The sequence below is a fragment of the Thunnus thynnus genome, chromosome 5 (assembly GCF_963924715.1).
Source record: "Thunnus thynnus chromosome 5, fThuThy2.1, whole genome shotgun sequence".
Classification (NCBI taxonomy): Eukaryota; Metazoa; Chordata; class Actinopteri; order Scombriformes; family Scombridae; genus Thunnus; species Thunnus thynnus.
Window position 1 is genome coordinate 16,671,567 of NC_089521.1, and position 63,249 is coordinate 16,734,815.

The 63,249-nt window shown below is 40.1% G+C and overlaps 1 protein-coding gene across 1 annotated transcript; it reads right to left on the reverse strand.

Moving 5' to 3' along the window:
- Positions 1 to 1,319: 1,319 nt before the first annotated feature.
- sema3d (sema domain, immunoglobulin domain (Ig), short basic domain, secreted, (semaphorin) 3D) lies at positions 1,320 to 33,399 on the reverse strand. Its single transcript, XM_067589592.1, has 18 exons — positions 33,094 to 33,399; positions 25,843 to 26,100; positions 21,760 to 21,920; positions 19,789 to 19,851; positions 19,527 to 19,646; positions 19,284 to 19,377; positions 18,626 to 18,754; positions 16,607 to 16,743; positions 14,512 to 14,626; positions 14,178 to 14,247; positions 13,937 to 14,081; positions 13,115 to 13,337; positions 12,640 to 12,728; positions 12,358 to 12,399; positions 11,269 to 11,426; positions 8,973 to 9,037; positions 8,695 to 8,834; positions 1,320 to 3,047 (listed from the first exon to the last, which is right to left on the reverse strand). Exons 2-18 carry the CDS (start codon positions 26,048 to 26,050, stop codon positions 2,592 to 2,594), a joined length of 2,415 nt encoding a protein of 804 aa, XP_067445693.1. The 5' UTR covers positions 26,051 to 26,100; positions 33,094 to 33,399; the 3' UTR covers positions 1,320 to 2,591.
- Positions 33,400 to 63,249: the final 29,850 nt, after the last annotated feature.

A 63,249-nucleotide genomic window follows, 5' to 3' on the forward strand; every position in this document is an offset into this window, starting at 1 on the left:
AATGTGAAGGTCAAGTTAAGTCTCTGCACAATAGTGTATGATCTGCCTGACGCACAAGCACATGTACTGTGAGGAGCTCCCTATGAGGAAGCAAAACATCTGACAATAGACCTTTTATGTAGGAAAGGAGAGTTACGTCAAAAAGCATACGCAAATATGGGATTGCTGGAAGAATAACCTGCAGAAAAAATATTTGTCATAACCTTGTTATGTCACTGACTCAATGTTGAAACTCAGAGCAGAACAAAAAACATCACCCACAGAAACACTGAAAAGTAAATTAGTTCTTCCTTTTGATTATTCCTATATTCTGCTCAGTGTGCATTCTAGTACAATCATTACATTGCTAAATTGTGCTGTTAACACAATGTGGCAACTGGTGTTAATTTCATGTAGACCATACATGTGTAATAATTGGGATGTCAGCAGAACACACAGCATACCCACATTCCTTTGCTCCATCTCTCAAAATTCTCATCTTCTGTCAAACTTGTTTTTTTACTTTCTCCCCATTTTCATCACTCTCCTCTCACCTCTATCAATTGAGTAGTTAATTGCATTTTAGACCCATGAATGTATGAGGCAGATGGGAGTTATTGAGGGAAAGGCCCAGAAGAATGAAGGGTATAAACACATAAATGTCTAAAGGCATTTTAAACCTATCAATTCTTCAGTAAAATGTATACACTGATTGGCAGCTGCACTTAACACTCTGCATTATATTGTGATCATAACATAAAAAATTGAGTTTAAGCATTTAAAAATACATTTCTAAAATAAAGCTTTCTTAAAGCCTGTTCTTGTCTTCTTCTTGGTGTACCTTTGGTGTTTCTTTTTTGGGGGAGATGTAGTTTGTTCTTTGCAGCTGACTGATAAATAAACTATAGACATGGAGGAAGTGCTTAAAATATTTATTGTTTTTGTTACAAGACACATGGAGAAATCACTGTGGAGGAACACAAAATGGGAGATTCCCTGACTTTAATGCTGTTTGCATATGTATATAACCACAGTTTGGGACACTCATCAGGTTCTTTAAAACCAGCATGTTTGAAAAATCAAGAAGGTTTAAAAACACCTCCTGCTGTTATGAAGGTATTTCAAGAATCTTTAAAGACTTTTATAACCATCTGGTTAAAAAAAACTCTTCCATCTGCTGCATGATAAATACACATTTTTTCAATTGTTTCCTATTCGGATAGCCAGCGGGCTGTCATCTCCTTTTTTTGAAGTTTCTGTAAAATTTAAAGCAATAAAATACCATAACCAAATATCACTTCATCATATGGGCAGGAATTGTATGTTTTTGGATACCCCAGACCAGTGTGAAGGACAATGATAGATTTATTTCTATATCCTTATGGTTGTTTGGTGCATATTTGTACCATACATGCATTTTTTCAGAAGCCTCCACAAAATCTAATTTACAATGTTACCACTAAATCAGCTAAATCAGAGAACTCCCATGACTTTTGAGTATGCTTTTCACAGAAAGAGCTTTGTCATATTATTGTCAACATTAGTCCAGCTCTAGGTACTGTGTATGATATTATCTATATTATTATGTGATAATAGGTCAGGTCAGAGGCATAGGGTTGCATAATTGCTTTTCACGCTCATGTCACTGATGATGAAGCTTTTGCAGTGTTATCAGTTTATTCTAAGAAACCTGTAACTTGGTTGGTTTGGTATATTTTTCATGGATTCTCCCAGAGCCACCCACTTTCTCTTTCACACACACACACACACACACACACACACATTGACTAAACAGAGACCAGCTGGTCCTGAATCATCCTGACATCTGCATACCGTGTACAAGGACTTGTGCTGTAATATCAGGATAGGCTCAGCTGATCTAACCCTAACCCATTCTCAGCCTGCTGCATGCTTGCCTGTAACTGCACATGTATTACATTTATTGTGTATTCATGTTTGTCCTCACAGAATATACGTGATTCAGGGATCAAAGACCCCAAGGCAGATTTATTTAAATAACTTTCAAAAATAGCAATAAAGAAAACATCTACTGAACCTACAGTACACAGGAGTGAAACATTTGTACAAAAATACTTTGTCAGCCCAAACATAATACATGATTACCATTATAGTTATACAGATCAGTAATTAGACTAAATTGAGCATGCTGTATCTCCTGTACATGTTATATAAATATTTACAGTCATTCAACATGAATGCATTGTCATCACCATGAGCAAACTCTTTGGGTTTTTATATATTTTCCCAGAATCACAAATTAAACCACATGTTTTAATATCATCTGATGACTAACTTCACAAACATTTTTATCATTACTGTAGGGAGAAAAAAAACCTGAAATTTTCTTACATACTTGGCAGATAAAGAAATGAAAATTTTCCAACCAATGCTGGTTTAAAACAGCCTGTTAAAATTACACTGATTTCGAGCTAGTGTTAGTCTTTCATGCTGCATTATCTTGAAGTTAGATTTTCCTTGCTCATGGACTGATCTGTCATTGCAAAATTTGCGGTTCTGTTTAATGTCTGTTTCATCATCCAACAGTATCCTCCCTGCAATAAACCCTTAACGCTTTTTTTAAACCACATCCCTCACTGCTCTGCTGTCCTCACCGCCCTCCCTCGCACTCTCTCTTGCTCCTTTTCTCTGTGGTGTCTCCTGTTCCTGCTCTTCTTCATTTCCTGGATGTGTTTCCATTTGCCAGCTCCTAAGCCTCGTCCTCTCACCCTTGACGGCCTCTTCTCAAGCCACAGTGAATCGCAGTACTCCTCCAGAGAGCCAATCGGGGCGCTCATCACTCTCAGGTAGTCTTTATAACGTTGACGAGACTCTCCGCCATGGCGTAACTCTACCGTGGGGTCCTCGCTGGGCTTGGGCCTTCTGTCAAGTTGTCCATGTGTAACAAGTTGCAGTGTGAGACGGAGGAGAGTGTGGGTGAAGTGAGTGTGCTCCTGAGCGACACAGAAATACACGCCAGCATCAGAGGCGTGGAGGGAGCGAATCAGGAGACCTCGGTCGGTGTGAACAACACGATCATCCAGCCTGACCTGCGAGAGAAAAAGAAGTAATGGTATGTTCAAACATATGATAGTTTCATCACAAAGAGCAAGGTCATGTGACTACAGTTGCCTACTGTAGTAGATGATATAACACAAAACTAAGTGAAATATTAAATGGACTTGCATATTTTTATTTAAGTAAAATTCAAAGCTTTACAACAAAACTGTGTCTCGCTAACCCCAAACAATCAATCAACATGACTGAACACTACAAGACACAAGCTTAATACCTCCCACCCTGTTTACACACATACATTTTCACACCTGATTTGTATCTAGGGTGTGTTAAACATGGTAATGACCCCTGAAACAGGAAGCATATTGAACTGGGTGTGGTTAGTGTCACCCACGGTGTCAGGGGCCAGAGTTCATTATGTGGTGTGGAGAGAGATCTTTAGATGCATGATGAGTGTAAGCAGTAAGGTAGGTATTTGACAAAAGGTTTGTATGTGTGTTGGTGGGAAAGTTCATGTGCTTGCTGTTAAGGTGCAAGGGTAAGTAGCGTGCTAATGTTTCTGGTCCCTTCTTTTCATTTAGCATCCACCGTGATTCATCAGGTGGCATGGCTGCTGTCAGGGCCTAAAACAACACAGCTGTGTCCGGACAACAGGGAAAGACCAGTGAGAGTGTGTGTGTCCATACACGTGTGGATGCTTCAAAAGCATGCCTCCCACAACCTTGCTCTGACCTCCCAGAGGTGTAACTGATAAGAGAGCTAGAGAGGGAGGCCCAGGCATAAATGTCAGGCAATTCATATTTATCTGTGTGTGCACTATGGTTTTGTTTTCCTATATCCTTCTATATATGAGCTTCTGTGTGTGCCAGTGTGTGTATAACTCTGTGGCGGTTTCTAGGTCTGACACTGATGATGTGTTGTCCAGCCAGAGGCAGACCCACAGGCCTCAGAGGCTCTTTGGACCTTGACCCTTACTCACATTAGACTTAATAGTCTGTCTTCTATCACTGTTTGTCTCCTGTTTCCTGACATAACCAACTGCCTTATATCCCATGTGCTTTGCCAATATACGTGGGATATAATCTCACTTTCGCAAAGGCACTTTAGAGAAATTTGTTTTTAAAAATTATTTGTGTTTATTTGTGTACCTTTGATGTCCCCTCACTGCACCCTTCTGCTATCCAAAATAAGGCATCTGTGACTAAACTGCAAATGCCAGACATTTAAACTCACCCAGATGGTCTGTCTTTATTTGTGTGCCTGTGTGTGCATGTGTGTCTGTGTGTATCTGGGCATGTGATTAAGCCAACAAACTCCTGCATGGAACAGCAATGCAACTTTAAAAGGATAGGTTCGTAATTTTTGAAGTCTGTCCTGAAACAATAGTCAGGTGCCCAAATGAACATGTGTTTCTTGCTGTAATCATTCCTCCTGTTCATACCGGCCATTAAGTGATCCCCTCATAATGCACTTCCAATGTAAGTGATAGGGAACAAAATCCACAACCCTGCTTCCCTGCAAAAATGTGTTGCAGGGAAGTCAATATCTTTCAAAGTTACTCTTTTTAGTATCAAAATCCCTCTGTTACAATCCTTCAACTGCAGCTGGAAAGGAACACAATGTCCATCGAGACACAAAAAAGACTTTTACTTTAGAAGATACACATTTTTTGACTGACTCAGACACAAGCAGATAAACTTCTAAATGCATTTTTGCTGAAAATGAGGACTGTGGATTTTGTTCCCTATCACTTACACTGTAAGTGCATTTGGAGGGGATCTTCTAATAGACAGTATAAACAGGAGGAGTGATTATAGCAAGCAAAACTAGTTTAAATGTTCATTTGGGCACCTGACTATTGATTTAAGACAGACTTGAACACTTGCGAACCCGTCCTTTAAGCATATTGTATGGATGCCTGTGTTTGCAGCGACACTTAGGTGCATAATTGTATGTTTGAACAAGTGTGCATGTATATGGAGTAACCCAATGCTTTAAGCTTTTAGCAGACAAATGAATAACAACTGTGTGCATACTTACCCACCAATGTGGGTAAGTATGCTTAAGTATTGGGTCAAGAATTTCCCGTGCTGTTAGGAGGCCTGCACTTTGTTCTAATGAACACTGTGCATAAAATTCAGCGTCATCCATGCTTTTCTTATTACTAATTCTCAAATGGGCCAGCATTCCAGGCTCCAGGAGGTGAATGCACACACACACACACACACACACACACACACACACACACAAACACAAACACACAGACAGACAGAAAAACAGAAACACACACCTACACACACACACACACATACTGTGAGAAACACAGAGAAAACTCTTCCTTCTGCTCACATCTTTAATAGCTGAGTTTTACAAGGGGATAAGAAAAGGGAATGTGTGTATGAGCGGACGAGGAGAATAAGTACTGGAGTGGGCTGCAGGTGCTGGGAGCAGCTGGTGAAGGATGCCTCTATCAACATCCGTCAGAAGGCAAAAAGTGTGGAGAGAAACTCAGAAGGGAAAAGACTGTGGGAAATTGTGCAGACAATGCGAAAAGTAAGAGGGAACAAAGTAGACAGAGTAAGACGCATGAAACGAAGGCAGGAAGTGAGGAGAGATTAAGGTGGGACTGATGAGGGAGGTTGAGGAACAGGAGAAGAGAACAGACAGGGAGAGACAGATTGGGGGAAAAAGCACAGCGAGGGAGAGGTTGAAATGAGCCAGACACTCCAGACATTACCTGCTCCAACATCACAAGACCAGCTGTGAGAGCAGATAGACCACCTTGTTCCGCAAGAAGGAAACCCTGCATTACCAAAATGCTATGTTTCCTTCCCAACTGAACAGTAAGTCAATACACTTGTCATTGTTCAGACAATGTGAAATTATCTCAAAACCAGAATTTTCTTCAATTTTGGGTGTTTTGATTGACTCATCAAGAGGAGTACTACTCATCCTTTAAAAAAAGTCTTATATTATGTTTTCTGTGGCAGTGAAGTCTTTCCAAAGTTTGAATAAAATAACCCTGATGATGTTTTCAGCATTACCAGTGGGTGGTAAGGAGAGAAAAAGAGAAAAAACAATAACTAGATTTGAAAAGAACAAAAGCAACAGTGAGAGTGAAGTCATGTGACACCCCAAAAATCGAGAAATTGTTGACCGCAAGGATCAAATTACAAGAACGCTTTTTGAATATCTTCAAAGTAAAAAGGCTCAGACAAAGACACTCCAAAAACATGCCACGCTAACCAATGCAAACACAAAGACACACACACAGCTAAAAAAAAAAAAAAAACCTGTTTCTTTGACCTCAAGATTTATGTTGTTCACTAGTTAACTTTTGTGTTGACTGCCAGCAGAATTGCTGGGGCTCAAACAAAACACAAATCAATCATGTGCTCGGTTGTAGATATATCACCCCACATGAAAAAAAAGCAAAACGGAGCGAAAACATAACTAGCACAATTATGTATTTTGTAGCTAAAGACATGTTGACTGTGAACACAAAGAAGAAAGGAAACTAATTCAAGCATTACACTCACAGTGCTCCCAGGATCAAGAAAATATTTCCCTCAAACTCCAGTACTGCAGTCAACCGATGTTTATAGTCTGACATGTTAAGCACATGTGAATTTATTAGCCATGTGTTATTGCTTTGTCCAAGCTTTTGTGCTGCAGTTATCTTTTTGTCTTAGGTAGAATGTTAACTGGTTGGATACATTTATTTATACAAAGGCTGTTTGCACATTTAAATACTTGGTTTTTTTACTCTTTAGACTTAAGTCATTATCAGGACACTTTTCAAATGCCAAAGCAGCATTTTAAAGTTACATATCCTGATAAATATCAACATTGGTAAGTATGACCAAAGTTATGATGAAGATTTTTCCCATAATGCCCAGCCTGAGTCTAAGTTATTCTTATCCTGTATATACTATTATCACTATGTATCAGAAAGATTACTAAACCAAAAAAAAAAAAAACATATTGGGCTGCCAGTGGAGATAAAATTTCAGTCACCTAGAAATAATTGTATGCACATATTCCAGCATAGTTAAATCTCTCAGATGCTTTATCATTATAAAACCACTGAGTTGCCATTGATCCTTCGTTCTGTACGTTCCGCTCTAGTTTTTTAGCTTCTGTGTCTATCACATGACAATCTTTAGGGAGGAAGAACTCCTGCATTCACTCCTTCGTCACTTTGTCTAGAGTACAATGGGTCACATATCATTGCATGCAAAGACACACAAACACAGAAAACACCCCATTGTGTTCATTACCCCAAAACACATGGCTGTCCCTAGGGAGTGCTCTGTTATGATTTCCGCTGTAGGGGATAATAAAGAAACATGAACATGCACATAGACACACACACACACAGCAAAACACAGAGCTTTCTGCTGTGTGGGCCAATAAAGGAACACATGGGTCTTTAGTGGCCCCTGCACCTGTTAGTGTGTTTACATTCACCCCTGAGAAGGAGGACAGGGGACCGGTTGTGGGAGTAAATAAGTGTAGGTGGAAGTGGGTAAAGAGTAGTAAGCGGGTTGAGTGGTAAGCCGCCTACTCGCGATGGGTGGAAGAAGGTTTATGTTTGGATAGGGGAGGGGACGGTACTGAGGTGCTGAGTAAGCAGGTCTCTGTTGTCTCATTCGGTAGACAAGTGTCATCATCAACGAGTTCCTTTCCACACCTCAAATACAAACACATTATCTCTCTGTCTCTGTATGTCTTTCCCACCATCCTGTCTCCCAGGAACTTTTTTTCTAAAGTGGTTTTGGTCCTTCTTGGTCCTATTTTTTTGTTTAAAATTGTAGTTTGTGTGACATCAACCATTTCAATAGCTTCAGTGTGTGTAATGTGTTGATTTGTGATCCACACCTCGATTTCTCTGTCCAGAACACAATGGAAAGAATATATAGTTTACCTTGAACATCATAGAGTGGCCCACAGGGAAAAGCAGTTGCATTCCAGCATTCAAACATACTGTTCTTCTCAATGATAAAATGTTTGTTTTTTAAAAAGGTCAAGGGTAAACTGTAATTCTCATTATCCTTTTCCCCTTGTCTTTCATATGATATAGATGCTGTCCCATCCCCATCCCCTAGGGCGGGTCTGGTTTGAGTCATTCTTCACCTTCCTCAACGACTGGGGAGCTGTAGAACATTTCAGAGAGGCCTGGGCACTCATAAATATCAATAATGGCTTAATTCACGGAACTAGTGGGATCCTGATTGCTCCCTCATTACCTATAACACATATCCTGGCATATAAGCTGTGAATGGCATCCTAACAATCAAAGCACTGTTTTTATCTTGCTCAAGAGATCTGTAGCTGGGATTTGTGGCACAAACAAGGTTTGACAGGTTGAAGGCTCAGATGTCATAAAAGGTGAGGTTGAAGCCAAACAGGACAGATGAAGTATGATGTTTTTGGATGCTTTGAAGTACTTATGTAACAAATGGTTATTGTCTGCCTTTGGTCTTGTAACTTCCCTGTAACCTGGCATGAAAAATATGGAACCCCCAGGTACAATAAACCCAGGAAAAGCAAAAACACCTTCCACCTTCTGACTTCAGAGAGTGGAGTAAAAAAAAGAAGGAAGGGGAAGGAGTGAGCAAGAAAATCTATGTGTGTGTGTGTGTGTGTGTGTGTGTGTAGATGAGCACACTCTCTGACCTCCTCCCTGCGTTCAGATCCAGCTCTCTGTATGTACCACTGGATTTGGGTCTGTTGAGATTTGGGGATACACTCAAGGAAGGTGGAGTTGCTCTGTACTCCAAAGAGAACCCTCTCCTCCACACGTCCCCCACCAAGGCCTAAAGAAAACAAGACTGTTATTGATCCAACGGAATCAACTCTGTTGACTGGATAAGTGTTTTGAGTTAGAAAAAAAAGAGACCTTCTTATAAAGAGAGATACAGAAGGAACTTCTGAACAGAACAAAATCTACGTACTGTCTCCTGTGTCCCAGCACTGGCTAGCAGGATCTCCATACTTGATGTCCTGTCTCCTAGCTCGCCTGAGGAACAAACACACGATGTTTAATAAGATTACAAATTCATGTCATGTGGTGCCTTTTGGTGCAAGTATATGAAAGTTTTATCTTTATTTACAAGCTTTTAGTGCTCAGACACATTACCGAGCACATGATGCATAAAACCTTGACAATACTGATCATTCATATCTTAATAGAATAATTTGTTTCATAACCTCATGGCCTAACACCATGCACATTAAAGTGATAATAAACAAGACAAGTTAGTGAGAACATACTCCATATACTGTATGTAGTAATATATAGACTCATAGACTGACATCCTTCTGTAATATATAGTTTTTCTTCAAGGTCTACTTTCCCTGTTTATTAACAAGGTAGGTGGAATTAATTGTTTAGTTAAGAATCAGCATTTTAATTTAGTGTTGTTTATATAAACTGTCAAAAGGAAGAAGTGCATAAAATTTTCTCAACACCAAGTCACTCAACCAAGTTAATGCAATACTGAAGAAGTGCAAAATACATGTAACGTAAAATGAGTAAAATAATAAAATCTGCTGACCAGAATCCTCTGAAAAAAAACATGTAGACTATTTACTGTAAAAAGCTGCAAATAAAAAGTTTACCTCACACATCTCCAAGTGCTGTATGTTTTCTTAAATGCCAAACTTGCCTGACTGTTGCCCGACTATTACGTCCAGCAATAACCGGTTAAGATGTGATTTAAGATAACCTCTTACTTATTACTAGTAACCTTTCCCATCTTTCTCTAGTTGACACACATAAACCTAAATGCACTGCAAAAGTCATGCTGTTGTCTTCTGACATTTCTTATTGAGTCCTACAAATCTATTTATTTCAAGACATTTTCTACAATACTGGTGCATAGATCGACATTATTCTTGTTTCAAGATGTTAAAACATTTCTTACAAATGCCTTTAACAAGAAAAACAGTGGAAGTGAAATTTGGTAGATTCTCTAGATTTTCTTTCACAAAGACAGAAGAATGGTTAATGTTCAAATTATGTTTCTTTGGCCTATGTCTTCATGTTGCTCACTAGGGATTCTTCAGTTTGTATTGATTGCACCTCCTCCACCTCCTGTCAGTCCTGTGTGATGGGACATCTGTAGCCTACACTCACTGACACTGTGAAGATCAGCTTTCAAAGAGCCCTTGAGACCAAAAGCAGGGCCTCCACTATTTCACAAACCATAACAGCATCCCCCCTGGCCAATAATATGGCAGTGTGACCCCTAACTGTAGGGTACAGATTCTGTAGAACCTAGATTTGTGCAAGCCAAGTACACAAACAAAAACAAAAACAAAACACATTTGCACACTCATGCTTTTCACCTCAAGGACTACACTGTAGAGGAGAGGACGGACAGCAGCATTAATCAGCTGAGGAATAGCATCCCTAATCAGTGCCTCAGCACTCAAATGGACTAATACCCTCTGGCATGGAAAAATGCTGAAGAGGCGAAATGAACCAAAAATAGAAAACATATTTAGCAAGAACTATGAACTCCTTCTGACAGCCCTAGAATAAAGAACCAGCCTTGGGAACACACGCCATGGAGAAGTAGGGCAACAAAGGGTCAGTTTAAAGTAGTTTTTAGATTGACTTTTTTTCTTTTCTTTGGATGACACATTTTCAGGGTTCTTGCCGTAAATAATACAATGCCATATAACATCATAATATTCCAAAACACCTAATGACAATAAGACATGACTGTGCAACATGTCTGCCTACTTGGGAGAAAGTCATTTTAAAGAGAATAAGGGGAGAGACAAGAAACACATTATGTGTATGTTATTTAAATGTCTCCTAATGTAGGAAGAGTTCGTTCCAGAAAATACACTCGATGAGTAATTTCCCATGAATGTCCTGATATGTGATGCAAGTCTGGCAGCTTTGTGTTGTGCCAGTGATTTTTAACATTGTCATTTCATTTCATAAATAATACATTTGGGTTCAAGTTGCTTGGCCTGCCTATAAAATTTTCACTGTCTGCTAACCAAAAAGGGGAAATAGTTTCACAAGACAATACTAGACATTGTTTTTGCTGTTCTTTTAATGAGCTAAGAGTTAAAGATCATGTTGACAGTAATGCTACTTGATGACTACAACTCAATAGAGTGAATGTTCAAGAGTTTATCATGGCTACTACAGATATTAATCATCTGCTCCAGATTTTGAAGTTTGGTGTTTTTCTGTAAGACAGAACAAGAGAATGAGTGTTACATATATACCTCTTGGATGCAGGGATGTATCGTGAACATGTACGTCCATCCCAGGCGCAGTAGGGGTCACGTGCCAGGCAGCATTCAGCACAGGCTTGGCCATAAAGGTGACATCGACTGAGTGAAACCTGGGCAAGCCCCTCACTTGAACCCACGTAGAGCTGTTGCTATAGTGAAAAACAACAATCTGCTTTAGGTGATGTATACATAAAGATCCATTTCAAGTTCAAGTTTATTATCCATAAAGGAAGTTCATTTGGCCTGGAGTGCAAAAAATATATACAGACAGAAAGTACAACAACAGAAGCATTCCATAAAAGAGTACAAAAGAGTACATGATTCAGAGATGCTCTATCCACTCTCGATTTTAAGGTAAAATGCATTTCATGTAAAAAGCTCATTAATTAGTTGGCCTTGGAAAAACTTTAGCATGTCACGACAGGCTAGTTCTGAAGGAAAATTAAGATTTCTGTTGTGACATTTAGTTTGTTTTTCCCCTGTACATGCATTCTTCATTCAGGAAAATTTCCTCTGGGTTTCAACCAGAATTCACCTCAGTAAACACAGTCTGAGTTCAGACATTTTAAAACTTCAACTTATTTAAATTGACAAAACCTTAAATAAACACCTGAAACAAACCACAAAGATTTAAGGATTTCTCAGTGTGTTGTTTTTTTAAATGTTATTCAGAGGACCTGCTCTGACTCGTGTGAAGTTAAGGAGATTCCTTAAACAGAACATTCAAACAACTGCTGAAAACATGAGCAAGCATGCACATACAGACACACACACACACACACACACACGGGTCAAATGCTGCTGGAGATTAATGGAAGCTGTGATTGGGGTTGAAGTGTCTACTGACACCCCTGACCCTTAGATAATGAGGCTGGAGGGGGAGAGAGAGCTTGAAAGAAATTGGGGGGGGCTAAAGAGAGAGAGGAAACAAGAATACATGAATGAAATAGGGATGAAAAAAAGTATGCCAGCATGCACACACAGCTGAATGCATGTGGCATGAATGAAGGCAAAGAGCAAAGAAGACGTGCAGAAATAGTAAAGAGCTTGGAAATAAAATGGATGGGAATGAGGTCGAACCTGTTTAGAAGATATCTCCATGCTGAGGATGGGAATGGGAACCTGAAAAAGTCAAACAAACAAACAAACTTTACAACCTCAACACATTAAGATTAATGGCTCTGAAAAATCCATCAGAATTTCAGAGTTTGTAGATCAGAAGCGTGATGAATATTTAACTGTTTGTTGCGTCAACTGTCCCACCAAGGACGGCTGGAGAACAGTTGGCATCATCTATCAAACAAGCAACACTCCCTGTGAATGAATTTGTGAATGTGTGTGTAGCTGTGTTGCTAACCAAACCTGGAATACTTGAAGTTCTTCAAGCACTACCTCCTCTGTAGACCAGTTCTCTTGAGTGATGCTCACCACCTTCAGAACTGAGCCAGCATCTATAACAGACAGTGATAAATATGTATTTTTAATTCAAGAAGCAAATGATGCAAATCAGAAAGGTAGAAGCATTGTTTTCATATGCAATGAAGATGAGATGAGGCCCTTCAGTCCATAGACTCACATCTTTCTCTAGGGCACTAACTAAAGCTCAGGACCATTCTCAGACTATAGTTTAAGTGTTAAAAATGCACGAGCAAGTTAGAGCTGAGACCTAAGAGAAGATATAGGATCCAAGCACAACATTACATGAATTAATTTTTCCAACAGCAAGACCCATCAGCAAAATCTGTTGAGGCTGAGGACAACTCGTAGTGATCTACTGCCCTCTGGTGGTCAAACAGAATTGCACAACAGCAAGGGAGGAAGTGTGTGTATGTCTCACCTGTTCCCAGAAACATGACTTCATATTGTCCATCCTCTGCTAAAACTCTGTCCACCACAATCTGAGTCAGTGTGTAGTCCACTCGGACGCGTGTGAACACGGGCCGGCCAGTCAGAGGGTACACAGAGCGATACATCAGCGGATGGAAACGAATGAAACTGATCACTTCATCTGGGAAGTCTTTGGTGGTCTTGATCCTTGGATCATATGTCTTGCTAGGACACTAAAGGGCAGGAAGAAAAAATATGTTGATCTTATGTAAAATGTTCACAATCACATTTGATTTCACTCCCTGAATGTGTTAAGTGACCTTTTTTCCTCCAACAAACTGACCATTGGTTTCTAACAATCTACTGGTGCATGTCTCCCTCTGGTGGACAAATGGAGAATAGTAGGAACCAAAGCACATCTGGAACATATGTTGTTACTTGCGCTCCCCCTTTCTGTAAATATATATAGCCCAATCACAGTGCTGACTCAGCTGTACACCTGAAGCTTATACTCCATTCTCTATACATCCATCCTCCCCCCTTGATTAACCCAAATGAAACAAGAATCTGATTAAGAGTGTCGAGCAACCTCATCAAAGCCAAGGTTACGTCATAAGTTTGCAGATCCAGATGTAACTATGCATACCCTACAGCGTTTTGAACATTTCACCCTTGAATCCTCCCATTTAAATTGGGCAATGTTTATTATTTTGTAATTAGCAAGTAAGCTTTTTTCATGTAATTTGTGAAAAGAAAATCATCATTAGCTAGAGGCGACTAAATATGAGCTTTCTATTTGGCTCTGTGCCACTCTGCGTGGTGTCCTACGCACCGTTCCAGGACGGGGATAAGGTATCCTCCCCTCGTATTCTACCCATCGGTGGTCGGGCCCCTCTTTGTGGGCATACGGTCCGTTAAACACTGCCCTTATGTCTGCCATGCTGTACACACACACGGCTGAGCCACGGAAAATGGAGCTGAGAAGGAAGGGCAAACAAGAGATCAGGTTAAAGATGCATGGGTGAAAAAACTACAAGTGATGTTGACAACGGTGTGATGAATGGTGAGCATACCTGGAGGTGGTGAAGACTGCATACACTATGGGGTTTTTGGCATCTCTGGTAGGAAGCATGAAGATGTCCTCTACAAGAATAAAGGAAGCAACACGAAGGTCATTTGTTTTTTATTTTATCCACAGTACACAGAAAAGATTCCAGTGGTCGCACATGTTATTTATTTTTCATCACCTCCATTTTCATTATTATTTATATAGAGCAGCTCCTACAGTCTGCTACTGGCCACTGAGGATTTCTGCTGGCAAAATTGGATATTCGGTCCCTTGCTAAAGTTCACAAGAACCCAATTTCTTGGCCTAGATTTTCACTTTTCATTTTCATCTTCACTTACGGAGCTCATCAAAGTGTGTGTCCACTCCATCTGGTCCAGGTATAGAACACACAAGTCTGGCTTTGAGGAACGTGGTCCATTTGTTGGTCAAACTCCTCAGCCCACCCACATCATTCTGAAATACAACCACAAACATTGTAACAAAACCATAGTCAGCATACTGTAGTGCAGCTGCCCAACCCAACCAAAGGATAACTGCAGTTAATAATACACACTTTGCACTAAACTTCTATGCCACTATAATGTATCTAATGGACTTAAACACAGAGACAACACACAGCATTGCAGCCTGGTTCCTATTTCCTGCACTAATTAGGAAAATAAACAGGTGAGCCACATGCCACTAGTATGGATCTGCTTATTTAACTTGCACAAAGAAGACTTTCTTGTTAGTATAATGACAGTCAGGAGTAATTGAAAACACAGAGGAAAGAGAAAGAGAAAATTACAAAGAGAGAAGAGTGGAAGAAATAAAAGAAGAGGGAAAATGGAAGTGCAGCATGTTGGAAGACAGTATAAAATCAAGTGAGGCTGCCCTGATTAATAATGCAAGTTTTATGTTAGCATATGAATCGCTGTTTTAAGCAGCGACCTTTGATTGAGCCATGGTAAGAGCCTTCAAGTGAGCTTCTTTGTTATACATAGGAAACGTCCCTATTAAACTTGGCTGGTGCACTAACTAAGTGGTACTGTGTAGGAAAGACTATTATATCTCAATACACACAAAAACACACTTGTGTTTAAGAGACCAAAAAAAAATGTAAGCACTTAATGAGGATGTTTCACAATGGTGATAATCTTCAAAGAGGATAGAAGTGAAGTGCCCTCAATCCTTTTACATGCAGAAACACACACACACACACACACACACACACACACACACACACTTAACAGAATGAAGGAGACAGAAAAATACAAAGAGCAAGAGAGATAGCTGAGAGAGAAAGAAAAAGAGAGGGCTATAATCCAGAGGAATCTCCTTCCAGTCTGCCTTACAGCTTACTCCCAAGTCATAAATACACCGAAAGCTTTTCTCTAAGAATGTAGCAATAGACCTCCAAATGCTAATAGCAAACCGCTGTGTGGGCTTGTCCCATTTGGAATGACTAATGGCACACTATATGGTATGTAAAAGGTCCCCAATCTATCCCGATTCTGTCCTCAGTCAGCTTTACAGTAGACGAACCAAGCTTTTAGCACTGCTGTTTTGACATGTTGTTAAACAGAACTTAATAGGCACTGGAATATGATAGGCTTCTCAAATGTATTGCAGCATCTAATAAATGAACAAAGAGAAAGTATTGCCAAAATGACTCAGTTTCAGTATGAATATGAAGTGTAGCAATGTGCTTGTAAAATGATGACATTTAGCTCTTGTATGTGGAGCTTGAATGAACTCACTGTAAGTTGCTTTGGACAAAAGCTCCAGCCAAATGAACGTAATATAACGATATAATATGTGCAAGATCTATCATAAATTTTAAATCTCTCTCTCTCTCTGTTCTTTGAAAACACTCCTGCTTTGTTGCGTGTTAATTGAGAAAACATGCAGTTCCTCTGGGGAAAGAAATTAATGACAATGACATGGAAGACATGGAAGACGTGAAGATCTTTCAACTAAATTGATCTTGATGACAAGAGCACAAAGGGGGTAAAACCATGATTTACTGCCCCTGACAGCAGCAACTCTTTCAGGGGACTACAAATAAAGAATGTATAAGGAAGGCCTCCTCCTGGGGGACATAAAAATATTCCTGTAGTGGCCAACACAGAGATCCTTATCTGATCCGAAGGCAGTAGGAGTTATGACTCCCCCACACCCTGTCAGAGGTCTTGCATCTTCTTCTCCTACTGTCTTTCTCTCCTAGTCCCACTCTGGCTCACCCACTCTCCCTCTCCCCATCTTTCAAGCATTGTTTCTTTCATTACCAGCTGGGTGTCAACAGGTACATCCTGATTTTATCCTGGTATCCTGGTTCTTTCATCTATCCACTTCTTTCCCCCCTACCTATCCACCTATCTGTCATATCCTCACCTTGCCTCCATGCCTCTGTATACTTTCTACTGTCCGCACCACTCATGTGTAATATCTCACCTTGCACACACGAGCCACTCGGGACAGGATGCTCTTGTCGTTGCCTTCCCATGACACCTCACGGAAGAAAAAGTATATCTTATCATCATCCGGATTGTAGGTGTCCGCAATGGGATGAGCAGATATAAACCTGGCCTCTAAAAACACAGAGAGAAAAAAGGAGAGTAGGGAGAGTGTTAAAATAATAGCTTTGCCATGTGCCGCAGCCTTGAGGTGGCATTAACGCTGCACTTAGCACATGGTATATTTACAATATCGCCCTTTTGTTACCGAAAGGTCTGATTTATTATTGTTTCTATTTACTAAGCTTAAGCTTGTGCTGCTCATACATCTTCAACTTGTCAAGTACAGTGATTGCTAGAATATTTAGGTTACTTTAAAAGCAGTTTTGTTTACTTCTCTATGATTTTCAGTCTGTCAGGCTGTATCTGTTATGCAGCAGTGTGACATAGAGATAATCCTTTCATTACAACAACCAGGTTCAAACATCTAACCTCCTCATGTGTTTCTGAAAAGGGATATTTAAGTACTGTAAAAGCAGTAATACCACAATGCAGATACTAAAGTACCATGAAGTAATATTCCTGCTTTCAAAACCTTACTTATCAAGTACTGATATATTTTTTCTGGCCACTTGGAGGGAGGAGAACAAGTCCTGAACACCGTAACGCTGACATACTGTATCACATTATTAAGTTGATATACCGAATGTGTTAGCAAGCAGTTGTCTCTTGCACATCAAGCAGACATGAATCAATATTTGAATGCTTTTAAAGTCATGTTACTAGCCACCCAAAGCATGTAAGTCAAATATTAACTCTCCTTTTAGGTGTCAACCAACTTCTGAGGGAAATGTCTCACTCTTTAGCTGCTAGATGCTCCTTTATGTTCACCAGCTAGTCACTAACTTTGTCTATCTGTTCTTTGATGCTGAGCAGGTAAAGTAGGTAAAATTTTAATCTTAAACCTTAATAAGTTTCAACTGTCAAATAATAATGACTGAATAATAAATAAATCTCTGCCTCTGAAATAGAAGTATGACAGTACTATCTAAACATTTGCGGACTCATATTATGTGCATTGTTAAATTAAATGCAAAAACTTGTTTTTAATTCATGTTTTAATTCATGTACAAGATCATGTTAAAACAAAGGTGGCACCGAATACATAATGTGGGAAATAACAGTAGGGAAAAGGAGACTATCAACAGCATGTTGCCGTCAGTGTCCTGATTCAAGAGGGAACTAGTCCAAAGGCTTAAGTGTTGCAGCGACATTACATCAACATTAGCTCAACCCCTAGAAGCCGAGCCAACCACCCCCGGGTGATTCCCCGACGGGAACAGCTTAATGTATGACTGTTAACATGCTCAACAGAAGGTCATTGTTAGTCCTGCAGCGGTGGAAAGATGTTCCACAGGCTCATAGAGAGAGAGAGAGAGACGCCGCAAGACATGATGTGTTCTTTCTGCCTGTCCTGCGCCAACACATGCTGTATACACACACAATGTGTGAGAGAGAGAGAGACACACATAATTACTCCAAACATCTCTGCGCTTGTGAAATGTGGAGACCATGTGTAAGGATTTAGATCCTGGTGACAACTGTTGATACACGACAGCCCATCAGTGGCTGTAAAGCACTCGAGACTGGAGATGTATACAGAGAAAGAAGACTTCCTCCTCAGTGATGACTGTGCATGCCCGTGTGTGTAAGTGTGTGTGTGTGTGTGTGTGTGTGTGTGTGGCTGTATGCGGTTGTATGACTAACACTGTGAACTTCTGGCACACTGTAAATTCCCCAGAAGGTGTGGTCCCTGTTCAGCTATGGCATTCATATAAAAGTTCCACCTAAATGAATAAGTGGGCTGTTTCCTCCGCACTGGAATGCCAATAACCATCCCGAGGGCACAGAGAGGCTCTTTGTGTCAGTAGAGAGGCTGGAAGTTTGGAGAAATAGCAATAACAAGTTTTGAGTGCACTCAGCGTGTTAATGTGGATATGTGCAAGCATGTGTGTACCATTGATCCAGTAGTCTTCGGAGATGTCTGTGCGTATGTAGTGCTGGTCAGGTGGTGGGCCGAGGGAGCGTGTGAACGTCGTGTCTTTGCCCAAGAAGTCTGAAGCAGTGCCCGCATACAGGTACTGATCTGGACCGATTACAGATGCAGGTCAGTTAATTGTGACAATTAAATGTCCAGAAATGGACATGTAAAGTCAGATAGCTATAACAATAACTTTTTTGTTTTATGTTTTTATAATCTTTTTAATACATATACCATAAAAGCACATATCAGAAAATGGATATGACATTATTATCTAGCTTTTAGCATGCCACTGGCTTACTTCAGTGAAGTCATATATATAAAAAAACAGACAGAGAGAGATTTCAAGGAACAAACGGAGAGAAAAGGCTCAAAAGCATGTTTTATTTACAATTCTCTTCCAAGTAACTTTGTTACTTCCAGAGAAATCTCTGCTTGAATCTTTCCTGACCAAAATGAGTTGGAGAAATGTGCTAAGAAAACAGATACATGGATACAAACTCAAACAACGTGGTGAAGGCTTGAAGAGAAACATAATTTATTCCTAGGGAAATGGTGCTGTGCAGCAATAAAATTCTGGTGCATGGGGGATAAGACAGAAAGAGAACTGCTACCGTGTGAAAGCTCATCTTACCTGTGAGGACTGAGGTAAATGGCTGCAAGGGATCAAAAGGACATTTCAATCTGCCTGACTCCACTGTACTAGACAGCAATTGGAATACACCATCCTGAGAAATGAAAGGGAGGAAAGGAAGATACTATTAGACTATTTTTTAAAAACATATAAACATAATAAATAATCAAATACATTTCATAAATTTAAAGTCTAGTTCCTGAACTTTCACTCACAAGATTCACTCACTCATATTTACTTTACCTCTCTGTGGCCAGTGATTTCAATGAAAGCACAGCTGGGGTGGAAGGCTCCTGTCCCACAGGCGTAGACATGTGTTCGATTGTAATTGTGGAGGACCCTGACGAAGTTAGCACACTCCAACTGGGACAGAGGAAGAGCCAGGATGAAAAATAATGGACAGTGGGACTGAACAGGCATATATTACATCAGATATTGGCTTACAGATAGACTTTGATTCTATATAATTTTCTGTCAAGAAGTGACTTTGTTTAGAGGCACTTACATTTGCATTTTTGCCCGCCAGTTTGCACATTTCAACTCGGTCCCGTGGAGCAGGCCAGTGAATCTAATGACAAATAAAAAATACATTTCACACAGCTATTTTAGAGTAGATTCTAAGAGTTTATGGATTACTGTAGGGGGTACCACTGAGTTAGTTCTTGACTATCTAACCTGATATGAGCCTAATTGCAGTAAGTCCCTCTAGTGGTGCCTGTATGGCTAAAAAACATACAGGCACCACTAGAGGAAACTGGGTCTTTGCCATCAGGGCCCCTTAGCTCTGTAAGAGTTCAAGCAAGCCATGCCTTCATTGTTTAAAATCCCTTTTAAAGACACATTATTGTGCTTTTACCTCAATCATCCCATATTTCTCTCTTTTGAACTTCTGCACCATGTTTTGTATTCAGTTATTTTGAATTTCACATTTTACTTCCCTTTTGTCTATGTATTTTCCAGATGTATGTTCTCTGAAAGATGCTATATGTATTGAATTACTAATGAGCAATTTCTAATTCAAAAAAGATGCAACAACAACAAACAACTGATCTCAGTCATACAACAATCAACACCTCCAGGTGTTGGTACCAGACAGCAATGGACATACACCATCCAGTGTCCCTTTAATGCACCCCACTATGTTCGCACATGTGTTATAACAGGCTTATGTGCTTAGCGTGTTACCTCCCTTAAATCCTACCAAGGAGAGCTATCGCCAAACTTATTCAGGGGTCGATAGAGCCTGAATACGCATGCAAACACACCGCCACAAATATTAACACATCTCATGATTCCAAATCATTACATGCCGCTGAGGTATTCATACAGAAAACCAGTGTTACAACGTGATGTGTTGACTGAGTACAGTGTGGTGTGTGGCCTTTCTCAGGAGGGCTTAAATTGGTTTTGAAACCTAGAATATGAAATGATCAGTGGCCTAGTTTTACCACACCATATGGGGATATTTAGAGACTGTGGTTAAAAAAAAGTATTTGGCTGTGTTTTAGTGCCTGTAGGTCCCTTTCCAGGTATGCCTCTTAATAAACTGATAATCACAAAGTTTGTGTCTTTAGATCATATTCACTGTCAAGGACAGTCCCAAAAGGCCCACAGAGTTAGACTGTTGGTGCATATCTTCCAAGCATCAGTATCATTGACTTGAGAGGCAAATTTGAGAGCAGGACTAAGAGTTAAAACAACCAGATAAAGATCAAATAAACACACTGTCGTCCCACTTGCAGATCAACCTCAGCTGCATAAACACACACTCACATCCACAAACTTTAACATATGGCATCCCTCCAAATGCATTTGTGTGTTTGGGTATATGTGTGAGTGTGTGTCTGTCCCATTAATGGGTATATATTGTATGCATGTGGTGTGTGTGTGCATGTGACCTCTAACATGATAACCCTGACCCTAACCAGACAGACAGTTTCAGACTGCTGCTGACTGAAAAGTGAGCCATTCTCTAAAACAATACACAGTTGAGTGCATTCCAGCATAGCTACATAGTAATAAAATAGTAAAAAAAATACCTTACATCACTCCACTTAATGGCAAGACAGGTACAAGTGTCAGGAGGAGAAGTTAAATAACTGTCTCTATAATAATGAGCTGTTCGCAGCAAAAAGCAGAGCATTAGGATGTCTCAAGTGACTACATGCATGAGTTTGCATGTCTGGGGATTGGTGCTGTTGCTGTGTATGTAGCAGATACTCCATCTCCTGTTCAGACTTGAATTTCTTCCAGCACTATTCACTTCTTTCAGAGGGTGTGGAGGGGGACTCTTAAAACTGCTGTAAACACCTCAGAGTCCACCTAAACAACCTCTCAACTATAGCAGATGGCCTGAATAGCCACAAACCCAAAAGCTGCTGTTTATTTGTTGCACTAAATTCATTCTTGGCCTCATTTTTCTGCCTTGAAATCAGAGTTTAGATCTTCTTTATTGCATGTCCCCCGCACAGTGTACCTTTCTGGGACCTCTGGCCAGATTGTCAGGGTCAAGCAAGTAGATGTGATCCCTGGCTCCCAAAAGAAGACGACCTCTCTCCTCATCCAACAGCAGTGAGTGGGAGAGGAGGCCATCGGAGGGTCCCAAAAACAAAGATACGCTTCCAGCTTGCAACAGTTCTGGTCGAGAGAGAGAGACAGACATACAGACAAACAAAAGATTAATCCCCACAGTGTAGTATATACACATACTTATATTTAAAAATTCAAAATCTAGCACTGATTTACAGTAGGTTGCAAATAATATGTCAATAGGTTTAGAACGTCAATGCTTAACTCATTGAACTCTGCAGTTCATTCAAACCAAAATCCCAAAAACAGGCACTGGGTTTAGTCTTCTAGAGAAAAGCCTGTCTTGGCTTGAATTGAAACTGTCTAATCCTCTGTGGTTCAACACCTTAGCTACACATGCTGATAGAAGAGAGATACAGTAGCACAGACTTCAATGACACACTATGTCAGTGGGTACATCGGCAGATATTTTTATCAGGGTGTTTTCATAGCTACTTTATTAACCATGACAATATCTCTCAGTTTAGCCAGCTGTTGAAAAGCAGATGAGGGATTTATTCATTATATAACTATTTGTCTCTCTAACATACTTTCCTGACCTGAACTCATTTACAGATGACTGAACATCAGCATAAATATTAGCTTTGGCTGTAACATAAGCCTGTCGTGGGCCTATATGAGATTACATCATGATGAGAGCAGGTGGAATGCCTGTTGCTCACCCATTAGATGATTATATTTTTTTCTGTTGACTTCAATAGATACAATAAATATACTGTATTCAAAAAGTTGAAATATGTTAGTAACAGTTAGTGTTTGGACCCCCAGCTTCCAGGGTTCATTATAAGGAGAGCTTTCCAGGAGCTGAATATTGACTACATTGTCAGCGCAGTGCTGTGTCCTTGATCTAAGGAAATCTCTTCTGTCACCAGGCTCTTTTCAGTGCACCAGTATAGCAACATGCCTTGAATAAACACTGGCTCAATGCGGGGGGAGTCCTGTGGGAGTCACTCTGAAAGGATTGACATTGTGATTACCCTCTTGGTGTGAAGGATTGGAGAGGTTACCAACCTTCAATATTTGAACTTCTAGGACCCCTCCGCACCAAGCAATCCTGCTTAATACCTCCTCCTATACACAAGCTCACACACACACACACACACACTCACGCAGCACCCCCACATGCTCATATCTTTCACCCCTACACACACATCTTGCTCACAGCAGACTAACCCTCGCAGAGAGATTAGGCCTGCTAGCCCTTGGCTAACGCTAATCTGATCTGTAAACACACAGCACTATGAGCCCATTGAAACAGCCTGCTTAGCTGATGCTGTTTAGCATAGAGCTCTACACCTTTCTCCAAAGAAGAGAGCCCTGAACACCCTCAACAGCTCTTGATTAGCTCTGCTGGAGGTCCGAGGAGCTTTCATCTACACATTTATTTGACCAAGCCATCACCAAGCTGGCTTGCAGCCAATAGAGTTAGGCCCTGCTTATAAACTAGACTTAAGCTTTATAATACTATAATGTCTGCTATTGTATAAATGTAGACCACCTAAGGATGAACAAGTCAATGCTCTGTCAGCTGCAGGATTCCCTTTTGTCAGACGAATGAAGCTGAAATAAGAGTATGAAGAGGAAAAAATATATTGCCGTAATGATGCTGTATATAAATCTGCCATATGGAAGAAGAGTCACATTATTTAAGCATGAACAATATTCATTAGAAATAGACCACTGATGATAATGCTCTGCTTCAGGCTAGTTGAAATGGGGCCACTATGTTCATGTTGCATGATCACAGCATAGGTTTACCATTAATATGCAGTGTAAGATGTTCTGTCCATGGTTTCAGAATACACCTCACAGTGACCTCACAGCCAGCGCAAAATGTTGGGTCAAACAATAATGTTGATAAAAACATTTAATTCACTGAATGTGTTTTGTTCTGTGTGTTATGGGATAGCAGGAAAAGCAGATTCATTGCTACTAAGCATTGACCAACTGACTACATTGTGGTTAGTTAATGAGCAACTGTTTACCAAAAGATGGAAAAATACCTATAACACCTATAAAATACCATTTTAAATAATATAGGCCATGTGTGTAGCATGCTTTTGGTGTACAGTAACTTCCATTATCCTTTGATCACACATTAAGAACAAATGTATAACAACAATCTGAGTGAGAAGCATATTAAAAATATTTACGTAATGACCAGATTATTTTACTTTCCATCTGGCAGAAGGCCACAATGTCTACATTCTGACTCTCGCAAAAACGTGAACTTATGCCTCAAGATATCCCAATCAGGAATGAACGCTGATGTGTTTTTGAGAGTAAAGTTCATGAGTTTGCAGTTGAAGGCAGTTGTTTTGGAGGTGTTCGTTCAATCAGGGATGATTTCACTTTGATCGTTTCACCCTTCACTCATTGAAGCTGCGCTCTCAAAGGAGGGTGATGTGACGTGCTGTTTGAAGAGTGATCACTGCTGGGTGGTGTTGCTTTTGAAGAGTGTGCACTGATGAGATGATGACAAGATGTGTGCATGATGTGTGCACTGGGTTGGAGGAGGTTTTGCTTTTGATGGATTCTTCTTTGCTTCAGTCATTCTGACTAAGAGAGCCAAACATGGACATTGTTCTTACTGTCCTCACTCTGAGGTCCAAAGGAAACCACGGCATTGTCAGATGGGCATTCTCTTGAATGAATAGACATACTGTTCAGTCAGCTGTGCTCATAGTCAACAATGAAAATTAAAGCCAAGATACACATTCTCATGAATTTCAAAAAATACAGTTGTCTCAAATATCCGGACTTAATAAAATGCAATCATATCGCCGTGGAACAAACATGAAATGAGGCAACTGCAGAGTTAAATACTAGCCTGACTGCTGAGTAAACACTATCCCTTGCAATCATTATTCCTGCAGCTACTTACATGTATTTATGTTGGACACTCAGGACATAAATGTGAATCTATTTCCAGCCATACTGGGTTTTGGAAGCCTTCAACGAGAAGAGAGCTTTTTGGAGGTTGAAGTCAGAGAGTGAATTTACTTTTAAGTCACAGTTAAGATTCAATTTTATGGAGCAAGACTGAAGTTCATTTATGTGGTTTCTTGTAGCGGATACATAGTATGAGGGATGGCAACTTTGAAGTAAAGTTTGCAGTGGAGTTTAGAAGGGGTTTTAAGGGGAGCAATAATTTAGCTTTACCCCAGTGGCACAAAGCAAACAGACTCAGTTGACACAAAAGTAAACACATGGACATAGTGCACATTGCCGGGACCGGCTTATATACACACAACAGACTGAACGACAGTCTCCTATGGACCAGGAGCATCAACATGAAATGTTGGTTCTCTATGTGACATCTAGGACTGGTCTGCAATAATACTGTATTTTATTAAAAACTAATACATAAATCTAACTTCAGGTTAATGTAAAAAGGAATTACACAAGATAATGAGTAGATTAAGAGACAGAGAACATTCTCCCACCAGATCCAAAGTGACAAACAGAATTATGAAATGGATCGGGTGTGAGTCTTAAATCTCTCACTCTACAGTGATGTTTCAAAGACCATTTACTTGCACAGTGCAATTGAGTGTGATAATCTCTCTTTTCACTTTTGCTCTTAGCTGTGTGCACAAAGTCACAAGAAAAGAGACAAATGGAGAAGAAATGTCACAGACATAAGGCTAGGCATGGCCTTAGAAAGTGCACATTATACGGCCAAACCACTAATAGTAGAAAATAAGGAAAAAGACAAAAAAAAAAATAAAAAAATAATGAAGTCAGAAGTCACATGCCTCATGTAGCGCTATGATTCCAGCGAAGTGCACAGATGATGAAGGTTGTTGGCATAAGATAAAATATCCAACATGAGCTTACTCATTTACTTACCAAGACTTTATTTTACTCTCAGACTGCTCTGAACACATTTAAGTAGTAAAGTATCAAAATAAATGTAAACATGTAACAGAAATAAGATTGACAGACAAACCAATATTTCATTTCTTACCTCTGTGGCTGAGTTTAACCCTGGGGAGACTTTGTTTGATGCTTGCTCCAAAAGGGAGGATGGCCAGCAACATCAGTCCCACTAATGAGACCCCTGGATGGGATAGTACCTTAATCCTCTTCCCTTTGCTGACATAATTACTGCCAGACATGCAGTTTAGAGCACCAGCTTCATTCAGACTCTGATCACCAGAGCTCTCTTTCTTCATAGTGTGTGGAGTAGTCTTGGTCCGTTTTCACTCTGTCCTTTTCTGCAACCCTGGAAGGAGACCAATGTAAAGAGTCAAGCTAGGGAGGAGCAATCATAAGAGTGTGTGTATGAGAGTGCGTGCACTCTAAATTCTAACTTTACGCAGGATATGTACACACGTTTCTTTTGTGACTCCTCGGCTTTTTTTACCATGGAGCCCTACAGGCATGTCCCCTCTCTTTACCCATCCTACATCAGCTGTTGCCTGTCACTGGCTTTCCTTTTGTGTCGCCTTTAAATCTGTTTGCTCAAAACAAAGGTCAGGCTAACAAAACAGTCACATTCTACTATCTTTCAGTGGGGCCATGCCTCTTTCAGTTTCTCACCCTCCTCCATCTTCTTTTCACTTGGATAACTCATTTAATTCTTTACCTAAATGATACTTGCCAATAGCTTTAGCACTGGCTGATGACCCTGTCAGCTCCTTCTTTATGTTGTGTAAAAAAAATGGGCCATATCCTGTCTGGAACTTCAGAGTGCATTAAATAGCCCTTTTCACACTCAGTGAAAAGTGAGCTGTAAGAGTGAGCAGTCATGGGAACGCTCATTGGCTTTTCTATAACTAATAAGCAAGGAGAACTTGAGTGATGTGCACTAATTGAACATGGGACAAAGTGATGTATATCACTGAGGCAGAAACTTAACATTTTTGTGGTTACATTTAGAGGAGAACCTCAACCTTTAAAAATAGAAAACAGAGAAAATAGGAATCAGCAGTAGTGATGCATTTCTAGTTGGGCATCAACTTGAACCATGTTTGTGAGTATATTACTTCACCAAACTTACTACCACATATCTGTTTTCTAAACCTGAATTCCTGCTCATTCCACAGCCATCTAGCTACTAATTAACCAGACAATCAATGATGAAATTAATGAATGCATCAAAAGAATGCCCATCCTCCCCTTCAGACTTTATTGCTACATCTCCCTCATTACTTTCTTTCCACCCCCATCTCAAATAACACACATCAACTGTCTAATGACAACACAGACCATGTCAACCTACAGTACCAGTCAAAAGTATGGACACGCTTTCTCATTCAAGGAAATTGCAAAGGTGTGTCCAAACTTTTGATTTGTACTGTAAATGAACCGATCTGTTCACACACTCGCATATCTCAAATACTATACTGAGACCAAACATGTCTCTTCCAGTTGGAGGAAGGACACGGTCACCATTTGGTTCAAATATTGTCTGTGCTGTGCCTTGACAAGTATATAAGTTGACATTCTGAGTCTGAACACACACAGATTTGCATTACATTAAAAAATTTGGAATGGCATGTTGGCAGATGGATACAAGCTCTAACAGTACAAGTCATTTCACTTCATTTATTTTCCCTGTCCAGTTTTGTCATCCGGTGTCTGAGTTCATTACAGAGAATCAGGACAGAGTGGCACCAATCCAAGCACCCTGCAGCTTTAAACTGGAGAGGATTAGACGCTGATAAACAGACTCCTGTTTATTTAAGATGACAAATTGAGGCACCTTCACACCTTCAGGGTTAGAAATACAGAAATAGAGCTGTGTGTGATGGATGGGCAATCAACAAAGAGAGTGAGAAAGTGTGTGAGTGAGAGAGAGAGAGAGAGAGGGACTCAGAAGGTTTAAATCTGCGGAGTCTTAGCACGCTTTTGTGAGTGACAGTGATAGCGTTGGTGGTGCTCATCCACCCCACAGTATCTTCAGGGGAGCAGTGACACGATTTCACCTGTGTGAGCAGTGTTCAAGTAATGTATCTCTCTTCTCCACTTGAGTGCCCACATCTATCAGCGGTACAGGCCTGTGCAGCACCTCTATAGAAGAATGGCCCCCCCAAACAAAGGAGAAAGCTCAAGTGTTAGAAGAGGAGCATTAACATCTCTCCATTTGTTGAGAAAAGGATGACAACAGGGGTTTGACATGCAATTTAGCAGGGAAAGACATAGTATACACCGCCAGTCAGTCAATACGTAGGAAAGAGTGAATAAGATGAAAAGAGAGATAGGCAAAAAGAGTGAGAGAGATGAGAGGAAGAGGTGAAACAGACAGCTTGTGCCATGTGGGTTAAACTAACATCCCTGTTTCCTGCCAGCTAGAGCATGGAGTCCCTGTTGTCTTTGGCAGCATGGTCGACACAGTGCAGGGGATGATGGGAAACAATCCTGATGGCAATGATGACAGATTTAAAGCTAGCAGCCGTTATGGTGCCGCTGGCTTCTGATCTCAGCCTAACATATATATGTGACATTTTATAAATGTCACCTCCTCAAATTTACTGGCTTTTCCTGTTTGGCCTCAACATCAAACAAATGCTATACAACAAGTAGCGGCATCTATGATTTAATAATGATCCAAAACCTAGAAATCAGGATGTTGTATCAGAAATAATAGTGGCTGAACTTTTAAAAGAAATAGTCCCAGTTGAAGTCGTCAGTGGTTGCAGATGGTGAAGAAGTGCTCTGGCCAAAGGCATTCTCACACTGAGACCACCCCTAATGAGGCATTTAGCAACACCCAGGTGCCCTGTAGAGTATGCTATTATCAAGTCCCTCCATCTCCACAGGACAGAGTGCATTAGCTGAGCTATTTGTCTTTATTCCCTGACCACAAGCATTGACCTGGCATAACAACATAGTTAATTGTTTCTAGCTCTCAAGACATTAGTTGTTTTTGTTGGCAACAGTCAATCATCTTTTTTTTTTTTTAACCTTGCATTAAAGCAAGCATGTCAGTCTGTGTGAGTTCATGTCTCGTAAGGAAAATACAGGACTAATACCAGGCCACACAATTTGTGTTTTCACTAAATACAAACTACAAAGCGTATGCAAGAAGCCTTACTTATAGGTGGCAATTTATTATTTAAATAGCTACCTATAACTCCAGTTATAGGCGGCAGTAAAGAAGGAAACACAACACTGTTCCACCACTCATACCACTTGTACTCTTTATGTCTTGGCACTGTAAAATACAGTATATTTCAGAGGAAGGAGACTTTGTTTCACTTTCCAAAACAAACTTAAAAAAATACTTCAGAAACAATTTACAATAGCAATGTCAGCTCTGTGTCCAAAGGCTACTAATAAAAAATGAGTAATATTAATCTGAAGGGTCCAACATCTGTGTCTTCTAACTCCTGTCTAAACCATTTTTGTATAACAATGTTAACACAACACACACTTATTGCATATCTCACTGTGTTTAACCGTATGCTGAGAATTAACTGTTGCCAGAGAGCAAGTAAATATGAAACGTGATCTTTGTGGCGATGGCAAAATGTAAGATTATTCTGGACTGAAATCAAAAACCTCAACCCTCATACTATTATACTAGAGCTTTTTGGCAACTTTTATAGTATCACTTTCTCATTTTTTCTGCAATCTGTTTATTCAAGTAATAAAGTAAACATCAAGGCAGCAAACTGTGATTCATTTTAGATTTTAACCAAAAACATTACCCCACCTTATCAGAGTGAACACCGTATCTATCAGCACAGCATGTATATCTCTTGGGAAATTACATATCACTCCAAAAAATGAATGCAAAAATAAATTGCCAAAATATCCCTTTACACACAGAATTTAATCATCCAAACAGGGTGATCGAGACAGAGATGAACTTTGAAGTTGAAAATGCAGCATTAAATTAGCCCTAAATAATGAATGAATGCATGGTACAAAACATGTTAGGTAAGGAAATCTAATACCTCTCCATGGACCAGAATGGGTATCATTTGATCTCCTGCCATTAGGAAAGTCTGTATTTCTTGCAGCCGTTTACCTTCTAATAAAACCTATAAATCTTAAATCCACAGGCTGTCCGATCACAGAGCAGCCCTCTGTCTCACGCAGCTTAACACCACTGCCCTAATAAAAGAGTTTATGTGAGGATCTCTCAAAACAAATCAGTCAGACACTGTTTTGCATCACGTAAACACATTCACAACATCACATTAAATATAGACCAGGCATCACATGACAATCACACTGAAACATCTATCTATGAAATCAATGAATGGTAATGCCCGGACGAGAGGACATTCCTGTGGAATTCCTTCCGTTTTGGAAGCGAGGAGACTGTCTGTGGGGAAAACCAAAGGAGATGGATAAAATTCCAACCCCGAGGTCCTGTCTGTCCACAAGTTGTGCCTCCCTCTGCTGTTATCTGAAAACACTGGTAAGAGAATCCTCCAGGCAACTGCTGGTATGGTAACCAAATACACCAAAGCTGTCTATGTTAAAGACTCCCTTTATGTTTAATGTTGTGGTTTATTCCTCCAATCTTTGTCTACAGACTCCACCGTATGCAAGAGTGCCAGCTCAGGTCTGCTGTCACAGCAAGGTTGAATGGAAAGGTGGGGGAATAGGGGCGTGAAGTGTTACTGGATCTGTGGTTTAGCTCTTTTCAATAGAGAAGATGGAAATGGAAAAACACAAGATGGAAACAAAGTCAAGTTCAAAACAGAGAATCAACCATGTAACAGAGACAATGACGTACATATAGATAAACATATCAATAGGTTTGTTGATAAGGGACAACAAAACAAGTAACTCTACACATACTGAACAGGGCATGACCCAGTGTTTGCATGTATGAACATATGTGTATGTGTAACCTAATACCATCCTGAGGTAAGCAGATGGGAGCAATAGGACATAAAAACAGTGACTGACACTCCTAAGTGCTCTCACTTGTCTCCTGATAGCCTAAGGATACAAGGGTACACCCATGTATGCTATGCAACAACTCCTCTCAAGAGCATTGCAGTCGTCCACAAATATGGGAAGCAACCCTATTGTTCTTTCTCAGACCTAGAAAGGCGCGTGTTGATTGGTTATCTCCACACCAGCTCCAGTACAGTACAATACAGACAGAGGAAATCCAGAGGCCACTGGGACTTGCAGACAGACAGTCCAGCAAACTGTCTGCAAGTCATTGACACCTAGCTGTTGTAGACTTTCTAAATATACTAACATCACTGCAGTAAAGGTGCCCTCGCTGGTTTGTCTGTCTGCACTGAATGAATCTGGACACATGACCATATAAGGTTAGGCTTAGTGTGCAGCATAGCTATGAGTATGTTTTAATAACACTTTTCCGACCCAAAACCTGTTGAGTTTTAAGAAAGCACTCTTTCAGTTTTTAGCTTTCATCACAGTCCAGGAAAAAGCCTCAACATGAACTGCATGACGCTGTCACAGAGCGCAGGAATGGTGCTGTAGGCCATTCAAAACAGAGACCAATATTGATGCTGTGATTTTGAGGTAATGTTGGATTAGTGCAGACACACCACGCAGAAAAGGAGTGAATTAAAGCACACAGGAAGCTATAGGTTAGCACAGCATGGGTGTGAACTGAGTGATATAGTGAACCCTAAAAACCTACAAGCAGTTTCACATAATAACATACTATCAAATCCACTTTCACTACCATACCAGAGTTCTCACAGGAATGAGATTAGGGTAGAATTTCAGCAACAAAGCATGAAGTCACTTTTCAACAGTTCCTTTAAATCTTCAAATCTCACAGGCGTCCATCTCTAGGCTGTGATTTCAGTAGCAGTCCGTAGCCTGCTCCATCCCCAGTTGAGTAAGCCTGTGTATACAGGAGTCTGGACTGAATATGCCTGGTGGACAACACCTCAGTGACGGAATTATTGGCCAGTGTTTAAGGAAGAAAATCAGTCAAGTTTTTCTGAGTCGTCATTCTGTGGCCCAAAGCAGAAATCATTTATTTACCTCAGTCATGCTGATCGAAAAAACCCTGAAACACTGCCAGAGAAATCAATATCCGCACAACTACAGTCTCTCCCTCTCTCTGCCTTCCTTCAACAGTTTCTTCTTCTCTCTCACAACAACCCCTCAACCCTAAGCTCCTTGTAGGGACTTGGATAAACCTTTAGAAGTGCAGTAAGTGGAGAGTGGTTCCTTGAGAGTTTTAGATATACAGGCATGACTAAATAGCTGCACTATTAAACCAACATGACTCAGTGTCCTTCCTTTGTGCTACACAGTAAGCCACACAAATATACACAAACAGTGAGCTCCATAAGTAAAACAAGTATGTTCACTGCAACATGTTTAATGTACTGTGGATCCACAATGTTATTATTTTTGGATGAGAAATAAGGACATGGCTGTTCAACTGCACCAACTTACCTTGGGGTATTTGCAGCCCCTACATCCACCCCAATCCCCAAAACCATGTAAACACTTGTCAAGCAAATTTGGTACCCTAAAATACTGCCATTCAACCAAGTCCTCATGTAACTATGTGAACCATCTGTCCCTCTGTAGCCCTATATAACTCTCAGTGGTGTAAAATAAAACACTGGTGCATTTTGTTGCATTGATTTGAGGTTGCAAAGTGAATCAAATGAAACACTTGAACAGATAAAATACATTAATTTCACATTAATGTGCTTCTATTCATTGATGTATGTATAGCATGTATCACAGAGTATGGAAGATTACATGCCCCTTAAAAAGTGTGTTGTAACCACTCATAAAACAAAGTTCTTTCTCTAAATTCATGAAAGAAAAATCTTATTTCTTAAAATGTATTTGAAAAAATAAACATTTTGTAAACACACAGTTGAATCCCTGGTTTTGAATGTCTATATTCAGACTTCTTTTCTGCAGAACTTAAAGTTAAAGAAGTTGTTGGAAATAATAACAATATCAAAATATAGAATTATCAGTGCCAGTAAATTTAGAAAAGGGTCTGAAGTCTATTGTGTCAAAAACATTACATGAGTTACATGAAGTTAAACGACATCCTAGATGTCTTCCTCAATATGCCATCGACCCAATTTCATAAAACTCTTGCCATTTGGATTATAACAAATAACATGGCTGAATTACTCTAATGCAAGCAGATCATGAAAGCATTAGTTGAGTTAACACCACAAAAAAACGCGTATTAATATAAACTCCACAGCTTTTTACCTGTCACAAAGTTTTGAATTAACTGCGCATGACTTACATTATATCGTTATAATAATTTCATGTTTCATCTTACCTGCGCTCTCAACTTTGTCTTCTCTCATTTGCAACACATGCCCACGCTGTGGACAGAAGCGTCACTCCTCTTAATTGCCGGGCGCACAAAGAAAAATAACCAAAAGTATGACACTTGCGCAACCTCTGCCCGAGTGAAAGAAATGTGGATGGATAAACTGAATACTTCCCCCAGATATTTCCACTCCCCTTAATTGTTGTTAAACGCACGCTAGTGCTCTTGAACTCTTGGTGCACTCTGTGTGTGTGTTGGATGGCAGTTCGCCCCACGAAAGACAGACGGCAAACTCCCAATTATGCTGCTGCAGCTGCTGCTGGAGGGGAGGGGCCCTCAGCATCTACGCTGCTGCCAGCCATGGCTCTGAGCTGGGACTCTTCTTTCCACACATCCTCAGTTTTAGCCAACTTCTACGCAGGTCATATTGTATTTCTGGCAACTTATTGTATTTTATTTGATAGCGCATACAAGGCAGATTAACATTAATAAAGAGCTCTTACAAAAATCAATCTGCACTTGTAAATGTTAAAAAATGTTTGTAGATGGATTTTGGTCTATTGGAGGAGACTTACTGTTGAACTGAATAGCTTTATATAGATATAAAGACTTTCCACAAGAGATTTTCCACAACTTGGCGACCCAAAAGTTGCACTTATAAATGACTAATGGATTTATCAACCATAAATAAATCCCTAAATTACTTATAAACTCCTTATAAAGGGTAACTATGATAGAATGTAACAGATATTGTGAGATACAATGAGCTTACTGGATTGTTTTGAGTACCATAGTTATAGAATAACTATGATAATATTAGAAAATGATAGGGTGGAGAATTATTTCATGATTCTCTAATATTTTCCAGTAAATGGGAGTGACCTAAAATGGGTTGATCATGAAAATGTGTGTCATGCCACTGGAATAATGTGGGTAATGTGGATGTGAAATGGAATACTGTAATTGTTAGTTCTTTTGGTATGTGGACATATATGTCCGGTCAGACCCCACTCTGATCATCTTTCTGGACTCGGCGTGTGCTTCTCTGGGTTTCCCTCAGGCGCTGCTGACACGAGAGGACAAACAGCTGTATTGTATTTGGACTTAGAGAGCAGAGTCTACAATGTGGGATGCCTTGGCCGCGTGTCTTCTAGACGGGAGCGTGCATTCTCAATCCCCTGCCTTTGAAGTAAACATGGATTTCTTTGGCACTCGTGTACATGCAAACACAGACATGAGTCAGTCCATATCAACACAAATTTTTTTTGTCTTTTGGCTGAAGCTGTAGAAGGGTCAGACTCAAGTATACACAAAGGTTATGCTCAGTAAGAGCTGTAACTTTGGGCCCAGAAAAGAGAGTTGCAATGTGTCCCACTCATAAAGTGAGATGGAATATGCTTGTTATTGGACGTTAGTGGTAATTAATCTATTGCTGCTCCAGCTCTGGGTGTGTATCTTCAGCAAATATGACAGGGTCCCAGTTACCTAAGAGGATTAGGTGATAGGTTAACAGGTTAAAACAGTGTCCTCCCTCCCTGTTGGGAGGGTACTGTGTCAGGGTGTGCACTTCCTCAGGACAACTCCCTCACATACACACACACACACACACACACACACACACACACACACACACACACACACACACATACACACAATTGAAATATTAGTGAGGAATAGCATTGATGACATAAATGTGTGTGAAACAAATGCCTGTGATGTGAGTATGTCCATTTTATCCCTGCCCATTCTCCTGAGAGTGGTGCTGAGTATTGTGTGTGTGTGTGTGTGTGTGTGTGTGTGTGTGTATGTGTGTGTGTGTGTGTGTGTGTGTGTGTGTGCATGTGTGTGTGTGTGTGTGTGTGTGTGTGTGTGTGTGTCCCTGTACTTACCATCATTGTGAGGACTTAGTGTCCTCATAAATAAATACAAAAATCTCAAAAGTGGGGAAATATTTTCTGACCCACACTTTGACAGTTTTCATTTTAGGATATTTGTGAGCTTTGGGGCATAAGTTTTTGAGATTTGAGGTGGGAGAGATTTAATTATGTTGGACTAGACACTAGTCAAAGAATCAACAAAATATAGTATGACAATTTGGTGTTCCTCAAAACGTTTAAATGTTGTTGAGCCACTATTTGTATCCCCTATGTACGAATTCTGATTTTGCCAGCTCCTAGTCATAGTACTACTTTCCTAGGTACATGGACTATTTTTTGTTTCAAACTAATTGAGAAGCTTTTTTTTTTTTTTTGGAGGATAGTTGAAGAGAATGTTGGCAATGTTCCCAGGACAGCTGCCAAGTTACTTAAAAATCAAGACCAATGACAGCCCAGCAAGTGGTCCGTTCATCCAATTAGGCGTTTGAGTTTGTCGACACCTGAGTGAAGGACAAAATTGCGGATCATCTATTGTTTAGCCTCCTTGGAAATGACATTTTTCCCTAGAAAATGCCTGTTGGGCCTTGCTGTAGGCCTACAAAGTAAAATGGTTCAGATTTCAATTTAGTGTTTGGGCTTAAAAATAGGATTTCATTGCAAAGTACATTTTCAGTCTGTACTAAGATAGAATGGGTGTGGATGTGACGTGTTTACACAAACACACATATGCCAGTTGTGCTTCTTCCCATATGAACTACTTACACAATAGTAGCTTGGTTTTGTATTTTTCGTCTTATCCCAATCCCTTGATGTATTGAGTGTGAGTGAACTGAGAGGATCTGGCAACGCAACACATGATAAAGCAAACCAAAGAATGGCCTTCTAAGCCCAAGTCATCTCTACAGTGTTGTTTTCCAGTTGATCCTCCATTAAGGAGGAGTAGAGGATCAACTGTTCACTCTGAATGAGGTGGGAAGCCGCAGAAATGTGAGATCAGCAGTTAGTGGTTTGCAGATGAATATACCATCTTGGATAGTGCTGATTATTCTCCCGCATAATTGTGATGGTATTGCTAAAATGTAAACAGGAGAAGATCGTAGACATTGTAGGAGGATGAATATGTTATCTGGTCAGAGAGGAGCAGAGAGGGGGCCAAATCTTCTTCTCTTTTGTAGGGATTAACTCTTAACAAATTGGAAACACTTTCACTTGTATATTATGTGTTTGGAATATGTAAGTGGCCAATGTATCACTGCATAGTGTTTGTTTCAATACTCCCTGTCTCCTCTTCTCCAAGCACCTGGCAGTTGGTAAAACATTGAGGGTTAAATTATAGTCTCCAGTAGGCAGAAATGAGGTGAGAGTGCAGAAAATGTTATAAACTTCAGCATTAATGTTCCATTAGTAGTCAGTTGTTTAGAGAAGGAAACAGCTTTTCTTACATTGTGGTATTCATGTGGGAGAGGGGCTTGAGCACAATCACATACATTAGGGTATGTTAGGGTACAAAATGCAGCACAATCTGTGAGTAATTTCTAACAGTAATCGTGAAGATCTCCAGCAAGAGGGCAGTCGGCCAGGCCTGGTCACCCAGGGAGCTTCCACTCTATTTGGGACACCCACACACACACACAGGCCTCCGAGCTTTAGTGCCAATAGACTTGAACTGATTAACTAATCTTGATTACATGAGTTGCCACCAGGCTCGTAGTGCTCTAAAACAACTGGAGCACAACTAATTATCAGTGATTGTTACTTATCGATGATTAGGGATAAGGATCGTTAATTAGATCTCATATAGACATGTCAATGAGCATGGAAGGATTTTGAGTATCCCCAGAAAATTCAAACATACAGAGCTGCAGCAGACTGCAAATGCACACAAAGCATCAACAATGATCGATCAAAAATAGGTGAAAAATTTAATAAGGACGTGGTTGTTTATTTTTTACAGGCTGATTTCTTATGAGTGGTAGACTGACTAAACTGGATCATTGGTTGTGTTCATATGCACATAAATATTCATCTTCTCTAAATTTTCATCAAAGGACACCTTCAGCATACACACATGGTAGCTTCCCCCTCTGTGATTCCTGAACGGGTAACCATAAAACTCTTTAATGTACCGTGAAAGTGATGAATGATGGTGAAAACAATAAAACTATATGACCAACATTCAAACAGTTGTCAGCATACTTCCAGGTTATGGCTGTGTTGGGATGACATTGACAGTAGTGTATATACAGTATATATCACATAGGGAATATATGTAGATCCAAGTGAAGCTGCCTGTCTGCAACTTGTAACTGTGTAAGATGGAGAGCGTGCTCTTGATAACATGAATTTACTGTAGAGATGTTCTGTTGTGAAACATTCACTTTACCAAAATTACCAAGGTCACAGCAAAAGTGAAAAGTCAGTGAGGAAAATATACTCATGTAATGCATTTTTACATTTTGACAAGTTTTTTCTTGAATATTTACATTTTATGAGACTACTGTTACTCCACCACACATGTACACAATATGTTCTATTTTTACTTTATTTCACACCTAGAACACACGGTGATACGAAGGCCCTATTGTATTTCAAGGGATTATTCATGATTTTTCTTTGCCGAATTCAAATGCATTTTTGAGGTGTTAGCAGTGCTCAAAAACTAGGCACATGCATCAGAAGTGGCGAAACTTGACGTCTGATATGGGTCATGGGCTTGGGTGTGGCAAGTTGGCTCGATAGCGCCCCCTAACAACTTTCAAAGTCAAATCCCTCATCTTTAAATTTGATGTAGATGAAGGAAATCTGTAAGGCAGATGTTACATCTCCAGACTTAAATAAAAAAAAGCCTCTTGGAACCATACCTTAAGCCCAACAGGAAGTCAGCCATTTTGAATTGACTGAATTTACACTCTTTGCACAGTTTTTGCCATTTACAGGAGTCGTACTTTAATGAATTCCTCCTAAAGAATTAACCAGAGTGACTTCAAACTTAAAGACCATTTGGATGCTAAATTGTGAAGCTTTTGAGTTTTCATGGAACACCCTAGACACAGCATGCTGTTAATTTTCATGTTTCACCATGATAGCATCATAGTTCCACCTATTGACAACAGGAAGTCAGCCTTATCAGACAAACATCATCTGATTTACATGTGATTTGCATGATGTGGTCTACACATGATATACAACATGAGATATAATTAGTGGGTGTTGTCTAGCACACATAGTGGATACAGGACGTGATATTCAACTCCATGCAACATCTGATATTCATTAAAATGAATATGCATGTCAGCTGACATCTACTAAATGTATTGCTGCATTGATGGCCTACTTGTGTAGCACCACCTACTGGCAACAGGAAGTGAAGCCTAGGTAACACAGTTCATCAGATGTATATGCAATTTCCAACACATCATCTCCAGCATCACTTAGTCTACACAGAAAATAATATTTCTCCTCATACGTGCAGTGTCCAATGGACACAAAAGTGAAGGTTTTTATCTAACATGGGTCTTGGGCTTGGGTGTGGCAAAATGGCATGATAGCACCCCCTACAAAATTAGTAGAAGAAGTAGCACTTGTGGTATGTTTTACCAAGATGTACAAAATTTGGTAGGTGACATCTCCAGACTTACAAAAAACACCCTTTGGTGCAATGCCCCAAATTCAACAAGAAGTTGGCCATTTTGAATTTAGTGCTCATTTGAAGTATATTTCTGACCATTTACAGGCGCTTTATTTTTACAAAGTCCACATAGCAAATTAAAAGGATCCACCTCAATCCACCTTGGTCAGCGAAGTCTATATACATTAACAATATTAAACTGTGAAGCTTTTTAAGATTTGTGGAACAGTGTTGCCATGGTGAGGCAGATAACCATGCCATGAAACAGGAAGCTGTTGTAACTTCACTGTACATTGTCCAATCTGCAGCAAACGTGACATGTTTGATAAGAGCCCAGGTGTGAGGATTTCCATGTGTTAGTATTGAGGCATAGTCATAGCGCCACCTACTGGTGGAAGCAAGCCTTATGTGACAAACTACATTTAGTGTGTGATTTCTAGCACCACATAGTGGACACAGGAAGTGATATTTATCTCCTATATGCAATGTCCAATACTCATGAAAATGTATTTCTACATCAGTTGCTCTCTGGTAAATGTATTGCTGTGTGTCAAGCGACCTCTGGTAGTAATACCATGGCTAACGCTCCCTCTGACATGCATAAGGTGTCATCGCTGCTTGCAGCTTTAATTATGGTCGAAACTATCCAACTATGTTATAGTGTAAATAAAAGCATTGCCTCACTCTGTTCTTCAGTTACTACTTTTGATATCTTGAGAAATTGTTTACTCAAGAAAGGATTTATACCTTTTCAACTATTTCTGGGAATGAGCTGCATTTCCCAGTTATACATCACTTTCTCCCTTTAACTTCCCATAAAAACGTTTGAGACATCTCCATAGTTTTGTAACTTTTAAGCCTCAAACTGTTTAGATGTTTGAAAAGGTTTCCAAAAACAAACAACAAACACTGATTCATTTCAAGCATAAAAAAATCAGTTTCTGTGTAATCATTGAGTGTTCTCTCTTCCTCTAAAACACACACACACTGACCCAAACAAAACACCACCAGATTGCATTTGTCTGACTAAATGAGAGGCAAACAATCACAGCTTCAAACATCACAGTCACACAGTCTAAACAATGAGCCCACAGCTCAATTAAACACATTTTCCCAAATACATACGCTTTTCAACCGACACATTTCAAAATTCACCAAGCCATGCTGCCAAAGGTAAACACTAAACATGTAGGCCCATTAGAGCTCATGTGTAGCAAAAACATACAATCAGAGCGGTAGAAAGTGAGCACACACTGAGAAAATGAGTTTGTTTTTCTCTCTCTGTCTGCATTTTGTTTATTTATGTTCTGAGTTTGTTAGTGATTGGCAAGTGTCTGAGCGTGGTATTATTTATTTATTTTCAGCAGGAACATGCAGATTTGTGGCTTACTGAGCAACAGACTCTATAGGAAAGTGGCCTGAAAGTGAAAACAGGTGGGATCATAGCAGCTGGGCTATGAGAAGGGAGACAGTAAGATATATAGTATGAAAAGAAAATGTATGGTTCAAGTGAAAGAAAAAGAAAAGAAAAACCAAAGCACAAAAATGGAGCTAAATCATTCCCTGCTACCCTTAAGAATAAGATGAAGAAAATGCAAGAAAAAGATAACTTCCTGCAGTCATGAATAGATCTTGATTCATATTATAGGTGAGGTTTTAAGAAAACACACAAAGAAAGAAAAACACCTGTGACTTGAGCAGTATTTGCTTTATTTCTCTTGTTGCATCTCTTCTTTCTGATTATTTGCAACCTCAGACCTGTGCTGCATACCAGACAGGGAACAGGTTATTCCTCTGTGAACAGTTAAAGAAGTGTGTTGAAATTATTCTGTATCTGAAATGATTCTGTGCAGGAAATAACCAAAAGGAAACCACAATGTCTCAGTCAGGTAATCCCAAATGTTTCCAAGAGAAAAACTGCCAATATCAGCATCACTTTCTCTATTTATCTTTTCTGTGCAGGAGACAAGAGGAAAGTACCCGATCACAAGGGAGGGAGGGAGTGCCTGTCCTAGGAAATGGATGGCTGTTATCTTGCCATAACTTGTAAAAATGATTGTTATTCTAAGACAAATCATCAGAGAGAGAAACAGGCGTAACAGATATCAACTTTGAGCTTCATATTCTACAGAATAGTCAGTGAATCATAAGGGATTTTTAACCCTAACACTGCCTCCACCATCACTCCAACCTGTCATAAAAAAAAGTTATTTTCTTCAGTTCCAATTCAGGCAAATTCTGTAAAATTGTCCATTTCTTTTGGCACAGCGTCCAGACTAAATAGTTGAGTGGATGTCTGTCTGAGATCTCGATGGGCCCTCACATTCCTCTCTGGTGAAATAAACATCTGTGGAGCTCATCTGATTAGTCAATAGCCCTTTTTAGGAGGAGGAGAAGACACAGAAGAAAGACTGATAGAAGAGTAAAGTGTAAATTAGACCTTCAGGGGAGAAGGCTGACATGCAGCCTCAGATGGTCTGCAAGTCTTTGAATAAAACACATTTAACAGTATCCTCCCTTGTGTAGTTTGTGAGCGTATGTGTGTGTTTAAGTGTGATACGGGGCAGCTGTGTTCTGTGTCATTTTATCAGGGAGATCTCTCCTCCCTCGACCAGCTGTTCACGCTGTGTAAAATAATTCATATTCTACAGTAAAGGTTCAAACACAGGAGATTTTCAGTTGCTGATCCCATTATCTTTCCCTATGACTTTAACATAGATAATAGGTTTATCATCTATGTTGAGTTTAGTTAATGAAGCTAAACTGTATCCACATCGTTTAACTTCTTCTATAAGGGATGAATTGACAGGAATAACAAACAATTGTGTGCTTTTTTGTGATATATCAGACACGAATCAGACAACTCAGAAACCAACTCAGAAACCACAGTCTGCTGTGGCACCATGATGTTATTCACTGGTCATGTAGGGGTTTCGACTTGTGTTGTCATCAGAGGGGGTGAGATTTTGGCAGCCACCACTGACAGAGAGGAAGCGGAGACGGGGGGCATATGCACAATACTTCCTGTCAGATAGCTTAATTGTTGTGTACCAGTGGGGACGACAGAGTTATTATTTATTTTTTTATTTTAGTAGCTCATTCTCTTTCTTGTTCACCTTCCCTCTTTCTGCTACATTGTTGACATGTGATTCATATCTACACTTTCAGGCCATCAAATAAGGGGTGGGGGGGGGCTAGATAGAGAAAGCCCAAGAGGGGAAAGAGTTCTGGAGATAGAGACAAAGCGATGCCTGTGGCCCTACTAGGCTGAATTTACTGCAGAGTTCTCACAGCTTATCAAGCATCACAACTCACTCAGTTAGGGGGGTTGAGAGGGGGGAGCTGGCTGGTCCCCTGGGGTGGTCCCACATTCACAAACACTGAGACAGGTCGCCTTTAAAGATGGAGTCGGGATTTGACATGCCAGAGTAAACAATGGTAGGCCTGATTCCAGTGAACAAATACTGTATGCTTGTGTGTGGTAACTCTAGAGGAAGAAATTCATTTTAATGAATGCAACACAATAAACCCACATTTCTTTGTCAATCAAACCTAATAGGCAGCATTTTAGAGGTGTTTTTACGCACTCAATACCTTTTCTTGATATTTACAGTTTTAGTGTAGCTCTGCATAGTCGTTTTTAGTGTATGTGGGTGGGATGCCGGGCTAGCTGCAGTGGGAGTATGTGTTTCAGTGTGTCAGCTCTCTACATTCCCTAAATGAATCATTTTAAATCACTGCCGCATCCTGTGCTGGCTTCAGCTTGTAATTGTGGTCACTCAAGCATAAAGAGCTAGAGAGAGGGGCAGACAGAAGAGGAAAAGCGCAAAAGAGAAAGGAAGATGGATTCTGTGATAACCTCACTGCCCTTACTGAAGTGCTGTAAACTTTCAGGTTCGGAGACCATTACTGTATCAATGACCTTTCTCTCTTTTGCAGAGAAATTCCCTCATTTTTTCCTCTGCTGTGTCTATTATTGAATTCTGTCAAAAAGAAGACAGCAACATCAGAAACTATGTCATTTTTTTAAACAGTAACAAGACCTAGTTCATCTGTTCCAGCCTGCCATCATTTAAAGGAGACATACAAGCATACCACAGCCAAAGTTGGAGTGTATGATCAAATTACTGATACAGCATCAACTCTGCTATTATTTCTTATCTTCTTTACCGCACCACTGACTCTCTTATTCAACCAGTTATTATTAGGCTTGTACTTCTGCACCTATTCATTATAACAATGGAATGCATTTACATGACTTTCATAAGGTCCCAGAGGAGTATATTGATGATAATGTGCATGCCAGTGAAGCATGACTTCAGTATCCCAATAACCTACCCCAGGTGTGTTTTTAATCTACTGCTTCACTTTGGGGAAAGACTCAGTGTTGATGTCTGGTGCTGGAAGCCATAAATCACTATATTACTGTATTTCAAACAATTGAAAACAATTAAGAGCAGTTAAGCACCCAATTACCAACACATTCAGATTACTGTGGAAACTCAGCGTCATTACAGAGAAGTTCAATGCTAATATGGTCGCAATCCATGCTGAAGTGATTCAGTGAGTCACTTACTTCCACCATAAACCTAAGATTTAACTGACCAATTTGGACTAATTGGAAACAATTCGCAGCAGTTAGGGTTCCAATAAAAGTAGGGCAAAGTGTGGGTTTTTTTGGGGGCCCACAATGGAGGCACATAACAAAGTGCTAGGTGGAGGGGTGCAAAATGTCAGGGTGTCTGCTATGTGTGTGTGTGTGTGTGTGTGTATGTATTGGTGTATGGATATTTGTAATAAGGCCCTAAGAGAGTCTTGTGTGGCACCTGACTGGCGACTGGGCCAGACTGAGCCATAAAAACACCTTTACCTCCATTAGGCCATAATGAGTGCTGTGTCAGGCTGCTGGATACTGCACTCTGGCTCCTGCCACACAGCTCAAGCTTTCAGTGGAGAGGAAATGAGGAATGATTGGTACAATGAGTTACTGTGAAGTAGAGGTGGCACTGGGACAAGCCAGGGATATATGTTAGGGGTGGTAGCAGGGTTTCCATTAACTGTGGAGCTTATTAACCTGCAGGGTGTTGGTGCTAAAACAGGAAGCAACTTGCAGCCGTCACGTTTCTTTGTTTGCGGCCGCGATTGGGGCCGATAAAAGCAAGAGGCCAGTGTTTTAAATATGGAATTTCACTCTCTGGCACCATTCTCCTTTTTGCTCCATGTCAGTACACCTCCCTCTTTCACACTGTCACAGGCTGGTAACACCTAATTGTGTCATGCAACAATAATCTCTAACGGCTGATTGCATGAATACAGATGGAGTACTGTGTGGAAGCACAGAAAATATGTGGTGTGAAGAAACTGAAGCAGCTAAACTTTCAGCGCTGCCAACATGCAACATAATATATAAAGAAGAAATCAAACCAAAATTCAACCACAACTATTTACATAGACATTATATGGCAAATCTATATCATGGAAGTTACATATTTAGAATAGTCCACTGATGTTAACTCAACTGAAGTGAACTTTTTAGTTACCAATATGTCACTGCAATACATGCAACCACCTTCAAGCTTCAAAATAGCTTAATTTAAGGAACAGATGCCTTTTTTAGTTAGTACCACTTGTTTTGTAAATATACTGTATTATTGCAATCCTGATTTGTGAATGAGTTTTCTTTGTTGCAGTTAAAGACATGGTTGTGTGTTGGTAGCACTTTGGGAGTCTGCGGAACACTAAGCTGCCTCACTTTGACACCCATAACAAGAGAAACTGGCAATAAATAGAAAGGACTGAAAGTGGAGGAGAGGAGAAAAAGGGGTAAAGCAGCGATAAAGTTTTGAAAATGAAACCCCTTATCTGCTTTTCATCTGTGGTAATGGTCATTAGCAGTTTGCGCTTGCTTGCAGTGAATTTTTAACCTTTCAAATCACGGGGTCATTTCTTAGAATCACTAGAAGGAGCTGGTTATAAATCTAAAGGGTTTTATTTTTTTCCACATGGGATAGCTCATTAGATTGGAGCGGTGCAACTGAAACCAATACCATATGGTTGTTAACAGAAGAAACTCAATTAGCAAGCTATACAAGGTCAGATGAGGGCATTGGGTTTCAAGAGAGAGATGGACAGACAGAAAAGAGGAAGCTACACATGGTTGTGGACAAAAACATAAGGAGATATAGTTTCCATGTGTGTTTATTTGAAAGAAGGAAGCTAAGTGATTGATTCTCAATACTGATATGAGACACATAGATGGCCAATTAGCATCAAATATTTAGCTTAAATTTCATGTAAGATACCTTTTGTCCGAATTAAAAACATAAATTTTACCTAGCTTTTGCTCCTTTCAAAACCCCCAAGCCAAGCTACCATTTCTCTGGCCTCAACCCAAAGCTTTAAACCCCAACAAATAACCAGTGGCTTTCTTCCAACCCTCTCCACCCCAGCATCTGGCCCCTTCACCCTGTAAGCCAGAACACCTGGGAAACTGTCTCTAGTCTGTGGTCTAACCTCTACCTGTTTGAAGACCCTAGCATGAATCATGACCTCATTCTAGTGAGTTAATCACATCACAAAAAGCAATGATCCTCGCAGGAAGCGAGACTTAAAAACCAGGAAGTTCAGACAGAGGGATAGCCCTAGGCTAGTAATCAATCATGAGGTGTCTGGTGTGAGGTCACCTGCATGTGTGTTTGTGTGTGGGTGTGGGTGTGTGTAAAGCATTTATTGTTTCCAACATATTGTAATATGTATCAAAGTGTAAAACAAGCTCTTTAGTTTGGGATGTGCTGCAACATAAAGATATGACCTTGTCCAACCTCAGTAAAATAGCAAAGGCAATGAGAAAGACATTTGTGTTGCCACAGTAACCAATCAGTTACTTTTGGCTCCACTGGAGTTTGGACTCATCCTGAAAGGAAACCTCATTATGACTGACATACAGTAACAGGAACCATCCTTTTATGTGAAGCATGTTTTCATGAGTCTTCTTGCTGAGATTATTTCGACCTTCACTGCTGTGGTTTGTGAATGTAGTGTGACCCCTTGTTTCCAAGGTTACAACATGGAACCGTCCAATTAGTGGCAATGTTCTGACTGACAGGTAGACACAGTAAGAGCGCCAGTATTCTCCCAGCTTCACAACCTTTTTATCTTCTTACAGTGGAACAGAGGAAACAGAGGATGAAATGCTTTATATTTTACCCTTTCCCTCCTCTTCTCAGTATTGTTTCATAACATCTTCTGTGGTATTGTGTTCGCTTATTTTCTAATTTTCTATAGCCTACTACTTACTTTATCCCTAAAAACCTTGATTTCTTCCTAATCTTACATGTTTTGTTTTTTAATATTCCTGGGGCCACTTAAAATGATTTAAATGATGTGGTCATTTAATTAATGTCTAACTAAAACTCAATTTTAAATTAAAAATGCAAAGATTGTGCCACCTAATGCTTGCTCTGTTTGTTGCCCTTAGACATTTTATTCTAATGAGGGGCTGTGCATTCACATTTATCATTCACACTAAAACTAGAGCAGACTCCTACAATCCCACAGTCCCTTAGGGCAGAACAGAAGAACACAGGCTGTCAGCGAAGAGGAAAACAACACATCCTGGGGTCCATGGCATGTGTCGCTAGTTAGAATTGAAATAGATTCATTCCCTCTGCTGACGGTCTGCAACATCAGATTTTGGCTACACAGCAGTAATAAATCACATTAATATGGAATGTATTTCATTTGATTAGCTTCCTGCTTCATGTGCGCACACGCGGATGCTTGCTCTCATACACATGACACATTCAGAGAAAGATGATTGCATTTTCCAGGGAATAGCTCTGGAAATGATTATACTCTTAAGTCATATACAGCTTGATACATCACACCTGTTCTTCTGACACGTTGGATGAATGAAAGAACTCGGCAGGTCTGTAAATGTACACTCTCCTGCTGTTTATAACTTTTCTTATAAGTACCCTGACCCTCTTTCTGGTTATCTCTCCCTCTCTTTAAGCCAATTTTGTCAGGCCCTTCTAATGGATATAGCTGGTAGCTATGGTTAATGTACCGTATCATCATATGTGACATATCCTCCTTTCATTATACCTCTTTACCGTACTACCTTACTGCTGTGTGTACACCATGTGTTTTAGTATGATAGAATCCAAATCATGGAGCAGATTGTTTTCATAGCGTCTCCTATTCCGTCAGCTCTTGTACAGCTCCGAGGAAGTGTAGAGCATGCTGTCAGTTCAACTGTCCAAAATACAGTGAGTGTGTAACATATTACAGACACTTACCCCTTTTCATACTGTATAGTGATGGGGTGAATGTATTTAAGTAATCTAACCCTAATGTCGCTCTTGGATTTCTTCAAGTTGCCCAAAAGTTTGTAAAACACAACACGTTTTCCACACGGTGCAACAATGTCACATTTACTGCATAAACAAATATCATTTGTGCTGTATACAAAACATAAGATACACAAATAGTTAGCTTTAGAGATGCTTGTAGTCTGATTTTATTACCTTCGGATAGAGCCGAGTTAGCTGTGTCCCCATTTCCAGCCTTTATAAAAAGCTTGGCTAAATACTACTGGCTGTATCTTCCTATTTTAATGCCTATGAAAGTGATATCTGATCTTCTCATCTAACTCAACAAGAAAGCAAATACACATATTTCCCAAAATGTCTAACTATTCATTTAAGTTGAGAAAAATATTCAAACACAGGATTAAAATTTTGTGGCTGCACCAAAAACAGCATAATTATATACATATTTCCATGGAATTCAGCATTGACCTTTTTTTTGTAACTTTGGAAATATTCACAAGTCTTGCAATTTCAAATGAATTTCTGGGAGTTTGGCCATGCATCATGCATTTGTATGCTGGTTTCACTAGTGTGGAGGGGCAAAAGATATACAGTATACATACATACAGTATATAGTATGTGTCCTTCACAGCAGGATAGATGTAGATACAGAAAAGCAGACTAAATGGGAAAAAAAAGTTTTCACATAACTAAGATGTGAAATTGAGAGCAAAAAAAGCACCAACTCTCTACTAACTTGTGATTTTGGTGTACTTCTTCTAACTCCACCTTTGCAGCTGCAGTAGAGTGTATCATGATGCCTTGCACTTTTGCCCTTTCCCCTTGCTACAGTATGAACCTTGAGCCACCTCCCTATCCATATGGTCAGTGTCAGTATATTACATCTGCTCTGCTTTGATTGTAGTTGTTGATTATGATAACATGATTATCAAGATTGTGGTGTGTAATATCATCTCCCTCAACTCCTTTTAGGGTTTCTGTTAAGGAGGAGCGCCTGACTTATTTGATGGCCCCTATCTTTATTGTGTTAGAGCTCACTTTTGGCTGCTGACAAAATGTCTAAGCTGCACCCTTGCTGAATTTAGCTGCAGCCATTTCTGAGTCTCTGTCAATGAATGTCATTGTTGTAAACGTATTTTCAAGGACTCATTCTCCTCTTTAGGCCAGTGAACTTGATTATTACCTTTAAAAGGAAATCGTCTGTTGACTGCCAATCCCAAGAGCTGACGCACTCCCTCTGGGCCTAGGGAGTGACTGGAAGGAATGAAAGGACAGATGGAGCCAGAAAGAACTGAGACTTTTGATGTGTAGTTATTGATAGATTTTCAGGTTGATGTGTTTGATATCTGAGCTGGGCAGAGCACAGCAGGTCAAACAGTCAAATTCAGAGTACACACCTGGAACACTGTAAAATAGATATTTTATCAAAGCGTACTGCAAATCCATACTCGCCAGAGCCTGCATGTGTTTCTGAAAAAGTTTGTTTTAATTATTTGTGTTGATAGTGTTCTGATGGCAAAAAGGATTAGAGAGATGATGCAATATGCTGGATTACTGATGATTCAAATTTTGCTGTGATGTTAGAGGCAGGTTGTCAAAACTCAACTTTTTCCAACTTTCTTCATAGATGCAGATCCAGCACTTTCTCATCCTGAGATGAAAGAAGAACTGCGGACACCTAACACTCTGTAAACACTTACAACAGAGTCAAAGAAAACAGAGGCAGCAGCACTAAAGTCAACTATCTCTCCCTTTGTTTTCTCTCCCTCTGGAAATCTAGAAGAAGGTTCACTTCCTTTGTATTTTTGTTGCAGGGTTATCTACAGCAGAGTCTTATTAACAGTGTATCAACCACACACTTCGATATTACACAATACCCCTGTTTTAACATTGTGTTTATTTTATTTGTTTGATAAGTTATATACATTTGCCACATATTGTTTATAACCCAGGACTTCAAGCTGTGCAGAAACCAAAGTTAAAGCCAAGTGAAAACAACAAAACAGCATTGCCTTGTTGTTTTCACTTCCAGATGTTTACTTCATTATAGAGGTTTTCTGTTTTTGATACAGGAACTCATTGATGTTGTGTTTTTTAAAAGATTGCTAAGTGTGCTCACTCAGGGTAAAGCATTGTAAAAGAGCTGCTTTTGTGCAAGTCACAAAAGTGTCTCAGAAGAGCTTCTCTGACAGTAAAACAGTGGGACTCTGTATATACAGACACACATACCTATACTGTATATGCACACACACACACACACACACACACACACAGACATAGAGATTCTAAGACTCCCCTGATGATGCCCCAATTAAACTCTACCACATGGAAGCCATTGAGTGTGAAATTGAAAACAGCGACAGGAACACCATTATAATGTAAGTGCTCTAACTTCATAATGGCAGTTCAGTATAAGATCAGATAGCCCTCTGCAGACAGCCAGTCCTAAATCAAGACCTCTGACACTTGTGAAGATGAATCAATTTGTTTTTTTTCTGACGGAGAGTGGATGTTGATAGATGTGACATAAAGAAACTTCATCATCGGGTGTAAAATGCAGTAGAAATATAAGAACGGTTCTTAGGACAGTTCTGTAATGTATTTGGCAACACAGCACGCGATACTTGAACAAAGAGGCAATTACCCTTAAAATGCTCCAAACACTGCTGCTTAAGTTCAAGTGGTTGATATAAATAAGCAAAAACAGCTGCTGCTGAGCCAGAGATCCAGTAGTAATTAGCCACAAATATCACCGTTTCGGATGAAAAAGGGGCCTGAAATGAACTAGTCAAATAATTAAACTCAAGAAGAAGACTTAAGAGGGTTTTGTAATGAGTTCCATGACAAAATCAGAGAAGGATTACAGCATGGGCGCAGAGCAGATCAGAGAGAAACAAAAATAAGACAGAGCAAAGGAGCGTGTCTCATGGATTTCAATAGACCCAGAGGGTGGGGTGGTATCACATAATGTTGCAGCAGTTCAGCACCCTGTGGACGACACACACACACACACACACACACACACACACACACACACACGCACATACACATACACACACATACACAAATAGCAGTCAATTTATTCCCCAGTTAGTTCAATATTGAACCTAAGCCTCGGCATACAAGCTTATTGGCTGTGATCAAATAATAGTACTGCTCTAATAATATTGTGCTGTACCAAATCTACATACAATAGAGTAGATAATATATAATGAACGAACACTTTATCTGTTATATTTCCTTTTCCCACTGTTTTCCTATTGTTCTGTTGTTAATCTAAGGCTCTCGGCTTTAGAGGTATTATTTCTCTCTGCAGCCTCAAGGCTCCAAAAACAGAAACAAATGTCCATCCTCTTTCCTTTCCCCTCTCTCCAATGCCAAGCTTACAAGGTGTCATGTAGGGGCGAGGGTCGGAGGGTTGGTTGAAGCTCCAGGGGTCAGACCATCTCCTGGGCTCCGGTCTTCAAAGAATACCCAAGGGAACCACAACTTTTTCCCTCTTTTAACCCTCCTTCCCCTCGTTTGTCATGGAGCCACTCTGCTGACAGCAGACCCAATGCACTGCTCACACTGTCAGCTGTGTGATCCTCCGCCCAGAATGTGCTGTGCTGTATGTTAACATCTCTGCACCTCGGAGAAATCATTTCCCAGATACTATCTTTTTATATGGCCTGAGTTCACACTGTCATCACGAAGTCACTTAGGTGCCAAAACTGTTACCTCCACTGTATACTACCTTTCAGGATTAAACTGAAGGGATGGACTGAGAAAGTCACTGTTGTCTGCTGGGATTCGTACGACCTCTGAGGCCGAGGCACTGATATACCGATCTGTCATCTCTTTCTGTCTTCCTCTATTCCATGTGTCTGTCTGTTCCCTGTAGGGATTGTGACACGCCTCCTAATGTGTATTTAACGTCTTGTCTGCCCTGTCACCACGTAGTTAGGATGATGTCTGCACTGCCATTCTGCAGGACGTGGTATGGTTTTGATGACAGAGGAGCCACTGCTGTATGCTCCGCTGGGGCCTGCAGACTCCGTGTCTGTCTGCCTTTTTATCCCTCCATCCATCCTATCCCTCCATCCCACCATCCCTTTTCTCCTGGGGTTTATGTCTCCTCGTTACCCCCTTTGTCACAGCTTGTCCTGTCATTACTCACACTGGCCATCCGTGTGTGTGTGTGTGTGTGTGTGTGTGTGTGTGCGCTTGTGTGTCTGTGCGTGTGCATCTACACTCAGCATCTTATTACATCGTAATAAGTAGTGTAGCAGCCAACAGCAGGGAGCAAATCACATTAAGATAATTGGGAAACACTTCATGTTGGACAGCTGGGGTTGTGCTGGATTGATTAAATAAATTTGATGTCACAGAGGAAAACTAGCCTTCCTAGAGGTAGATACACTGTGTGTGTGTCTGTGCATGTGCATGCATGCAGTGATAAGAGACACAAGAGAGAATGATGAAGAGAAGCAAGACAAAGATTTATTGGTTTGCCAGTGGAAAAAAAAACACAGAATCAAAGCTGAAACACTGCACAGCAGAGACAAAGTCGTCCGCACCCTTTGGGAGCAAAATTATTAAACTGAGGAATCAGCAGTGCTTTGTTTGTCATTAGCACAGGTTGCCATCCACATAAACCCTCACAGTTCTCCCGAGTGGCCACTAGATGTCACTATTATCCCTGTGTTAAATCTCTGGCCTTGATGACATGTTTGGCTCACAGTGATAAGCAAAATTGCTACAAGGCATTACATTATGACAAGTTAGGTAAACTTTTGTCAAAAGATAAACTACTTAAATGGTTAGAAAGCAGCTGAAGATTGTGGCATGTCTGCAAACACTCATCCTAAAGACATAAGGAATTTGCTGTAGGGATAAATGTCATTTATGTGCAACTTGTGCCTGTGTTGTTGAAATTTCTTCTAAGGTCACCTCAACTCTACTGGTGTAAGGACATATTGGCTTGAACTATGAGTATGCAAATGAGCAGCAAGTAATCAAAGTTCAAGCTGAATTGTTTAAGAGTTCATTGAACTGGAATAAAAAGATGTGGAGGAAATTACTTCAGTTTGTCATCGCTGTGGCAAATTAGGCAAGGACTGAATAAATGGATTAGGAGAAATGTGTTCACTCAGTGGGTGTGTGTGAGAGGACGTTTATGTGCATGTGTTGTGTGGCTGTGTGCACACGTGCGCATACATTAGTGTGAGCACATTTTATTTTATCCGTACACACAAAAGTATGTTTTTTTCGTCTGCATGGGGATGAGACACCAGGATACACAACATTGCTTCCATCTTTTTAATGGCGTACGTCCTACTCCTCCCTGTGTTGTCATGGTGATGTGTCCCTTCCCAACCTTTTTTTAGATAGGTATGCAGGGTTTGTTTCTCCTTAGCAATCTGACACACATACAGCAGATCTACCACGAACGTATACAATATTACCAACTCATTGAAAAAGTAGAGAGCTTGCAGTGTTGTGGACAGAATTCCAAACTTACTTATCCTCAATTCATGAGGACAGGCAGAATTTATGGCTTAGGACAGACCTGATGTTAAACCTAAACAAACCTTGAAGGGATTTGAAATTGAAAATAACATTTCCCTTTGAGTTAGTTAGACTTTCTCACTTAAATATCTTTTAATTTGAACTGTGCTCGTTAAAATCTACCTTGCGACATTCTAATAAGGTGCAACCTAACAGGGTAGAACTCTTATTGCCAGGCATTAGTAATCGATTAAGAGGAGAAATCAGGACTTGGCCACTGCCAAGGCTTTGATCAACCAACTGATCTTATTTAGATTTAGTCAAGGCGAGGACAAGGGAGAAAAGATAGGTGAGGATAGACAGGCTTGACTGTCTTATCTGCAGCCTGTGGTCACATCCGCTTTTCACACCTTCTGTTCAATCTGCTGCCCACACAAACACATACGCACATGCAGGCACACACAGGTACACAAGCACGCACACATTTGGTGGATAATAGAAATGTTGCTGGATGATTAATTATCACATGTATTGGAGATGATTTAGCCCAGTTAATACATTTACCGGAGCAACGGGTTGTCATCAAGATCCTCCTGCAGCACGGCTTACATGAGTGTAACTCTGATCTGTTCATTATTGGTGCAGAGAAAAGAAAAATAAACTAAACAAATGTTAGTGTGGGCAAAATTTAACACACCTGTAACACTCTATTATCCTCATCTGTAGCCTGTAGCCTGTTTCCTATTTTCCTATTTCCCATTGTCTGCAGCTTAACAAAGCCTTTGTTCCACAGAAATACACACAGCCACATTCAGCAAAACCCCTTAACACGTTATTATCAAGGCAGACAAAACAAACCATTTTCCTGTATGAGTGGTTTCCTATTACATTTGAACAGGACGCAAATTAGGGTGAGGAGACTGTTGCTGATGATCAGTGTGTGTCTGGATGCCAGGTGCAGTGGAGAGCTCATTTTGCATATCAGAGTAGTGCTATTATGAGTAGAGCCATGCATACTCTGCATTAGTGAATGTAATGACCGAATGAGGAGCGACTAAATGAGGGGTTACCATACACACACACAAGTACTTGTGCAGATAGACATCAGCGTGGACACACAACCAGCAACAAACTCAAACACACTCAGATGTCTACTGTATGTGCTCAGTGCAGGGTCATCAGTAATGGAGCTGACTATGGGAGCGAAGGCGACAGCAATGGATCCACATCTCCATAAAACCTGTTCTCTCTTCACACCCTCCATACATATTCAGATGGGTCGACTGAAGCCATGCCACGTCATTAGCAAATGAAAAGTAGTTTAGCATGAGAATGAGCCCAGGGGTCACAGGAAGAGAGATGCACAGAGACAGAACAAATTCAACTCATAATGTAATTGGTCCAAGAGAGAAAGGAGGTAAGGGACAACGAGGCAAAGAGGAACATTTATTTAATTCATTTTATAAGCATTACATTTACAGTGCTGCCTGTAGCTGGATCCATTTTTGTAAGGAACATCTGTTTGCATAATAGAGGTATTGTTATTAGACTGAGCCATCTGATATTGAAATCACAGTGGCAGGGTTTCATATTCAGGTAGGGTGATACATTTGCATCAGTGAGGGTTATGTGCTCTGGTTTGACACAATGCACCATGCACCTTACAGTTAAAAAAATTGGATATTTTCTGTGAGGATCGCAAACTAGCTAGCTTTGCAAACTTTAGAAAACATTTTGACAACACTAACTTTGAGAGCAGCTGGAATATTGTTGTTGGCAGAGAATCATTAAGGCTGGTTTGACATCTTCTGCTTTGCCCCGAGTCCTCCACATCCATCTCCCAGTGCAGTGCATCTACAGCGTCTCCACATTACAATAAGCCACTTGTTGACTGTGACCTGCTTCCTGTCAAAGTTTTGGTGATGACTTCTCCAACTTACAGACTGTATGGATCACACCTGCAGAAGGGTAGAGTGATTCTTAAAGTTTGGTGAAGGGTTAGGCAACTAAAAACCCCTAGTTAAGGGTTGGGGAAAGTTTAGGGTCATGTTGAAACAACATAAAGGCTAATGAAACAGAACTCATAACTGTTTTCCAAAGATGTCATAGCTTGCCCCACATGTATACCATATTATTTTTAGCATAGTCTTGGTCAAGATAACACTGTGTGACAGTATGCATATCATCTGTTAGTAGTAGTTACAATTATGCCTTGTTAAATTTATCTGTAAAGAAATCTGTCATTCCTGGTAAAGCAATAGTCTGACACATTGGTAAATATGCTTATTCGTTTTCTTGCCGAGAGGTAGATGAAATCGATATGACTCTCATGTCTGTACACTATATGAAGCTACAGCTAGCAGCAGATTTGCTTATCTTAGCATCAAGACTGGAAACAGCTAGCCTGGCTCTGCCCAAAGGTAAAAAAAAATCCAGCTTCCAGCCCCTCTAAAGCTCACTGATTAACTTGTAATATCTCATTTGTTTAAGCTGTACAAAACCTGAACTGTAAAAATGACAATTTGTGGTTTTATGGGAGGATATGTGCCAGATTATTTCTTGGCCAGGGGCAGTGACTTTTAGCTGTTTGACTTGCAACCTCACGATGACAACAAGATTCCAGGAGGTCACTGGGTAAGCAGCAAGCCCCCAGGAGCAGCAGATTTTGTGTAGATTTTTTGGCATAATAACTGCACTGGGTAATTAATTTCCAGGTTCATCATGTGACTCACACTGGCCAAAAAAGTATTTTTCATATACACAATCATTGGAAAAACAGTGAATACATTTTTCTGAGCATCACAAACCCTGCAAAAGGATTCTTTTAATTATTAGAATTTGATTCATTCAGTCCAATAACATTTGAAAGGTCTAGAGGAGTTGTATGATTGAATTATTTCATCCCATTCATTTGTGTGGGGAGCCAACAGGAGGTCAGCCAAATCGGCCAGTGGTTGTCTTGTCATGCACTCAACCGGCTTAGCTGGAGAAGGACTCAAGTGCACATGCTCTATGGCTGGATGCTGGAAGCATGAAGAATGTTTTTTGCTGTATGTACCACTGAGCAACTTTAATAGGAATGAGTGGGGAGCCATCTTGTAACGTCATCCATGGTAAGTAGCTCATACCTACCAATGATGATGTCATCGATCTCAGGATGTCAAGTTCTACCGACATGTTACCTGCAGTAGCTCACTAGAGACTGACCCCAGTTGAAGAATCTTTGTTCATACTGGTTATTTCTGTAGTCCTAGAAGTTCAAAGGTCAATGTCCAAAAGCTTCCTCCTTCTTCCAACTTGTTCCAAATCATAATAATGCACCAGACCTCTAAAGTCACCCCATTAATTTCACAACCATAAGCTGTTTGGGCTGACAGGTACACAAGCATGGTGTTAATTTGTATCCGATTAGAAAACACTGATCTTTTTTAATTTAAAAGAGTGGACGAGGGTGTGTACAAGCATTGTACATTATGACAGTTCTGGGAGATTCTTGGCAAACTGACATTTATGTAGCTCTGCCATTGGAGGCTCATCTCTCCCATGTCTTGCTTCTGCAAACTCACCAGTGCAAATATAAATTGTCTGGAACAATGAAGTTCAGCCCAGATGTTGAGTTTACTGCAGGCCAGGCAGCACAGGACCAGGACCGATCAGTAATCAAGATCAACACCAGTCTGAACCAATTTACACAAACTTTGAGAACCTGACATGCTTCACTGCTCACCAGACCCCCCCCACCCCCCCACGCCCCCACCCTCTCTCTTTCTCTCTCTCTCTCTCTCTCTCTCTCTCTCACTCTTTTTTATATGTAATCTCTCTGGCCCAAGTTGTCCACAGAACAGAAAGTCATTAAGTGCTGGAGAGGCGACAGCACTGTGATGGTTCAGCCTGAGAGAACACAGTCTCCCTGAGCAGGCCTGAACACGGCTACACACGGATTAGCTCATTACAGGTCGTACACTTACTCTCTCTGCGCAATGGCATAGAGAGAATTTAAAGGGCAGCCAGGTGATGTTCTCAATGGGACCTTTTTATATGCAAGTCAGTTTGATTCTTTTCTGTTCTATTTTCTTTTCTTTTCTTTGCTGCTTTTATACTTGTTGAGCTGTCAGTGGTGAGTGATTAATTTCAGTGCATGAAAGTGAGCAGGGTGCAGCTCACATATGTGTACCTATGCGACACATAATTTTTTATATATTTCTCAAAATTAAAGATACAACCCCAGAGGTTAACATACAAAAATATATCCCAAAACACCCTCAAACTCTGCCTTGTCAAGTTTATTGATTAAATATAAAGGCACTTTTTACACTAAAGGCCAACCAGCCATCGCAGTTGACATCTTAGATTTCCATGTGCATGTGAATGTGTGTGTGTGTGTGTGTGTGTGTGTCTATGTGCGTATACCTCATTAGGCCCACAGCAGAGGATAGTTGCCTGGCCAATTACACCGAATTCTCCTTTTCTTGCCTCTCCTGCCTTCCATCCCTCTCCCCTCTCTCTCTCCCTCTCTCTGTCTCTGTCTCCTCTCTCTCTCTCTCTCTCTCTCTCTCTCTCTCTCTCTCTCTCTCTCTCACTCTCTCTCTCTCTCTTTCTCTCTCTCTCTCCCTGCCTCCATCCTTCCCCAACATCCCCAAACAAACACGGCCATTTGCATATTGCTTAATGGATTGCAAATCATCCGACCCCCCAAAATGAGCTTAATTGAGGTAATGCATCATATTGTCGGCTGATTTAAGAAGGATAATAATTTTTTATGTCATTTTCAAACATTTTGCCTTTCCTTACACATTTGTTTACACTGAGCAAAGGGTCTATGAAGGAGTGAAGTGCCCTGTCCTCTCTGAAATGAGATGCAGTTTCTTATTATGAAATACAACATCACTCAATTTAAAGTGTTTAATCCTGTTTCTCCAGTACAAGTGTTGTGATATGTGGCAGCATTTACCTGCCACCTATGGACAAAGATAAGGTAGGACATCTATGGACCACAAAGTTTGGGACCACTGGCCCGCAGGGTCTTGTATACAGGTTAAGACATGTATGACTGTAAACTTGTTGGCAAAAACAAGTGGTGTTAATCTTCTTGAGAGGGGAGTGTTGATACTGGGAGACAGAGCAACTGGGAAAAGCACCATGTCACACTACAACCTCTGATGTTTGTGTGTGTGTAGTGTGTGTAGTGTGTGTGGTGTGTGTGTGGGAAGGGGAGTGATGAGATGGCCAATGGAGACCCTGAGAGAGCAGGTTCCCATGACCTGTATAGTCCAATAGGAAGATCTCTTCAACTCGTAAAGACACCACTCTGCCAATGAGTGCACACACATTATCACACACTCATTCACACACACACAGACACACAATGTGACCACACACAGACTAGTTTCAGTCAATCAGATCTCAGGCTAATTTGGCAAACACCATCTTCTCTATCTTTGCTTCTTTTTTATGCTGCTCCTGAAGATTTCATCTGTCCCTAAGAGAATTCCCAGGCCTACTCATCTGCGCTGCTCACAAACACACACACAAACACACACACACACACACTCACAGAAAAAATATACACAGGCATTTATCAAGCATCTAACAACAAAAAGCAGAAACCCATCAGGATTGTAGTTTGAGTCAAATGCAAACAAGTGTCTGACATAATCACCCACAAAATCTTCAACACCCAATGAAATAAAGTTCAAAGAAACTTTTTGAGATATGATACACATCTGAACAGCAGAATCTTTGACAGAGAAGCTCTGTCTAGTCTGAAATCTTCTGAGGTTATCATCTGAAATGATGTGAATATTTATGAGCTCAGAGGAATGAGACACAGTCATATCTAAAATATGAATTTCCTAATCAGAGCTAATAAATATTTGACTTGTGGAGTCTATCGTGCAGATTAATAGATATTCAGGGCTAAATTCTTAATGTGAAGCAGGCTATACAGTATGGTTCACCCATTAGGACTCAAGTCATCTCTGTCACTAACTGATGATGTCGTTGCCTGACCATGTCATTTCAGACAATTCCGATTTCTATCAAAAAAAAAAGAAAAAGAAAAAAAAAATCCTGGACAGCTCTTATAGTTAGCATTTCACCAAGGTTATGGTAAAATTGTGACATATACATTTGGATTTTTGAGGATTATGCAATGACCTGTCTTGATTATTGGGATTATTCATTTATTCAAGCCTACTGTTTTCTGGTATGGATGCAATGATGTTTCCTTGTCTTTTGACCACAACACCCTGCCCTCACCTGTCTTCATATGTCTTTGTGATGAATGATGCGACAGCTTTTTACCTTCATCTGACCATCGGTCACCTTGATACTTCACCATGGCCTGAATTTTAACAGTCCCCTCAACGTGATCTGGTCAGTAGAGAAATGGAGAGCAGAGATAACAGAAAACATGAGATAATGAAGATTTTATCCCACTGTCATTGTCCTTAAAGCTGCTCTAATCAATATTTTTTATAGCAGTAAGGCATCAAATGACTATGTGAAATGTGTCACTCATAGTGACAAACCCACAAAGAATTATCACCCAACTAAGCCATTTGTCTCAGCTCTGTGGAGCTATTTGGTGTCTTTTAGCTCATTGGTTTGGTTTTTCGGCCTGCAACTTAACTGTTTTGGTTCATTCTTATAGTTCTCATCAGTGTTGTTTTCAGCCGCAGCAGACAGCTGTGAACAGAGAAAAAGCTCAGATAAACCTACTGTACACTACCTGCCCAGCACCAAATGTCAGACAAAGTTAGCAACTAGCAGTGAATATAGTGGAGCAGTTAGCAGATAAAGAGCTTAATATTTATATCAGAAGTTAAACCAAACCAGAGCTAAAAGGAGAGTGAATATTGGAGTAGCATTCACTAGGTGGCCAGAAACATGACTCTAAGTGGATGCTAATGTTGCTCCATGTTTATTAGTAGATGTATAAAAAGGCAATCTATAGAGGTGTTCAGTATGTGTACAAAAACATAATCTTCGAACTGAACTGACTATACTGAATCACCATTGTCACAAACTTTTCAGTAGCTTTTAGCAGTGGAGCTTTCCTCACTTGTGAATGAATAAAGCACAGTGGTAAGCTCAGCTGTGATTACTTCCTTGTTAAAAACTAATTGAAAAATTGTGGAAGTTACAGAAACAATCATGATGCGATAACTAATTGCAAATAAGTGGCTGCTAAGCTAATATACAGTATAAGCAGTACATATAAACATTGCTTTTATAGTCCTTGAACTGAAATGAATGCAACGTCTTAACTGAATGACTGAGCTGAAGACAGAATCGGAGCCAGATATAATAGCCTTATGAGCTGTGAAGTTTGCTTACTGCATTTACTGAAGTGCATGTGAATAGAAAGAGGACCAGATGACTTCACTAAAAAATTGAATGAACTACATAGTCAGTGAGTGACTATGATTTTTTTAAATGAACAAAAAGAAACTATTTGAATCAGCAAAGTGATGAAATAATGATGTGTTAGCAGCTTATTTCTGCTGCTCCCAGGTTATCAAAAAATCAATTAATGCAGGTATAAGTTTGTCAAATTTACAAATACTGCAATTCATGCCTTTTCTTATGGGCAATTTTTTAAGTATTGGGTCCACAGTTCAGGGCAAATATAGGGATGTAAAATATGCAGATGAATGGAGGAGTGACGAATGCAGAGGTGGACAATTTGGCAATATAAGATCATTTGTTATTGTGTCATGGGTTTTGGGAATGGTCAAGAGATCCATGTAAAGGAAATGAACAACATGCACTGAAAAAATACTCCAACCAGCCACAGCCAAGACAAAAAAGATCCAACAACTGGTTAGTTTATTTAGGAAGAACCACATGACTTCCGGTTATTGAGCTCTTCCAGATTAAGAAAACAAACTTTTGAGGCCACTGCAGACTGCCAGTATACAAAATGACAGTAAACAGTTGTGATGCATTTAAAATCCTTGACAAAATCATGAGGGTTTCTTCAGTGGTTTCATCTTTCATATGCTATCATTTTTACATGAACACCTAGAGTAAGAGGCTGTTCTCAGGGCAAAACAAGAGCACTCCAGTTACCTCAAGTTTTTTAAGCTGTATATTTTAACAACCTTTTATGAGCAGAGAGGATGGGAGAATAGGAGAGTGGAAACTAGGAAAATGTAGTCAGGGGAATGAAGGGGGGAAAAGAAAGGTACCCAATCTCTTCGGGTCTAACAATAGAAACCCAGAGTCAGAGCCAGAGCGGAGTTGATTTGAATTCCCTCACAGGCTGCCTATAAACAGGACCACATGCTGAGAGTGATAAACCAGTGGATTTATTCATCCACCTCATCCTTGCCACTCTAGCTGTCCACATGTTTGAATCCACCTAACTGAAGGAAACTACAAAAACCAAGAGAGAAACAGGCTGATAAAATAACTCTATTACTTTATAAAAAGAGGCTTATTTTACAGCGTGTGTGTGTGTCACCAGCTACACCAATCACAGTGCAAACTCAAACAGAGTTACACACTAAAAATAGTGTGCACATACAGGATATACATGGCAGTCACCACAGGGGGCCACACCTCACCACAGTCATTTCAATGTGTGTATGAATGTGTGTAAACCAGGATATTTCAGGTCACACAGTAACAACACTGGACCAAGATGAGACTAGTATGGGCTGAAACATGCGTCCTCCCTTTGCTTCCCATTAAGTATTCAACTCACAAACAATACAATGGATATTAAAAACTAAATAATGATAATGTAAGGGTGAGATTAAAGGTTTAATCCCATAAACAAAATCTGGGTCTCTGACAGTCAGACTCCTCACTAAATGTGCCATTTTTCACTTAACATAACTTTAGGCTAAATCACAAGCGAACACACACACAAACCTGAAGACAAAAAAGAACTGTGTGCCAAACATAAATTACAGCTGTTACTGATGTGATTAGCATAGCACAGGATTAGTATTATGTTGCAGGAAATATTTCTTTTCTCTACGAATAAAAAATTAAGTTAATGAAGTAAGGCAGTGAGGAAATCGGCTTATTTGTACTGGAACTTTTACTTTCCAAAGTATTGCATTGGTGGATTCAAATGGAAGTAAAATCACTGATGATCCAATGCCATTACAAATTAATTGACATTCCCAGATAGTATTAGTCCTGTGTGAATATGTCTTATTTTTGAAGTTATAATAGGGTTGCAGACCCATTTAAAAAGAGAAGAATATGTGGTAAAATTAGATAAAGAAAGCGCTTGAGAAACACCTTTAGCTTGTGAAGTGAAGTCAGCCCTCAATCATGGATCAAGGTTATGCCCCACTGTGTAGAAAAGTGCACGCTGCCATAGGGAAAGTAAATCAGTTGAATATGAGAGTATCTCACCGTCACCCAAACCTTTTTCAACTACAGAAAGTGCATGACTCATGTTTCAGAAACGAAAGCAAAAAAATACTGTTGACATTCATCACGAGCTGGAAACATCCAGAGGATTCTATAATCAACCTTGCTTCAATCCCCAGCTGAAAATGTATTTTTTCATTGGCTTCTCTGACTTATACTCTAACAATTATGTTTTTTTTCCTGTATATGCGCATACTTTGACATGTCTGAAGTGATATTACTTTCAAAATGTTTGTTTTACTGTAAAATGCAGATTAATTACTGAGTTTTGTAGCATGTTATCAGTTGTCCTGGTGTCTGAAGATAGTGACCTTTTTGTTCACTGCTCATTGAAAAGAGCAAGTACACTGTTTACAGCTTGATGTGGATGGAAAAATACACCACACACATGCATGTAGGCATTCACTTCCACTTATGCACACATACACATTTTGACAAGGAAAAGCAGCCTCTGTGCATGAGAGCAAGTGATAGACTATATGCTGTTCTTATCATTCAGACACCACACTGTAACTCTGCATTGAGAATAATGTCTTTGTCTGGCATACTGACAGCATTGTTTATCTGAAATTGTAGAGTTAAAGCATTCAGAAAGTTCCTGTTACTTCTACCTTGACACACAGCTTGGGTGTTCGGCAGAAGTTCAGGCAGTGACAATCAGGAAAGTTAAACTCTTTCAGTTAAATTCTTGCTAAATTCAAAGTGTGAGACACTGTTGGAGGGTTACTTAAGTTCAGCTGTGTCTCTGTCTCTTAGCTCTCACTCTCTGTTTCTCTCTCCCCTCTCTCTGTTTCATCTGGGAACAAAGCCATCCAGCAGTATGCAACACTTGGCTTGGTGCTTCTGCACTTCAAACACACATCACCTATTCCCTGAACATGTGCACAGGCACAGGTGTACAGGTGTGCAAGAGCACACACACACACACACACACACACACACACACACACACCAGAAATACACTGACTCCTGTCTAAAAGCTACACCTGTTTGGAAGAATGTCTTCCAGTGAGGCAGGAAACACATTGGTTATCTAATCCATACCCAAACTGTGTGGGTGGGAAGGCTTAGAGAAATGTTGTTGTGCGTTTGACGGGGTGAAATAGTGAGTGTTGGTCAAATGGTCAGGTCACGCTCTCTTAGAAATATTTTTTACAGCAGATCTTAAGCTAGAGAGAGAGGCACTAGAAACACATAGATAGAACAAAATGATAAAAGGAAATGGATACACAAATTGATGTGCACGACACACACATTTCAGTGAAGCCCTGACATTCCTGCAGTGCATTCACAGTGAGGAACGTGAGGGAGTGAAAGCTCTATAATATTGACGGCAGAAAGAAATGATTTTTTTTTTTTTTGAAAAGACAAATCAAGGCCAAACACTGGCTTTGATTTATCTGGCTATCCACAGAATAAAAAGGTGCAGAGATGTTTGTAG

What these genes read in the sequence shown, in the direction of transcription:
- sema3d (XM_067589592.1), bottom strand. Translation starts at nt 26,050, where the DNA reads ATGAAGAAAGAGAGCTCTGGTGATCAGAGTCTGAATGAAGCTGGTGCT. An exon ending in GAGTGGCTCGTGTGTGCAAG is followed by an intron (nt 14,627 to 16,606) that starts GTGAGATATTAC and finishes GTTGTATTTCAG; the next exon opens with AATGATGTGGGTGGGCTGAG. An exon ending in AGTCATGTTTCTGGGAACAG is followed by an intron (nt 12,729 to 13,114) that starts GTGAGACATACA and finishes TGTCTGTTATAG; the next exon opens with ATGCTGGCTCAGTTCTGAAG.